The sequence below is a fragment of the Mastigoproctus giganteus genome, chromosome 6 (genome assembly GCF_048544385.1).
Source record: "Mastigoproctus giganteus isolate SK-2022 chromosome 6, ASM4854438v1, whole genome shotgun sequence".
NCBI classification, from domain to species: domain Eukaryota; kingdom Metazoa; phylum Arthropoda; class Arachnida; order Uropygi; family Thelyphonidae; genus Mastigoproctus; species Mastigoproctus giganteus.
The window spans coordinates 226,464,359-226,536,447 of NC_143580.1; the positions used below are offsets into that span (position 1 = coordinate 226,464,359).

Sequence of the window (72,089 nt, forward strand, 5' to 3'; positions counted from 1 at the left end):
GTTTTTCTGACTTATTACACCCTATTACAAGAGCAGAATTGTATATAATTGGTTCCAGAAAAGTTAGATTGAAATCAACTTACTGCGATATTCTTCTTATAACCAGATCTCAATGCAATTGAGCATCTCTGGGAAGATTGAACGAACTATTCGAAGTTCAGATCTGCAACCATCCAGTTTGTAAGGACTATGGGTGGACCAGTATCCCTGTGTCACGTCTTCCACACCCTGTTCAGTCTGGGCACGACGAATTCGTGCTGCTCTGAAGGATGGGGACACTCTCGCTATTACGTTGGTCTACGTAATAAAGGGACCATAAGGGGTATTTCAGTTAACTAGTTAAACATCAAGTTAGTTCACGGTTTTCAAAAGTCTTATATTTACTAAAAGCGATTAATATGTGAGTAGAACCAAAGATTTTCTTTGTTCCTGTCCTATGAAACGAATTCCTGTGAAACTCATGGACAACTGCTTATGTCTAACAGGAGTCCTTTGAAAGGGTTTTGAGTTTCAGATTTTTCATGACATTTTAAAATATTTCCTCTAATAGGTTAAGAATTACAGTATTTTTATAAAATTTCGATATTTTAAAGGTTTTCTACAAAATATCGAAATTGTTTAATGTTCAATTAATGTGCACCGATGCTAATATTATTTTTTCCTTTCTGTCGCATCAGGTCTGGTAGGGATTTATCATTTCGCTGTTGATTGTTGGGTTTGTTCTCTATATAACTGGATGTTTGCTGCGTTCTGTTTTGAGGGACGGACATCCTCCTCTAACCATGATAACGTGGCAGTTGTTTGAACGTGTAATGTAACAAAGTAAGAGATCGTTTTATCTTTTGAAGATCAGAATGCATGACGCTCTGATGGCTTTATAGATTTTAATCGACAAAGAGGTTGGGTGTAGCCTTCCTCAACCGGTATTATCTTTTAAAATCACCATTTTTGTTTATCCTAAATTCTCTTTCCTTGACTTGGATAATTTTGCTTTTTTATTTCTCTTTTCCCATAATTCCTAGGAGGAAATAGTTCTTTATGGAAGGCAGCCTCCATGAGAATACTGATTGGCTCATGGAGCATTTTAGCATTTTTTTTTACCAGCAGTTATAAAGGAGCCATTCTGTCTCACATCCTTGTTCCAGAAAGAGATGCAGCAGTGGACACAGCCTATAAACTTTATCAAGCTGTCTCTGAGGGCTGGTACACCTGTGGAGCGTTCTTTGGAACAAGCATATATGAACATCTGATGGTGAGAGATATAATATACTTTGTGTTTCAAATCATTCCTTATGAACTGCGAAAGGTTAAATAAAATTTCTGTTATGCTGTTCTGTAGGAAACAAGCAGTGATATATATTATATCCTCTGCCAGTCGATGCTGAAGGACCCAAAGAACATCATTCGGGAGGAGGATGAGGAAATGCAACGTGTCTTGGAAACCAATTACGCATATAGCGAAAACAGTTTCTTCTCCAAATTGCAGATTAGTATATCAGGACGTAGCCAAGAACTGATCCTGGCCAAAGTCATATTTTTCCTCGATATGATGGGAGTGATTTTCCCTAAAAATTCTCCACTGAAGGAAGCATTCGACAGAATGTGAGTTCTTGTGAAACTTTCTTAAAATAATTAATTATGCGAATTAGATTATTCTTGTATTAGATAGAACATAAATAGTATATGCGAGAATTTCTTCCCAAAAGTTCTAGCATATTACAGAAATACTTTTTTTTGTGTGTGTACCACAGGATATCAAGAATTGTTCCAAGTGGTATACGAGAAAAACTGCTTCAAGACGAAATACTCAAGGTCCAGGTACAAAATAGTGGAGTAGCCCCATCAAGCGTTGAAAAAATCAACCAAGAGCATTGACTCTTGAAGACATCGGAGGATCTCTCTGGTTGTTGATGATTGGGTATCTCACTAGGACGTTCGTCTTCTTTTTAGAATTTTTTAAAGGAAAAGTACACTGAATAATTAATTTAAGAGGGAAAGAAAGTTGAACTTGATATCTGAGGATTTTATAAATCTGAATGTGAGGGGATGATTGCTTTCTTATCTTGAAACTAAAAGTTTGTAATAAAAGTTTATTTTTCATTATTCAGCTCTCTGATATTCTGTATATCCAGAGTTTATAATCTTTTATTTAAGTGCCATAATTACAAACATAAGAGCTTCTTTTATTTTTATATATATTTTATATGAAAAACCTTTCAAGAATCCCTTCCAAGGAGCCCTGCGATCCAAGAAGCCCTATTTTGTTTAATAAATTATAAACAGAAAAAATTGTATGTCCAATACAGTTACATTTGACACACCACATCATGGAAAATCTAACAATATACAGTATAAGATATTAAAATGTAAACAATTATTTTGTTCTTCGTTTTTCCATTTTTCCTTTCAGTATTTCCATTAAAAACACAAATGTAGCTGCCAGATGTCCAAACATTAACAACCAGAACGAACCTTCAATGTCTTCAATTGATAAAGGCCGTCGATTTTCCTCATCATTGACCGATGACTGAGCACCTCTTTGGTTGCGCAAGAATTCCTTTAACATCTCATCTTCATAGAATTTTTCAACAATGTAACTCTGAGAAAGTCTTCCTATTCTGCAACACAATCTAAAAATTACTAATTTGTTGAAGACCATAACTTAAAAGTTTAAACTCGATTTTACAAAGTATTCAACATTTTAGAACTTGACTGAATTATCAACTAAAGGGCTACTTCAGTTGGTAATCTACGCTGCCCTTGGTAATAAACTTTAAGTAATTTTACGACAAAGGAGAATTACTTCAACAAATTACATTAAAATTTTAATGAAATTTAACATTAAAAAGAATATCTATAACAAATATTTGAATTCGCACATCATTCAGATATCTGTATATAACGATGCTGATAAATACTCACATCCTGTTGATTGTATCCGTCAGTGGAGACCCATTTTGAAGAGCGACTCCTGTCATGGCGAAATAAAAAGGTTCTTTGGACAATAGAAATTCGTCCCGAGTACTCAGAACCATTCCCATATCACAGCCCATCTTCCTTTCAATGAGGGCAAAATTTCCTTGCAAGATACGAATTATGTATTCCTCTCTGGACGTTGGACTGTTCCCTGGTTCCTTCATCGATTGTCCAAATGTGTAATACATGCCGCTAGTAGCAGTCTGAAAGGTAAAATGTATGAAATGTCATCACTGCCTGAATAGTCAAGAAACTTTTGAAAAAAAAAAGTAATTATTTTAGATTACCGTGAATGCAGTATGGACCGGAGACCCTCTATATGCCCCACAGGAAAAAGAACCTCGAGAAACAGCTAGATAGAGCTTTTCAACTGTATCGATTGGAGTATTTCTTTCTGGAATGAGGACGTAAGATAAAATGGCTCCACTATAACTGCAAGTGAAAACAACAGCAGAAATCAACCAAGAGGCACATATAATCCTCAAGGATCCAGACTTCCAAATAGATCCTCTTCCTCCTGAAATAAAAGCGATTGTCTGTTAATAAACAATTTTCCTCATAACATGATAATTACATTAAGAAATGAGAAAAATGTCTTTTCCTCTAACGTTTCATAGATAATTTCCCATCTTCTTCCCCAGAATATTGATTTAATACGTTTACGTAATTTAAAAGCTTTCATCATCGTCATCGTCAGCCATTTTCAATCCACTGCAGGAAGAAGGCCTTTCCAGCAACTTTCCAGTTCCCTCCATTTTGTGCAATGGCCATTCATTTACTACCCACAAACTCATGAATTTCAGCTATAGATCTCCGTCGTTGTCTTTCAGGTTTTTCCTAGCTCCTATTGGATAAAAGGTATAGTGCAGAGCCATTATCAACCCGTGCAGGATGGAAGCCTTCTCAACAATTCAGGCTGAGGGAAATGGACCACTCTTGTCCATTGCAGGTTGGCAGATCGACCGTATTCAGCAGTCATGGGCTTGAACGCCGGTCTACTCAAAGAGCGTGTGCTACTGCACTTCCGCTCCCGACCACTCGGCTACGGAGGCCTTTACTATTAGGTACCATTCTGTTATTTTCTTAGTCCATCTGTCATCATGTCTTCGAGCTATATGTCCTGCCCAAGACCATTTTGGTTCCTTAGTTTTGATAAGAATATCCTTTACTTTAGTTCTTTGCCTAATCCATGTGTTTCTCTTCTTACCTAACAGTCTGATTCCAGTAAAAGTATAATTCGTTTCATTCTTCGCTGTATAGTTCTCAGCTTCTCTTCCATTCTTTTGGTGAATACCCGAGTTCCATAAATCATGGTGGGGAGCATACATTGGCTCATTATTTACGTATCAGACAAACTGTGATATTGCTCCTCAGCATGTGACTATATTTATTGAATGCCATCCATCCAAAATTTATTCTTCTCTTGACTTCCAGCCATTTATCATTATTACAGCTAACGAGTTGTCCTCATTTTTGATTTGTCGCAGATAAATATACGAATCCACCTTTTCAATTTCTGCTCCTTCAATGATTATATCCCTTTCTGTGGCATACTTGTGCATCATTACTTTTGTTTTAGCCGTATTCAGCTTTAGTCCGAAATCCTTGCTAACTCTGCATAGCTCATTAAGATTTACCTCTAATTCATTGGAATCCTGGCTTATTACACTACCCAACAAAATTCTTTTTCTTCATACCTCTGGAACAAAGCTTGGATATTCCAAACAAAATTAATGTCCTGATTATGAAAATATCAATCTTTTTGCTTCTCTCATTGTCTACATCAAAAGATATACGCATTGATTAAAATTCCTTGTTTTTATACAATATCAGCATAAATGGTTATAATTATTACGCACAATATATGTTATTTCGACATGTTTCTCACTCAATAATTTCATATTATATTTCAGATTGATTTCCCGTTTAAGGAACCAACAGCAATCTCCCACCATGGTAGAGTTTCTGCAATATAAAAACAATTGGTATTGTTTTTCTATTGCAGATACGTCCTGGTGGAAGCGCTCTCCTTGTTCATCAAGGAGAGCGCTGTGCGGGCGTGCCTTTCTGCAGCTCTTGGAACAGAGAAGTTTTTTTCTGATTTATTTTCTGCTTTATGAGTTTAAATTGACATATTAACTTATTTTCTAGAGTAGCTTTATATTCCTATTACGGTACTTAAGTTTAGAGTAACTTAGATAGAGATTTTGTAGGTATTACTTAGTATCGGAAAGGGTATCAAATCCACGTGTTTACCGTTCATAAACAGCCGCCATTGTTGCGTGAAAATTAATCAGTAAAATCTATTAATCTTGTCGAACTTCATTGTCAATTAAATTGTACTTTTAACTGTATATATATATATATAACGACTTAGAGTACAAACGTAACAAATAATTAATACATACGGAAGTTATATAAAGGGAACTCGTAGATAACAGTCGATACTGAAAAATAAATATAGCGTTATAACAGTGTTAAGATACAAGTTTAAGGTTTTAATTTTGTTCTGAAATTGTAATTTTATCGACATTTAAATCGAAATCATGACTCTGACCAGAGCAGCAAAGCAAAAGGCTCAAGCTAATGGGAGTGCTGTGACTCAGGGGAGAAATGAGGGGGGCAGTTGCCCTCTGAATCACAGCCTTTTAAGATGCACTGTTTGCTTGATGTTTACGGACAATCGGGTACGGGACACGATGCAAGGAGTGCAAGAAAATTAGGCGACAACTCGGCATTGTTATGGGCCTATATGAGACCTTGAAGGACAGGGTGGATGCCCTCGAAGGAAATAAATTGAGGGGCCCATCAAGCTCTCAGCTGCCCATATCAACGCCAGAGCTTGCACTTGGTCATCTTGCAACACAGAGGCAGCCCCCAAGGCAGAATGCGCTGGTCCCACAGGAACTAGTAGTTGTTGGTGACTCTATTGTCAGGGAAACGGGGAACATGCTTTGTAAAAAGGATAGGTGGAACAGGACCAGGGTATATCTGCCAGGGGCAAAGGTTGATGATGTTGTAGAGCACATATCATCTTTTAAGGGCACAAAAGGTGATATAGTTGTACACGTTGGCACTAATGATATTAAGAGTAGGAGACCAGCGGAATTACTTAACAAGTACAGGTCACTGTTGAAAAAAAGCCGTGAATTAGGGTTGAATTTAAAAGTGTCTGCAATTCTGCCCAGACACGATAGGAGGGAGTATACGATGAGAGCCTTGTCGATCAATTCGGCCCTGGAAAGATTGTGCAAGGCTCAAGGGGTAGAATTTTTTTCATCCTGGTCTGTACTTGTTAACAGGAGAGATTGCTTCTACAGGGATGGGATACACTTAAATAGAAAGGGTGCAAGAATATTTGCTGATGCTATCGAGGCAGTGTTAGTTGGGTCGGAAAACTGCTAGCTTGGGGGGGAGACAAAGACTAATGGATTAACTGTAGCCACTGGCAGAGGCGAAAGAGATTCTTGCACTGCTTCTATTGGAATGAGCAGAAGGCTGAAAAATAAGATGCAGGATATTTCAGAGACTGCTGAAAGTCATTGCGGTACAAGTAAACACATGGGTTGTGTTAGGGCAGCAAAGAATAGAAACAGGTGCATGTATACTTGCGTGTACACTAATGCTAGGAGTTTAGTAAACAAATTTGATGAATTTGAGGTATTGCTCAAAACATCAAAGGCAGATATTGTTGGGATTTCAGGGACGTGGTGTTACACAGATATAAGGAATGCAGAACTGGAATTTGGGGAGTACAATGTGTATAGAAATGATAGACAGGACAGGAGGGGAGGAGGGGTTATGCTATTAGTTAAAAAACACATAAAATCCAAGGAAGTGAAGCCAGTCGGCATTGATAGACAGGGCAGTGTCGAGTCAGTTTGGTGTGACATAAGCATAGGTAAATCAAAATTGAGAGTAGGAGTGTGCTATAGGCCTAATGACTCTGATGAGTATAATAAGAAACTGTACAGGGAAATAGAGTGGGCCAGTAAATCAGAGAGTCTTATAATGGGGGATTTTAATTTCCCAGATATTGACTGGAATTTGTGGGTTGGTCACTCGCACACTAGCAAGGCTTTTCTGGATTTATTGGATGATTGTTTTCTACACCAGAATGTTCGGGAGGCAACTAGAGGGAGTAATACTCTTGATCTGATTATCAGTAGTGATTCTTCATGCATTAAGAATCTGCAGATAAAGGAACCACTAGGTGGCAGTGATCACAGTGTGCTGAAGTGGGATTTACTCAAGGAGGTAACTACCATCAGAGGTAAAGGGAAGGGTTTTTGCTTTCGTAGAGGCGACTATGATGGTCTGAGACAGTATTTAAATTCTATACAGTGGGACCAACTGATGATGTTACCAATAGCAAATTAAAAATGGGAAGCATTCAAGAAACTAATCTTGGAAGCTACCAGACTTTACATACCAACTAAGAAATGTTGTTCAAGGTTCAGGCCTAAATGTTTGTCAGATGAACTAATGAGACATATGGCAGAGAAGAAAAATGCATGGGATACATACAAATTAATGGGTGACATGGAAGCCTATGATAGATATAAGTTGGTCTGTAACCAAGTCACAAAGGAGATTAGGCAGGCAAAGGCAGATTATGAGAAATCCTTGGCAAAGGACGCAAAGAAAAACAGAAAAGAGTTCTTTACATATTTAAACTCAAGAAGGAAAGGGATGAATCAGATTGGTCCACTGGATGTTGATGGTTCAACAGTTGAGGATCCAGCTCAAGTGGCTAACAATCTAAACGAGTATTTTGCATCTACATTCACACATGAGGAGTTATTCAGGAAGGGGAATGTCGTAGGTGAAGTAAACATTGGCAGTGAGCTAGATTATTTTCTAATAACTGAGAGGAAAGTGGAGGAGAAATTGTTGAGGATAAACATAAAAAAGACACCCGGGATGGATGGGATCTATATAGTTATATTAAAGGAGGCAGCAAAGGAAGTAAGCAAACCCCTAGCCATAATTATGAGAGCTTCCTTGGACTCAGGGGAGGTACCCATGGACTGGAGATGTGCAAATGTAACCCCAATTCACAAAGGAGGATCAAAGGCTGACACAAGTAATTATAGACCTGTGAGTTTAACTTCTGTTCCATGGAAATTAATGGAGGCACTGGTTAAATAAGCACTGCAGGTTCATCTAGACAAGACTTCATTTATTGCTCGGACACAGCGTGGTTTTGTGAAGGGGAAGTCTTCCCTGACCAATTTGATTGGGTACTATGATGCAGTTACAAAAGAACTGGATGCAAAGAATAACTTTGATATTATATACTTGGATCTTAGAAAGGCTTTTGATACTGTTGCGCATGGAAGACTGCTGCACAAATTGGAGAAGTGTGGCATTGGAGGCAAATTGCTGCTATGGATAAAGGGATGGTTGAGTGGTAGAAGACAGAGAGTGGTAATCAATGGACACTGCTCAACGTGGACTAATGTTATTAGTGGAGTTCCTCAGGGTACAGTGTTGGGTCCATTGTTGTTTTCGTTATTTATAAATGATATTGATGATGGTGTATCAGGCTTAATGTCCAAGTTTGCAGACGATACCAAGGTTGGCAGGGTTGTTAAGGACACTACTAATACTATGCTGCTGCAACAGGATCTGGAAAGGTTGAGCAGATGGGCTGAGAGGTGGCAAATGAAGTTTAACATTGACAAATGTAAAGTACTACATATGGGTAACAGTAACCCCAGATCAACGTATCAACTCTGTGGTACTACGCTGACAGTGGTAGAGAATGAAAAGGACCTGGGGGTAATTGTGCAGGCAGATATGAAGTTCTCTGAGCAGTGCAGACGAGCTGCAAGTGTAGCTCATGGTGTGTTGTCAATGATATACAGGAATTTTTCTAGCAGGGACAGGGATGTGATTATTCCCTTGTATAAGGCATTGGTCAGGCCACACCTTGAGTACTGTATACAGGTCTGGAGGCCTCATTTCAAGAAGGATGTAGAGCTGCTGGAACGAGTACAGAGAAGGGCAACAAGATTAGTGAATGGAACAAAGGGTTGCTCTTACGAAGAAAGGCTTAAATTTTGCAAATTACAGAGCCTGGAGACTAGACATCGGCGAAGTGATCTGATAGAGGTGTATAAGGCTTTGAATGGCTTGAGCATGCTCAATGCCGATGGGATTCTTCCTCTTGCTCAGAATAATCACCTGAGAGGGCATAAATTCAAATTGAGTTGAATTCAATAAATTCAACTAAGTTGTCGGATAAATGTAGGGAAATTTGCCTTTAGCCAGCGGGCAGTTGGTTTGTGGAATAGACTCCCATCGGTTGTTGTTGAAGTTGATAGCCTAAACAAATTTAAGGCTTAGCTGGACAGGTATTTCGAACGAACGGAGGGGTGAAATGGGAGTAGTGGTTGTTTTTCTTTTTTTTTTTTTTTTTGGCTGATGCTGAATAAACTTGCTTTCTTGCATCATATGCCTCTACTAATGCTAATGCTAATGCTAATCACTGACACCTGCTACGTTTTCAGGAAAGAAATCCAAATGGGAATGAAGAAAATGCATTTTCATTTTGAAATTCGGCACCCAATGTTCTTGTAACATTTCAGCAAGTATGTTATCAGTTGCATAGTTCTCTTCTTTTCTCTTTCGAGAAATCCGCGTACAACAGACTTGGAAGATCTCCATGCAGCCAGTTCAACATCGCTCAGGCTTCTTTGAAATTCTTCATTTTCTGTGGATCAACCAATGGAATATTGCTTTGCAGGGAATATATTCATCTCTCTTGTCCCAGTGTTGTACGACTTAGTGTTTGGCTGTTGCACGATTATCCCACAAACATAGGAAACAACAGCATTTAATGAAAACACCTTGCAACCAAACGAATGCAGTCCAATCACTTTCAGATCACCACAAATATTTCAACCATAGTCATGGTAACGTACAGCAGCAAGAATCTGGGACATACTATCGTAAGTTTCTTAAAAGTCAACAGCATAAAGTAATTGATAGCAAAGTATTTCCATTATGAACCCATTGATTACAATGGCTTCATAATTGAGGTATTGTGATCAATGTTCAGTTCGTGCATAAGACCAAAGATGTCTTTACAGACACACATGTTGTTTTCCTTTGGCAAATATCTTGAAAACTCTTTGTTTCGCTTGCGGTATATTGTAATGCTTTTCCTTTGACAAGTAAGTTCCACTGTTCTAGTCTGGTTCCGAGTAATTCAGCCTTCTCTTTGGGTAAGCCCAAGTCTTTGATTAAGTCGTTTAATTCTTCTAGTTCAATGTAGTGTGGGGCCTTTTCTTTTTTTGGCTCGTAGTCCAAATCATGTGAAGTACATGGTTCCGCGACATCTGATAAAAAGATTTCTTATGTACCTTCATCACTACTTCCGGTTCCCCAAAATTTTGGGGACACAGATACTGGTAGTTCTTTTCCATGTGGGACTGGCATTAATTGCTGATGGGATATTTGGATATTTGATGCGGTGCTTGCTCTTTTTGGAAATACCTTTTATTTTTGTAATGCAGAAATAGCAGTCGTTGAAATGATTCTTGGGCTCGCGCCACACCATAGGGATGGTGTGGCACGAGCCCAAGAATCATTTCGACGACTATAGTCATTTCGCCGAGCATTACCTTTCGCCAAGACAGCAAAAGGTAATGCTCTCAGCTTGCTATATAACCACAGCCTTACGTTCGTTGTACAATCAATACAACAAATATGTGGGCCCCAATTTTTTTCTTGGTCACCGTCCTTGCAGCCCAAATACAACCAATATGCACCTTTTGTGACATTGTGTATTTTCTTCCTCTGAGTTTTTGGAGTTAAGTGTCCACAAACAGCAGAAGTGTTCTCTGTGAATGATGCAAGTTGTGTGCTTTGTCTGCTCCATTTTAACAATGCTTTAAACTAGAAACAACAAAACCAATTGGTAAATTTGAACAGAAGGTAAATTCTTGTAGCGTAGTTTATCATACATTATATATTGCACAGTTGAATGGTGTAATAAATTAATGCAAATGCTGGCTTATCTGGAGAAGTGCATCAAAATGAAAATATTGCAAGAACAGTAATGATGTACTTGACTAACGTTTAGCCAAAAGAAAACAAAACGAACCAAAAGTTAATAAGTTTAAAAATTGTATTTCAAACAGCAATGATATCTTTGTACAAAATCCAGTTATCTTAAAATTGAGACGTGAGAGGAAATTTGTAAGATCGATTTTAAATTCTATTTTTTATTATTTTTATTTTTTATTTAGGTAAACCCCAAACACGAGAGGTATTAGAACCTGTATTACTTAGTACTGTGCTTGGGTTGGAGGTTGAGAAGACGAAAGAAGATATTTGTTGACATTCCACTTGAAATTCTGTAGGTTGTAATTTTCAGGAAATACGTATGAAGGAAGGTTGTTCCAGAAAACCGCAGTTGAAAGTATAAATGAGGAAGAAGAAAAGTTGGTTCTGTGAGTTTTGAGTTGGACAGTAAATGGATGTTGGCTGGTGGGGGCACGTGTTCGGACTGTTTTGAAGAAGAGAGCAGGAATTATAGAAGCCAATTCAGAAGAACAGTGCCCATGGAAGTATCTGTAGAAGAGGCATGCAGCAGAAACAATGCGTCTATGAGACAGCGAGTGGAGAGACTCTGTTAGAGATGAATCATTAATTAACCTAACTGCCTCTTCTGAATGCAATCAAGAAGCCTGAGAGAGGTTTTGGGGGCACCACCCCAGATTTGGGAACAATATTCCATGGCAGGGCGGATTTGCGATTTATAGAGTGAGCAGCTGTTTGGAAGAAAAGTAACGCAAGAGAGAAAAAGAGAAAACCCAAGTTTGTTAGATGCAGAGCAAGCAATATTTGTAATGTGCTTGTGCCAAGAGAGATTAGAAGTCAGGGTAATCCCCAAAAGAGATATATTATTTTGCCTAGAAATCAGAGTGTCACTAAAATTAGGCATAGGAGCAGAAGAATCCTTTTTGCGAGATATAAGACAAGACTGAGTTTTAGAATGGTTGAAATCAACTAAGTTGTCTTTGCTCCATTGGAGAATTACCTGAAGATCGGCATTTAAGAAATTGGTGGCGGATATCCGAAATATTGAAACTGATTGAGCTGGGCAAGGTTTCTCAAAATGGAAAGTGGAATCCAATGTGCTATCATCGGCAAAACTATGGATAGGATTTCCAGTCAGTGGAAGAAGGTCGCTAATATACAAGAGGAAAAGAGTGGGGGAAAGAACTGAACTTTGGTGGACACCGGCATTAGTGGAGAAGTTAGAAGCAGAGAGCCATCAACCATCACCCTCAGTGAGCGATCAGAGAGAAAACTGGATAACCAATTACTAAAAACAGTTGGCAAACCATACGATGGGAGCTTGTTTAGAAGACCTTTATGCCAAACACGATCGAAAGCCTTTGAGATGTCAAGAGCAACTACTTGTGTTTCACTGATCCTTTCCATTGAATTAGTCCACAAAGGGGTAACATAAGCCAGAATATCTCCAGTGGATCGACACTAACGGAATCGTTGATCAGACGGAAGGTAGTTTATGGGTTGGCGGTTAATTGATTTCTCCACTAGTTCCGAAAGAGTAGAAGTAATTGCAATGGGACGATGATTGAATGGGAAGGATTTGTTATCCTTTTTAGTAACTGGCTGGATATGAGCAAATTTCCAAGCAGAAGGAAACACACCTTTGGAATAAGAAAGTGCAAAAAGGCGAAAAAGACCAGGAGTAAGTTCAGGAGCACAGGTTTTGAGAACAAGTGGATAAATACCATCGGGAGCAGGAGCTTTCGTAGCATCAAGATTCGTCAAAATCCTTCTGACATCCTTTTGACGGAAGACCACAGGAGGCATTGAATGGAGCGTGTTGCGATTGGTAGGAGGTGTTTTATCAGGATCATTAATACATGAGTTAGAAGAAAAATGGGATGCTAGCATTTCAGCTTTGTCCTTGGCTGAAGTGATAACAGATACATCTGATTTGGACAGAGGTGGGAGCAGAGATGGGAAAAAGTTGTGGCCAATAACTTTGGCAAGAGACCAGAATGCTAGGCTACCATTAGGGCAAGAAGCAAGTTTTCTACTCTTAGCCAGTTCAAACTCTAATTTAAAATGATTAATAACTGCCTTACAAATGTTGCGAGCTTTGATGTAGGCAGAAAATGAAACTGCAGAATTACAAACTAGCCAATTATGATATGCAACATTCTTCTCTTGAACAGCCTTAGAACATTTATTGGAAAACCAAGGTTTAGATAAAGGACGAGACTCTAAAGTGGAGTGTGGGATAAACGATTCCATTCCTGCAAGAATAATTTCACTGACACCATCTGAGCAAACGTTGACATCAGAGATTGTGAAACAGTAATCCTACCAAGGAAAAGAAAAAAGAAATCTCGCAGTTCATCCCATTTTGTATTCTTGTAATGACAAACAACACGAAGATGGGAATAACTATGAGATAAAGGTCCCATTGGAGAAGAGATAATCACCAATTTGTGATCTGAAGTGCCTAAAGGAACTGTCACTTCGACCGTGTACTTAGAAGGATTGTTTGTGAGAAAAAGATCAAGCCTGTTGGCTGTATGATTAGTACAGTTCGGTATTCTTATACGTAATTGAACAATCTGTGCAAGGTCATTAGAAATTGCAAAAGCCTAAGCATCTCAACCAGCTGGGTCGGTGTGAATAGAAAACTGAAATCAGCTGGAGTTGTGAACATTAAAATCACCAAGGAAACTTACTTACTGTTAGGAAAGTTGGACTGCAGAAAGAAAGTTTTCAAAGAGAGGAGGTCAAAGAGCTCCAAGTGATTAGTGGAGTTGGGAGAAAGGTAGCGACAACAGATGAATCTGACTCAATGAGGTAGAGAGATTTTTAGCCAGAGAAGTTCAGAGAGAGGAGATTCCAAATTCCCAAGTCTCTGACAGGTTATATCAGAACGGACATATGCACAAGTACCACCTTTGAGGCGAAAGGAACCATACAGCGAATAATTTGGGCATCTGAGATGAGCAGTAGTTGAGACTACCGATAACTGAGATTCTGTCAGAAAGAGTACATGAGGTTTGGCAAACTGCAAGAGGAAATGGACATCGTTGAGATTAGAATTGAGACTACGTATATTTGTGAAATTAATTAGGAAGGGCTTACATAAAACTTGATCAGAAACAACCATTGATTTGCTGGAGGCAAAAATCATGTTGGGTAGTGTTATCACAATGTGATCTGCAATTCGTAAATGGTTTAGGTCGCTCTAGGGTGCCTCCGTAGCCAGGAGGGCAGGAGCAGCAGTGCGTAGCACACGCTTCTTGATTACACAGGAGTTCAAAACCGTGACCACCAAATACGGAGGATACGAAAAGGTCAGGGAATGACCACCTCATATCCCCGGAGCAATATGGCCTTAGTTGCTAATGCTCCTGAAAACCAAATAACAACAGCCTGCGGTACTCCCCATTCACATTTCTTCAAAGTTTATATACTCGAAATCTTGTCCATGATTGTGGTTTCTACCACCACCGTATATGCTTACACGTCACAATCTGATCTTTTACACATTTATCTTGTTACAACAAGTTTATGATGAAGATTCGATGCAGCTGTGCCTCGTGACTTCATCAGAAATTGCAAAGCGACTGGAATAAAGGGAAATGATATTGAATTAGAAGAAAGCACCTGAAAAATTTATAGAGGTTCTTGATTGTACAAGACACTCGAGATGCAGGTAGATCTATTGTGGTTAATCGTAAACTCAAAGTAAGAGTATCAGTATATGTGAAGTACTTTTCTATTTAAATTTCAAAAGAATACAAGAATCCAGTTGTAAAATTTCTTACCTTGTGAAACGAAAGATCCAAACAAATACCAAATTATTGTATTTAGAGAGTTTTGTGTATACTTGAAGATACAGTGGGCCCAGAAATTCACCATGTAGATTATAGGGGCTCCAATAATTATTGAAAGGATTGCACCTGACCAGACCTTTAAAGATTTAAATTCTCTGAGAATCATTTTGTTATTAGACCACCAGATTTAATTATATTAAATGCAATTTTCAATTGATATAATCCGAAGTCTCCTTATTACAAATTATTAAATAATTTAAATTTTCAACGGTAAAACTATCGTAAATTGAAAAGGTAATTAATTTTTGATTAAAAATTGCAGTTACCATTTTCTGAAAAGGGCGTAGGTAGACGAATATTTTCCTTTTCAGCCCAGGCCTACGTATCAAGAAGATAACTGGATCAAAATGATATGGATGAGAAAAGTCGAAAGCCTTCCATCTTGACTCAATGATTGCAATTGTATCAATGCTGATGTCCGCTTCCTGCGAAAGACCAAATAATCAGTTAGACATTCGATTAGTATTTTGGACAAGCATATCTTCAAAATTGAAAATAACATGAGTATGACAGAAATGAAAGCACATCCTTTTCACCTTTCTGACCAGCATTCCTGTTATTCCTGTCCATGTTCCATTCTTCATCTGAAAACCCCATTTATCTTCTTTGGAAATGACAATTTTATACCTAGTTTCATAAAAGAATTTTATTTAAAGAAACAAAAATACCAGCCATTGTTGTAACTTCAAATACCAGACTAATTCACTAACCATGCATCCTGGTTAGTGAATTAGTACTAAATTCACAAAAATCGAAGGATTTTAGTAATTATTAGTATATTTTTACTATTTAAAGTACTCTTTCTGCTCTAAATAAAATAAAGAGAACATACCTAAACTGCAGAGCTTCTGAAAATAGTTGAAGGAGCTTATATTCAAATCCTCCAGTCGGAATGATGTTTCCATCCTCTCCAGTTTTCATTTCAAAGATAATATCAAACTGAAAGTAATCCTAATATTAAATCGGAAATTATAATCAGAATAACTTTTTATATACTCTATAACTTAGACCTAAGGATCACCATTATTAAGGATCAATATAATCATTTGAAATTCTCTGTTGAACATGTATTTGGTTTGCCTTTGATAAATGCCCTCTGCAACTTCCCTTTCTTCTTTTTTAGAGTTAATTCTATAGTCGAGATATAGTGTCCAATCTTCTGCATGCTTCTACTAACTTAATTCTGAATTATTGGGTCAATGGTTGAATATTTCGGACCTGATTAGTATTTTAGATGGTCATAATATGATACGCAGCTTAGATGTATTTCCAAGAAAGTTTCTAAGGTCTTGGCAAAAAAGTTAACAGGAACAACATGGTTTCTTGTGGAACTCCCCTTCGAGTGGTGTATTTGCATAAAGTTGTGTTCCTGAAAATTTTCATCAATTGGGACTTTGTAATTTAAGGAATTTAAAATTCTAAATAATGTATAATCATGCATTTCACTTTTAAAGGTTGTCCTGAATTCGCAAATGCAACCTATCCTAAATTCAGATCGGTTAATACAAACCCAGCCTTACCGGAACTGCCGCAACCGTCAATGATTTTCCTGTGAGATTAACTACAGCCTCTTCCTTTGGAATATAGTGATTTCTTTGAATGAATCGCTTCTTTTGAGAATTAATGTTAGAAATTTCGACAAGAATACGAAAAAAAATGATAGTATCAAATATTACCACAAAATAAGCAAAATAGTTAAAACAGTCCTGGAAACTTTCAACTGTAAAACGGTTTATTAAACATAGTACCAATATTTCAAAGTCATAAGGCCTTAGTGATTAAAATTTATTGTCTTGTTTCTTTAAATTATAAGCACCTAAAAAAAAAAAAATTCATTCTCGAAGTCTGCAATATTTCAATGCACATATGCGGTTTTCAAAGGATTTAATTGAAGTTTAACTGGGCTATTGGACACGATTATTTAAATATCCACTCCATTCTTAGCCTTTTTTGAAAAAAAAAATTAACCGACCGAAACCAACGTCTCAATACGTTCCTGTGACATAGAACAATAACAATACCTTGAAAACTCTGGTTTTTCATCCAGTAAAACAAGCACTTAGATTTGACCAATCTAGAGCAACATATTCCCATTTATGTGTAGTGTTGAAAATCCTATGAATAGAGAAAGGAAAGATTAAAAAACTTTGCTCAAAATCTAGTAGGGCCACCTTTGGCTCCAATTTCAGCCATACTCGTAGAATATGGATTCCACTAGGTATTTGTGGAAGCATAGCTCCAGATTTCACCATTCTTCAATCAGGATATTTCTCAACTGTGGTGGATAGACCGCAAAGCCTAAATGCCTCATTTCCAATATATACCCCAGATATCATCAGATGGACACAGATTCGGACATATTAATGCAGTCGGTATAGATGTTTGAAATATCAGGAATATTAATTGAACTTTTCGCATAAAATATTTGCATGGTGGATAGTTGCGTTTTCGTTTTCGAAGAATGCATCGCAATCCTAGTAAAATTGAAGCATTCAAAAGTGCATTTCGTCCGATACATTACAATGATATTCGTGTTAAGGCAACCCTCTAATGTGATTACACCTCGTCCTTATGAGCAGAACATACCCCATACCACGATACACTTCCAGAAACCTGAGTGTTGGATAAGTATCAGTATGAATAGCATGGATTCATGAGGCTCACTCCATATTTTCAGTCTGTAATTCATGAAAAAAGTATAAAGGAAGATGAGTCAAACCTATGAGCTTTTCTTTTTTTTCTTTTCTACAGTCCGGTCTTCCCTTTGACGCATCATTCTATTCGAAGTTTCTGCAAAACGTCGAACAGAATGACTCACATATACTCATGGAGAGATACTTTGAGATGATTGCTTTCGACACATCAGTGATTTCCTTTGTTTCCTGGATTGTGTCTCCATTTAAACGTGCTCCAACAATAACACCCTCTGAAAATCGGAAAGATCGCCTATCTTATCCCTGATGAGATTGATAAGAAGCACGAGGAAAGCGTACAGTATTTCATTTTATATTTTGATAGTGTATGAAAGTGGATATTAATAAAACTAATAGTTAAGGCTTTTCAAAACAATAGTATAATTTTAATAATAGTACATAGTGGTATACCCAGCCAAAGTTATTCGATGCATTAGAAAAGTCATTGTCAAAATTGAAAATATGTAGATATTTGGAGTCCCTTGGTCCAATTCCGTAAACTTCCTTTTTTGGTAAATATGCCTTCGGAATCCAGGAAGAAAACAAGATGGTCTTCATATTTGAGCTATGAAACAGAGACTGGATATTGTCAATGGACTCTGAAAAAAACATCAAACAGGAAGTTAATTAAAATTCATGTCCTTTTGAAACATTTCAATAGATACTTTCCCTAATTCAAAATAAATGCAAGCCCTAATTTATACTAAGGACAAAAGTGAAGAAATAATGACCAAATGTGCAAATATTTGAAAATTAATTGAGAAGCGAACTGTTCTGTTAGTTAAAGGGGTGCATACCGAGTCCTGAATTCATGATGACGATAACATCGGGTCTGGACAAAAGATCCCTGGCGAAAGCCAAAAGAAAATTAAGGAAAATTTCCTTTCCCCACATATTCATCGTGCGATCTAGAACGAAAAAATAAAAGAAAAGTTTCACTAATTATAATTATATTCCAATTAACACTTGCCGTACTTCATGGTGAGGACTGTAGTACATGGACCAGTCTGACAGTCGTGCCTGGAAGTGGCTGGTACCAGGAGAAATCTACTTGCCCTACTATACGAAGAAAGAAGAAAATCTTTATTGTACAGTAAAGATACAGATACAATAATGCCCGCCACAGCCAGGAGGCCAGGGGCTTGACAATGATATAGGGTAATATAAAAATATGTACAGTATAAAAATTTGTGCAGTATAGAATATTACATAACAATTAAAAACGTAGCATTAGCCATTCAATAGATATGAGTATGTACATAGTTGTGAGGCAGACAGTACACCAAGGTATGTACACGTTCATATGTACAAAGCACATATTTAAGCATATTCACACAAGTCAGAATATTTCACAGTGCCAAATTATTGTTCGGTATTGCATTTTCTTGTGAAGACAGTTCGTCGATTTGCCTGCGACGTGCCGTTATGCACCTCATAGGAGATAGCAGGTGGAGATATCAGTATGAGTCGACATCAGGGGCCAAACAAAAGGGGAACAAGTTCGGCCAACGAGCGCCTGTAATTGCGATCAGAAGCGAATTTCTGCAGGTCAACTCCGATCATTAGCAGGGCTTGTACTGTAGGAAGTACTTGTCCAGGTACGAATCTGTCACTGATCTTCAGCCTGTTCCGTTGTAGCTGAAGAAGAGGGGTGGCTCGTAAGGACGGAAGTGGAACATGCCACTGGCATATATCCCAGAAGTCGGGGGAGTTGATTTTGCCAACCAGCATTTTGACTGTGGTCACAGTTCTCCTCATGCTGATTATTTGAGGCAGCCGCGGGATTTGGAGTTGGTCGGCCATGCTGGTGGTCCTCTGCTGAGGGGGGAGTCGATGTTTGTGGGTTGCCCACTTCAATATCCAGTATTCAGTGGCGAAGATGGGCTTCATGAGAGAAGGTACTGCGGATGCCCATATTTCAGAGGCATACAGAAAGGTAGGATACACAATGGTTTCCAGATATCTGATTGTGGTTCTTGCGTCTGTGTTATGAAGAAGATGTTGACGGGCAATCCAGCGCATTCGGTTGATCTTGCGTAGAACACATTCGATGTGACAGTTGAACCTAAGGTTTGGGTCGAAGGTTACACCGAGATCTTTGTGTTTAGTAACACTTGGAATAACTGCACCCTGCAGTGAGGGTTGTATGGATGTGGGACACTTCTTCAGAGAAAAAACCATAATAACGGATTTTTGGGGGTTCAGTTTGAGACCGAAATGGTTGAGATGGCTAGAGAAAGCTGTGATCTTATTACAGATTTCCGATGTGATCACTCCTCTGTCGGCTGATGGTGGTATTTCCGTTAGGAACTTTATATCGTCGGCGTAGGTAATGACATCATCTCTGTTACACACAAACGGAATAAGGAGGGCGGTAAAAAGTAACCCCGATAAAACGCCACCTTGCGGCACACCAGCATTGATGGATCGGGTATAGCAGAGGTTACGATGAGTGAGGTACACTGTTCTGTTCCGGAGGAGCGAGTGCAGAAAAGCGAAAACGTCACCTTTGATCCGAAAGAAATTGGTTAGGAGATTCAGAAGGGCTGAGATGTTGAGGCTATCAAAAGCAGCTTCAATATCGGCATAAACAACCACCAGTTCTGATTTGGCCTCAAATGTGTTTAAAATTTCCGTTTGGACTGCCAGAAGGTTGGAGACAGTTGATATATTAGGGAGAACATAATGGAGTTGTTTTGATGATTGTGGAAGAAGATGGCGTGTTATATGCGGAAGAAGGACTTTTTCCAGTAGCTTTAGGAGCGTGGATGCAGTGGAAATCGGTCTATAGTGCTTCGGCTGGCTTGGTAGTTGAACTTTAGGTAGTGGGGCAAGACTGTATTTGCTCCAGGATGCCGGAAACACTCTATGAGAGAGGATGGAGTTGAACAAGTAGAGCAGAGGATCAAGGATATATGGACTGAGGCACTTTACGATGAAATGTGGGACATTATCGATGCCAGCGGTGCATGACGGACGCAGCGAGTTGATGGCTTGACGAAGCTGCTGTCGATCGATTTGAATGGAAAACAGCTCATCATCTGGACTTGAAATGGGGTCTGGTTGGTAATCATATGGTTGTGTGATGTTGTCTTGGAATCTGGCTACATAGTTGATCCATTCAACTGGATTGAAATTGGAATCTGGTTCAGAGTTACGGGTATATGGCACTTTGCCTTTGGATAAGGTCTTGTCAGTGTATTCTTTAATGGCTTGCGATTTCAGTCTATTAAACAATGCTCTAGCTTTGGAGTACTGAATTCGGTCATATGCTGTACCAGACTGTTTCCATTGTTTATGGAGGGACTGTTTGCACTTGAAACTGTAATTTAGCTCCGAAGACCACCAAGCATTAGTTCTAGCGGAGATACTGACCTGTTTAGCTGCTGAGAACATAGTAACAGTGTGCAACCATCTAGTTAATATGTCTAGAGCCAGTTCCGGATCTCCTGATTCGAGAACTTCCCTGGGAATTAATCTTGTTGCATAAAGGCATCTGTTCGGTTGTAGGAAGGTGGGAGAGATGATGATCTTCCTTTTGACGTTGTGGGAGACATTAAAGTTGGGCGTTGGGAGCTGCAATAGGACTACGATGGGTTCATGATCGGCTTCAAAGTGAGTTTCGGGTTTAATGTCGACGCTACAGGAACCAGACGATAATATGAGATCCAGGCGATGAAGACCTCTAGTTGGGCCTTCGTTTATGATCCTGAGGCCACTAGGTGCAATCTTAGCCATAAGTGACTCATGAAGATGTTGGAGATTTGGTGGTAAGTTAAAATCCCCACAGATGAGGTGGATAGCAGATGTGTGAAGCGTATTTATTAGCCAGGATGCAATATCATTGATTGTCTGAGCATCGGGGGTTGGGGGTGTATATATTGCACCGAGATCTAATAAGCAAGAGTTGATCTTGACCGTTACTATCAATGCTTCGAATAGATTGGATTTGCTGGAGACTACATGTACGAACTCAAGTCTACTGGCATTTATGATAACAGCAACGCCCCCACCACAGGTATGAGAGCGGGAGGTGAAGATACTACGATACCTACGATCAGGTTTGGTGAAGCAGCGGTTCTCGTAGGTAGCACAGTTGGGACAATCGACGTCCTTCTTACACCAGATGGGAAAGAACTGAATTCAAATCCCATCGACGACTTGAGGGAGGAATTGTATGGGTCTTTTTCGCAATGTGCCGTAAGTTAGTCGCTCTCAAGGAAGGGTAGCATCGTGTTTTTCTCCCGTATACTCGAGTTTTTCGGTGAGCAAAACGAAAATTGACAACAAAACAAACTCAGTTTACCGACATGTCATGTAGGGCGCAATATGAATTTTGTCGCTGATTCGGCTAAAGTTCTACAACAACAAAAGAGGCAGTGTGGAGGTTTTCGACTGTTTTACATACTTTCGCTAGGGACATATTGGTTCTTTCGGACAAAATAATGGGTGTTGAGGTGCAATATATATCCTGGAAATAATGCCTTACCTACTTTAGTTATTCTACTCGCGTGGCGATAGTTTGATTAGCAGAGGCCTACGATGCAAGTAAGAAAGCTTATACAGCGTCAGCCAAAAACAAAAAACCTTCCCATTTCACTCATCCATTCACTCCAAATGTTTGTATAGTTTTGCCTTGAATTTATTTAAACTGTCGACTTCAACGATGGGTGGAAGTTTCTTCCAGCAATCAATCACCCGCTGGCTAAAGGAAAATTTCCGCACATCTATCCTACAACTGTCTTTCCTCAATTTGAATTTATGCCCGATCAGGCGATTATTCTGAGCAAGAGGAAGAATCCCATCTGCATGCTCAAATTATTCAAGGCTCAATCAAATCACCTCGCCGGTGCCTAGTCTGCAGACACTGTAATTTGCAAAACTTCAGCCTTTCTCCGTAAGAGCAACCCTCTGTTCCATTCACTAATCTTTTTGTCCTTCTCTGTACTCGTTCCAGCAACTCTATATCCTTCTTTAAATTAGGCCTCCAGATCTGTATAAAGTTCTCAATTTGTGGCCTGACCATTGCCTTATACAAGGGGATAATGACCTTATAGAAAAATGGTTTCAGCATGCTCAATGCTGATGGGACACTGCCTCTTGCTCAGAATAACCACCTGAGAGGGCCTAAATTCAAATTGAGGAAAGAAAGATGTGCGGAAGTTTGCCTTTAGCCATTGGGTAGCTGATTGGTGGAACAGACTTCCATCAGTTATTGTGGAAGTTGATAGCGTAAATAAATTTAAGGCTCAGCTGGACAGGCATTTCGAACGAACGGAGGAGTGAAGTGGAAGTTTTTTTTTTTTTTTTTTTTTTGGCTAATGCTGAATAAGCGTGCATTCTTGCATCAAATGCCTCTGATAATGCTAACGCTAAAAGTATTACTCCCTCTCGTTGCCCCTTGAACATGCTGCTGCAGGAAACACTCATCCAATAAATCCTGCTGGCTGGTGTGCGAGTGACCAACTCACAAGTTCCAGTCAATAGCTGGGAAATTAAAATCCCCTATGATAAGACTTTCTGATTTACTTGCCCATTCTATTTTCCTCTACAATTGTTTATTATTCTCATCAGATTCATTAGACCTACAACACATAGTGTTTTTTTTTTTTTTTTTTTTGACAAGCGGCACCGGTGCTTTCGCACAACTCCGCATTTGAATCTCTTGTGAAGTAAGACAGTACAGTACTGTCAAGGCCAGATATCATATGTTAGTGTATGTTCATGTTTGCTTAGTGCGGGTTATGTTGTTCATCTGGCCGCTTAGCCTAGGGTCTGTGGAACACCACAGACTGCTAGTTACCGTCACTGGCACTGGGAGCCGGACCAGGTATGTGGAAAGAGAACTCTGGCTGGCCGACCCTGGGGTTAGCCTGAGCTTCCCAGGGAGGGCCGAGAAAAAAAAAAAATAATAATAAAATAAAATAAAAAAGAATAATAATAAAATAAAATAAAAATAATAAATAATATAAAAAATAAAAATAATAATAATAAAAAAAAAAAATTAATAAAAAAAAAAAAATAATAATAATAATAAAAAAAATAAATAAAAAAAAATAAAATAAATAAATAAAATAAAATAAATAAAAATTAAAAAAAAAATTAAAAAAAAAATAAAAAATAAAAAAAATTTTTTTTTTTTTTTTTTTTTTTTTTGAAATAGGAGAAGGGGTGAGAGATTGAGGAGAAGAAAGAAGGTAAGCAAAAGAGAGAGGGTGAGGTAGGGTGGGCTCCCCCCTGGGGGGAGCCCACCCTACCTTCCTGAGGTAGCCCACCCAGCCTTCCTGAGGTAGGGTGGGCTCCCCCCTGGGGGGAGCCCACCCTACCTCAGGAAGAAGAGAAAAGGTTGTGAGGTCAAGTGACCCACAAAGTCAGATTGCCTAATAGCATGATCCTGCATTTGAAAGTCAAATGCCAGCCCCACTCCCAGAGGAGTATTTATATGAGTTCCTGCACAAGTAGGAAAATCAGATATTGTCATACACCTTGAAGAGAAGAGGTGCCAGCAAGTGAGTGGGTCCCACAATGGGCAAGGGGCCCAGGGTCAACAATTTAATCTTCTTCATCCAAGGGTGACTTGTAGGCAATGGGCAGTGTCCCACACTGGGACTTGGATAATCTTCTCTTAGGGGATGAGAGGAGGCACATGGATTCATGAAACTCAAGGATTGCTTGGAGTTCTTGTGGCTATTGTAGAAAAGTCCTTTTTGGGTTCGTGGGTTTGTCAGATAGCTTCCTTTGTGAACGTCGAGAGATTCCTGTTAGGTCATGACAAAGATCAATATTCTGTTTGTGTTTTCTTTGATTCCATTCAGGATATGTTCTGTGAATTGAGTTTTGGGTTCATTATAAGATGGGGGTGCGTTGAACAGTTTGCTGTAGGTGAATTTGACGCATTTCAAATACAGTCTGGGCAAAAGTAGTGAAGGCTTTGTAGTTGGTTTCGTCAATTATGTAGAGGTGTTCCTGCCCACTGGGTATATTTCCAGTTTTGGTAATTAGGAGACTTCTGGGTAAATCATAAAGAGGGCAATTATACATGAGGTGAATCCAGTCTTCATTTTCACCGCATGTGCAGAGAGGAGAATCGGTGAGACCCAGGGCATGCAGCTTGGCCCGAAACGATCCATGACCAGTGAGGAAGAACGAGACGTGAAGGCCTGGTGAGTACCACGGAGGAGGTTTTGGTGCAGTTATCATAACTTGTGGAAGAAATCTTTTAGTTGTTTCACCTTTGGTTGTTTGCTCCCAAGATCTTTGCCAATGCTGGAAGAGCTTAGTGTAAATCTGTTTCATTTCGTTTTTTGGATCATTAGCTAGATCGAGTGTTATATCCAGAATGGTGGTGGCAATTCCTCTCTTTATGCGGTATGCAAGGCCGCGACGAATAACCTCCAGGTCCAGAGGAAGAGTGCCTGCTAAGACCTGCAGGGCAGGATTACTGACTGTGCGGCATGCTCTAGTCACAGTGAGTAGGATATTGCGTTGAATTGTATGTAGCTTTGCTTTATTACGTGCAATGATGGCACGAGGGAACCATATGGCTGCACCATAGCACACAGCTGGTAAGAAGATGGTTTTATAAAGTAGCATGAGAGTCCTCCTCTTCAAACCCCAGTCTGCTCTGCTAATTCTTACGATCATGGCAGTATAACGACGTATTTTATTGGAGAGGTAATTAAGATGAGGTAAGAATGTTAATCGGGAGTCAAAGGTTACTCCTAGATATTTTAGTTCTGTTTTGAGTTGCAATGTCTGCCCAGAGATTTTAATTTGGGGTGGTCTTCTTATGTCCAAGGATCCTTTGAGGAGGATTGTCTTCGTTTTTTCCCCAGAGATGACTAACTTGTGGTTGTTTGCCCAATTTTGGAGGATCGTTAAGGCAGGGGAGGCAATTTGCTCAAGCTGAGTTCTAGAATCAGCTTTGATAAGGAGGATGAGGTCATCTGCATAGGCCATGCAGTCCACAGGACCCAAATCCATAAGAAGAAATTCATCTAGTATCAAGTTCCAGAAGTAGGGCCCAAGAACCGAGCCCTGTGGACACCCTCTAACAACTGGTCGGGAGGTTTTCTGAAAATTTGTTTGAACAGTGACTGAGCGGTTGAAGAGGTAGTTCTGGAGACAGCGGTAGAGGTTGAGTGGAATATTGATTTGACGTAATCTCCTGACAATGCTGGGCCACCAGATGGAATCGAAGGCACCAGCAAAGTCAATGGAAATAGCCAGTAGATATTTTTCTGTGGTTGAGTTTGCTGTGTTGAGCAGATTGTTCATAGCCTCTTCAGTGGAGCATCCTGGCTTAAAGCCATACTGCTTTGGAGAGTCTAAGTTGGCTGTCTGGTAGTAGGTGGATAATCTGGATTGAAGCAGCCACTCCATTACCTTTCCCAAGACCGGGAGAAGAGCAATGGGGCGGTAAGATTTGGGTAGAGTAGGATCTTTATCTGGACCTTTTAGGATGAGTCGAAGCACTGCCTGTTTCCAAGAATCAGGGAAAATTCCTTTCGCAAGGCATTTGTTGAATAGTGCTAATAGGTGGTTTGGGAGATGTGTTGCTGCTTTCTTGATGACCTCAACCTCAATATTATCATGACCAGGGCATTTATTCATTTTTGTTCTGTCAAGTGCTTTGTTCATTTCCTCAGAGGTGAAAGGAGGTTCTATTTTATTGTTGGAGAAGGCCTGGTTGTCTTGTTTAATTTGCTTTTGTTCATCATTGAGGGGACTCTCATCTGTCTGAAGTAGGGCATTCAGAATATTATTCATGGATTCAGCCCATGTGTGTGTTGGATTGCCATCAGGAGTCAGGGTTGCATTTAACATCTCTCCCCTGGGCAGCTTGTTCATAACAATGCGATAAACGACCCCCCAAGGATCTGCGTTACCAGTGGTTGTCACAAGGTTCTGCCAAGACACTTTCTTTTTCTGCCGAATGAGGCTTGTGTAGTCGTTACGATATCTTCTATATGCTTCCCGTAGAGCCTGGACCTCAGCAGGAGGCCAGGAGTGCCTCGCTCTCTGGAAGGCTTTTCGGGCAGTGTGGACTTGCCGCCTTAGGTTTTCTAGTTCCTTGCACCACCAAGGGACAGCCTTTAGGTGCTTCTGACGTTTTTTCATAGTTCTCTCACATGCTTGTTGGAGTGTGCTTGTTAGGAGGGAGAGGTGCTCCTGTGGATCAAGATGGTTTAGTTGGGATGTATCCATTTGTAGCTTTGATTTTATATTGTCCTTGAAGGCATTCCAGTCAGCTGTTTTGGTGGAGTATCTGATGATATCGTGGTAGGTGGGAGGAGTACTATCAAGTTGTCTAGATAGATGGAAGGAGATGGCCCTGTGGTCTGAGGTGGTCCAGGCCTCATGAACCATCCATGATGAGAACTTTTGTGCTATGGACCGTGTGGCGAGTGTAACGTCAATGTTGCTTTCCCACAGGGTATTGCTGAAGGTAGAAAGGTGATGTGGTTTGTTAAGGACTTCAAATGGGGAAGATGAAAGGAAATCTTCTAATTGCTGTCCATTCTGGAAAACTATGTGGCCATCCACACGGCTATGCCACAAGCGAGATCTACAATTGGCATCCATCGTTACTAGGATTTTGCTGGAAGGTAAGAGGGTTATGACTGACTGGAGATATTCAATATATGTTGCGATATCAGTTCGTGGTCGGCAGTACAACGAGACTACGTGCAGAGAGCCTTGTTGGCAGATAATGTGTGCACAAACACCAAAGGGGGTGCATAAGGAGTCGATCTTTGTGACTGTAATTGTTGTATTCCTAATAATGATGGCTGCCCATGGAGTATCTGTGGTTGTCTCAATGATCCTATAAGCGCGAGGGTAGCCCTGTACCCGTCCCTTGTGGGTGTAGGGCTCTTGAACACAAAGGATATCAATTTCTTCTTCATCCATTTTCATTCTAATTTGTTCGACAACATTTCTAGCTCTTTGGGCATTCAGTTGGAGAATTTTGAGGACGTTGGTGGAATGGCGATTATGGTGTACAGCCATAGTCGGTTTTGTTATGGATGGTTCTCAATACCCTTAAATAGATTGGACATTTGACATCCCGGACGGAGTGATTGGGCTCCATTTTTGCTGCTTTGCAGTTGGCGCAGTTAGGGGCTCGATGTTTGTTTGGACAATTGTTGTAGGTGTGTCCGCGTTCAGCACAGTGGCCACAGGTGAAGTCTTGTCGGGCACAGACATGGGATGTGTGTCCAAATCGGAGACATTTAAAGCACTTGATGGTAGGTATGTGCTCCTTGAACCGGCAAGAGCTCCAGCCAATAAATATTCGTTGTTGTTGGAATAATATTTGCCATATCTTTGGGGAGAGTTCGACTACCCAGTTGCAACAAGTACCCGATCTGGATTTGGTGGAGTACTTGACTTTAAGTTCACTTTGAATTTCATGTCTAGTGATATGATCAGCAAGGTTCCTGTCATATATTTCCTCAAGGAGGTCATCTTTGGAAATTCCTTTTTCGACATCGAAGATTACAATTGATGGGCCTTTTGGTTTGGGTATCTCAGCGCTAAGACCCAGTTCATTTATCTGTGGGATTTGAATAATGTTTTCTGCATCTTTTTTGGAAGCAGTCTCAATGATGATTCCAGAATTACGGATTTTTCTGAGGCTTTTAATTTTTATGGTTTTCATTTGAGGTTTCAAGTTGGTAGTAACAACCTCCTTGACAGCCTCGCTTGAAGTAAAGCAACCCTCTTGGGTCGCACGAAGGATGACTAGGTTTTGTTCTCTATTCTGTCTGGTGTTGGGAGGGGCAAATAGCTTATCTGCCATTGGTTGGATCCTCTGCGCATCTGAATAGGACCGGGGGCGCTGTGGCATTTCACTTGGTTCCCGGTTCTTGGTCTGGTGATAATCATTAACTGTGATATTCGGTTCACTGTCCATAAGGTGGCAGTCAGTGTGATTGGGAGGATGGGCATTAATTTTTGGCCGCTGTACCATAGCAGCATAGGTTGATTCTGGGATAGGTGTAGGGAGAAGTGCTGGTCGTGTCTGGCGGTTTGATTGTGCTGTCAGATCTGGGAGGAAAGAGTTCTGAGTGCTATGGCTGGTCCAAGCTGGACTGCTGAGGGCCTTTGTCAAAGTATAATTTGTTTCCCTCAGTTGTTCATTGATTGCAATTAGTTGTTCATTCTGTAGTATTAGGTCATGTAACATTTTCTCGAGGGTACCCCAGCAGCCTGTAACTTTTTGGGCAGCTGGCTTGGTTACTCTACTTCCTTCAAAGCGAAGGCAGCATTCCATCATGGACCTGAGGATCATAATTTTCTCCAAGTGAGAGCAATCCTTATCTAGTGAGGACTGCATGGAGTTCAGTTCTTCTTCTAGGTTCTCCCAGAGAGCAGCTGAAGGAGAACAGGTTTTAGTGGATTTCTTGACCTTTTTTTTGGGTTTTAGCCGTTTTCGCTCAGCTGGAGGGGTGGGGTTATTCATATTGGTGTCCACACCCGCGACCTCCTCATCAATAATAATATTGCTATTATTTGGATCCCGTTGCGAGGAAACATCAGTGCCTAACTTAGCTGGTTGTTTGTTGAGCTGTTTAATCAGAGCTGAGTTTGGGCAGGTGTTTTCAAGTAGTTCCTGGTTGCTTGAGGTGTGCCGTGCTCTGCATGAAGGGCGCAATAGCACAACTACGGGAGTACTGTTTCCCGTTTGAGATTCGATTTTTGACATATTTTCTTTAATTTTATTTTTGTTTATTATTACTATTTTATTTATTATCAATTATTTATTATTATTCACCTATTATTATTTATCCATGTATTATAATTATTACTCATTTATTTATTATTATTATTTTTTGAAGTTGTTCAAAACAGCTAGAATTTATAGCCAATTAGCAGGAAGCTTCTTAATGCCAACTCGAAAAACGTAGGTTCGCTAAGTGAAACAATATGGTGGCGAACAAAGGAGACTGGCGATAAACATGGTAAAAGGTAAAATAAACTGCTAGGATCTAAAATAAAGACGTTGTATGTGGGGTGACCAGTTTAAAAGTTTCCTGGGAGAACTCCGTTCCCAGTCAGTTTCACAGTTTACAGGTTTCACTGCCTCAGTGACACTATCTCTACGGCGACCACGTGGGTTTCCATAGGGAAGATACGACGATATATTTCACTTGCTTGTAAAATGGCCTTCCCACATCAAATAAAAGATAAAATTTTACCTGCAGGTAGAGAAAGCGATGCTGCATCCACTGAAATGGTCGTCACAGTCCAGGGAATTGATAATCCAAAGTAGAATCCGTATTTTATGGGAACACTCTAAACATCGTTGCAACACAGGGAATGAACAGTAGCGCCACCCCTGACCTACAACACACTCCTTTCTCAATTTTGCTTTCCCAGTGGTTATGTCACACAAAACTGACTCGACAGTGTACTGTCCAGCCATGTCAACTGGATGCACTGACTCATTAGAACTCATTTTCCCACACTCCTCACATCGAGCGCAAACAAAGACATTCTCCTCGGCAATATCATATCCAGTTCCTGATGTTCCACAAACATAAAACAAGCAGTACATTTCAATAGGCTGTGATTCAGAGGACAACCACCCCCGCAGTTCTCTCCTCAGCCACAGCACTCCCACTATCAATTGAGACATCATCAGGTTATATGTATTAAGTTATAACGTTACGTTTGTAAAACTAACTAATTATAATATATAAAAAATTTAACTGTCTATTGGCACCCACGTGGTTCGAACTCTCACGATAGCTATCTATGCCGAATCACCGAGTCTAAAAGCTCTGCCAATATAACTGTTCTACGCTATGTCCTACGTGAAAAATTAAATTACTAAAACGCGTAAGCAGTGCTGTAATTTATAATACACTGCTACAAGTTTTGAAGAACTGCCAGTATCTGCCATATCAATACGAAAAGCAATGGCGGCAGATTCTAATGCTACTACCCATACAATGCTGTAGGATATCCCCAGGGGCTCACATCTGGTGAGTATGGGCTTGGCACACCCAGGGTACTGAGCTGAATATCATCATTCTTCCCCTTCTTGATGATTCCTGCTTACGTCTCTCTCTCTCTCTCTCTCAGGGTAATAGAGAATTTTTTTTTTTTTTTTTTGGCCGGTGCAGCATAAGCCTTAGGCTTCCTTGCACTATATGGCTAATAATAATAATAATAATAATAATAATAAATTATTAAACTGGGGTTTCTTTGCAACTACAAGGCCCAATAAAGAATCGAAGAATATTGATTTGAAGTTATGAGTGTTGAAAAGTGCGTCCGTCTAACCTTAAGCTTTTTGAGCTTTCTTAACTTTGCGTGTTTGTTAGTATGACACAAGTTCCAGTGGCTACCTGCTACTTAAAATATAGCCGCAGATTCATTTCTGTTTATAAATTTTCTAATTCAACACGAGAGCTTAGCGCTTGAAAAATTTCCTCCAACAAACCTTGCAGAGTCTCGCAAAACCTGGAATCTTCTCGTGTCGTGTGTGGAAGGATTTACACATTTATAAAACGGAGTATCGAAACCACTTGAAGAATTCTTTAGAAGCTCATATTAAGTGGACTTTACCTTTGAATAAGAAACTGTTTAATGCTTACCTTACCTTAGATAAGGATCTCACGCTCTTCAGATTTCTGAATACTGGAATTTTCCGTTATGGTTGCTATGTACACACCCACCGACATTATAAACAAAGAATCAATATTAAAAGTTATTACGTCTGTGAATCAATAAGTACATGTGTGCAGCATGCGCTATCTAGTAAGGGAATCGTTGAGCAAATAGACGCTTAGTATTTGAATAATCAACAACAAATTCAGGTTCTGAACACGCACAACAACCCACATTTGATGCCAGTACACAGCAATAATTATTAATATAATGGAGCTTTCGCACTCCTGTAATGATCAATTGAGATTAAAATTATTACACCATAATGAAAACGTGAGGTGATGCCAAGGGCCATGAAAACTGTAGTTAACCTCGGTATAACTCAGCAAGAAGCTCATAATATTGATTGTTCATTTGGTGACATCAGATGTTAAGTGAGGCAATCGATAGAAATTGGGTGGCTACCAGGCTGTTGCATTAAATTTGATCTACTTCAAAATTACATTGTCCCGAGAACGGTGTATTGACCAGAAAATTATGATCGAATATCACCATATTGGTCTTCTCTAGAATGGACCACACATGCGCAGTGAATATGGAAACTGCGCCATCTTCTTAAATATTTTGGACAATTAACTGCACCCTAATTTAACTAAAGGATTGATAAACCATGACTTGAATGATTAAGGAGGGTGAAAGAGATAGTGGAATCGGTTTGTGACATATCCAAAGATCATAACGGAAAAAATTAATTCAAAATGTGAATGACTCTTAGGGATTCAGCGTATTTCTTTTTGAATATGATTGTGACTTATTTAAGCTTCAGTGGAATCTTTAAGATGCCAGGCAATCCGCTCCCGAGATAATCAATTGTCAGCTATATCTTTTTCCTACAGAAAAGGAGATATTTTGGTGAGTTTGTATATTTTTAATCAATTTTGCAAATTATTAGAAATTGCTTAAGCCCTCTTTGAATCAACGTTTCGATAAAATATTCGTCTAATTAAAAAACTTAAAATTTTATATTTAGCTTTTCTGGAAATGTTTCTGGAGTCGTTTCTTATTTTGAATGTTGTTCTGGACATGAAATAATTTTGTGTTCCAATTTATCACAAATGTATTCAGTTAGAGTTGATAGACATTGCAGTGTCCAGCAAAGTGCTCCGTACTTGTCAATGCAATGTTTTGAATTTCTTGGAATGAAACATTCAAAAATATTGCTTTGTGACAACGAGAGTGGTATTTGTATTGGAAGGTTTAAGGACTGTTTCTACAAAACGTACAAAATGCACAGAGTTGTCCAGAACAGAGTAGATCATGGAATTCATGGTTCTTCACTACCAACAGTGGACACAGCCCCACACTATGATACCTTCTCCATAATTCATTGTTTGGGTCAGAGCAATTCGGTGTAAAGTCATTATCACTAGTCCTAATCCGTATGGCGTTTCTTTGGTCGATTCCCTCCTTTTTCGGGACGAAAATCCAGAGATTCCAGGGAAAGAAACCTTGTCATCCATTTCTCAGACTGACTGACTCTGCCATACAGAGAAAAAAAGCCCATAAACGTACCTCGCATCATTGACAGACAGTCTTCTCCCAAACATAATTTATGCGAGAAGACTAGTGTTGTGTGTATTCCATTGACTTCATAGATGACTCCAGTACCCCATGTTGCCGGATTCTCGTCTGGTCTTAGAGTGACGTTAAACGAAGCCCGCAACAATCCTGTGTATGGACAGGAACACAAATATTCGATGGTGTAGCTTGCTTGTATGGGGAGGTGGCATTTGTTTCCGTGGTGATACACAACGTCGTCAGGGAAGGGACCTTTGGAGCACGCGTTTCTAGAGACGAACTGCTAGGGGCATTGGCAACTAAGGCCATATTGCTCCGTGGAGATGTGGTGGTAATTCCCTGACCTTTCCGCATCCCCCATTTTTGGTGATCATGGGCTCGAACTCCGTTCTAATCAAGAAGCGTGTGTTACGCACTGCTGCTCCTACCCACTGGGCTACGTGATGGGCAGGAACAGCAGTGACCACATGCTGACCACCTGCCTAATACTTCGTAGGTCCTCCTTATTGCCTTCAGTACAGTAGCTATACGACATGGAATTGATTCACCAAGATGTCGGAAGCGATCCGGAGGTAGGGCCAACCATGTTCTGTGTAACGCACCCAGCAATGAAGATATGGAGGTGGTTGGTTTATCCAGACGCCTAATATGTCTTTTCATAGTGTCCCACAAGTGCTGTATAGGATTGATATTGGGGATGTTCTGAGGCCAATTGGTTTAAGGAACACATTGCTGGAAGCCAGAAATGTGTTCCTCAAACCATTTCTGCACAAGTGCCCGATGGCTCGACGCATTTTCATCTTGGAAGACACCATCGCCAACGGGAAAAAGTGTAACATAGCGGGGAGGTAAGTACACAGTCAGCAAGCAGTTGACGATAGCGGAGACCACTGATACGTCGTTCCACATGCACCAGGGGTCCAAGTTCCTGTCAGTGAAACATGCCCTGGATCATACAATCGCCTCTACCGGCCTGCACTTTTGATACCATGCATGATGAATGAAGAGCCTCACGTTGACCCCAAATCCGTACACGACCATCCACAATGTGGAGTTAGTAACGTGACTCTTCCAAAAATTCTAACGTCCAACTTGCATTCTCTTTGCACCAGGCGAGTCTTTTGCGATAAACTCACTGTTTTTTTTAACCGTCCTCCGGATATATAATTTCCACCATAGATCTTACAAATATAATAGCAATAACTACTGAGTTCGAATAAATCCAGGAAGGCCAATGGAAATTGAGAATTATCATTAATACCCGTGTACTAAGTTAAAGATAGTAAGTATTAAGATTGGATATTTAGTTTTAATGTAAATAAGGCTAAAGTTTCAAGAAACACTGGATTTGAGGATGGGAAAGTTATAGACGTATATAATCCGTAGCCGAGTGGTCAGAAGAGAGAGTGCAGTAGCACACGCTCTTTGAGTAGACCAGGGTTCAAGTCCCTGACTGCAAAATACGTTCGATCTGCCAACCCACACTGGACCAGCGTGGCAGATTATGGTCCATTTCCCTCAGCATGAATTGTTGAGGAGGATTCCATCCTGCAGTGGGTTGATAATGGCTGCACTTTACCTTTTTACCTTTATGATAAACATCGGCTAAATGGAAACAAGTAATTTCGAGAATATAAGAGAGCAAACAAGGACAGGGGTCAGCAGTAGAGAAGGGGTACCATTTGCGAACAGGCGAGAAAGGGTTTCGGAGGGCAGGAACAAGAGAAATGTGAAACTGGATACGAAGCATCTGGTTTGGTCTAAGCCACCGTTAGGAAGTAAACAGGAAATGAGTGGCCGTCCAGTGTTTGCCTAAACAGAAAACGGCGTCAGGGTGGCTGACATTTGGATAATTTCTGTATATTTAGCAAGGAAGGTCTGAACACGAAAATGCGTGGTTTGGAGGTGACCGGAAAACATGAAAAGGTCATACTGCCGTGTGAAAAACAATCAGAAATTTCTAAAGAAGTGTTAGCATTTGCAAAGGCACGTGATGCAAGAAAGCAAGCTTATATAGCATCAGCCAAAAAAAAACCTTATTTCACCCATCCACTCGCTCCAAATGTTTGTCAAGTTCTGCCTTGAATCTATTTAAACTATCAACTTCTACAATGACACATGGAAGTTTGTTGCACCAATCAATCACCCGCTGGCTAAAGGCAAATTTCCGCACATCTATCCCACAACTGTCTTTCCTCAATTTGAATTTATGCCCTCTCAGGTGATTATCCTGAGCAAGAGGAAGAATCCCATGCACATTGAGCATGATCAAAACATTCAAGGCTCTGTACACCTCAATCAGATCACCTCGCTGGTGTCTAGTCTCCAGACACTGTAATTTTCAAAACTTAAGCCTGTCTTTGTAAGAGCAACCCTTCGTTCCATTCACTAATCTTGTTGTCACTCTCTGTACTCCTTCCAACAGCCATACATTTTTCTTAAAATGAGGCCTCTAGACCTACTAAATGTGTGGCCTGACCATTGCCTTATACAATGGGATAATCACCTCCTTAACCTTGATAGAAAAATTCCTATATATCATCGACAATACACCATGTACTCTTGCAGCCCGTCTGCACTGCTCAGAGAACTTCATATCTGCCTGCACAACCACACTCTGGTTCCTTTCATTCTCTACCACTGTCAGTGTAGTACCACACAGTTTATACGTTGCTCTTGGGTTGCTGTTTCCCATGTGTAGTAATTTACATTTGTCAATGTTAAACTTTATTTGCCACCTCTCAGCCCATCTGCTCAACCTTTCCAGATCCTGTTGCAGCAGAATAGCGTTAGGAGTGTCCTTAACAACACTGCCAACCTTTGTATCGCCTGCAAACTTGGACATTAAGCTTGATATACCATCATCAATATCATTTATAAATACAGAAAAAAATAATGGACCCAAAACTGGACCCTGAGGGACTCCAGTAATAACATTAGTCCAGGATGAGCAGTGTCCATTGATTACCATTCTCTGTTTTCACATCCTCAACCACCCCTTTACCATAGCAGCAATTTGCCTCCAATGTCACAATGCTCCAATTTGTGCAGCAGTCTTCCATGTGCAACAGTATCAAAAGCCTTTCTAAGATCCAAGTATATAATATCAAAGTTATTCCCTGCATCCAATTCTTTTGTAACTGCATCATAGTATCCAATCAAGTTGGTCAGGCAAGACTTCTCCTTAACAAAACCATGCTGTGTCTGAGCTATAACTGAAGTCTTGTCTAAATGATCCTGCAGTGCTTCTTTAACCAGTGCCTTCATTAATTTTCCTGGAACAGAAGTTAAGCTCACAGGTCTATAATTACTCGTGTCAGCTTTTCATCCTCCTTTGTGAATTGGGGTCACATTTGCACATTTCCAGTCTATGGGTACCTCCCCTGAGTCCAAGGAAGCTCTCATAATTATCGCTAAGGGTTTGCTTACTTCCTTTGCTGCCTCCTTTAATATAACTGGATAGATCCCATCCACCCCGTGTGCCTTTTTTATGTTTATCCTCAACAATTTCTCCTCCACTTTACTCTCAGTTATTACAAAATCATCTAGCTCACTACCAGAGTTTATTTCACCTCTGGCATTCTCCTCCCTGAATAACTCCTCATGTGTGAATGTCGACGCAAATTACTGTTAGCCACCTGAGGAGGATCATCAACAGTTTAACCATCAATATCCAGTAGACCAATCTGATTCATCCCTTTCCTTCTATAGTTTACAGAGGTAAAGAACTCTTTGTCGTTTTTCTTTGCATCCTTTGCCAAGGATTTCTCATAATCTGCCTTTACCTGCCTAATCTCCTTTGTGACTTGGTTACAGACCACCCTATATCTTCCATGTCACCCATTAATTTGTAAGTATCCCATGCATTTTTCTTCTCTACCATATGCCTCATTATTCCATCTGACATCCATTTAGACCTAAACTGTGAACAATATTTCTAGGTTGGTATGTACAGCCTAGTAGCTTCCAAGATAAGTTCTTTGAATGCTTCCCATTTTGAGTTTGCTGTTGGTAACATCATCAGTTGGTCCCACTGTATAGAATTTAAATACTGTCTCAGACCATCATAGTCGCCTTTACGAAAACAAAAACTCTTCCCTTAACCCCTGATGGTAGTTACCTCTTTGAGTAACTACCTTCAGGGTAGTAGAAAACAATCATCCAATAAATCCACAAATGTCTTGCTAGTGTGTGAGTGATAAACCCACAAATTCCAGTCAACTCTATTTCCCTGTACAGTTCCTTATTATGCTCATCAGAGTCATTACTGCTATAGCGCACTCCTACTCTCAATTTTGATCTCGCAATGCTTATGTCACACCAAACTGACTCGACACTGCACTGTCTAGCGATGACCACTGGCTTCACTTTCTTGGAGTTTATACATTTCTTAACTAATAGCATAACCCCTCCCCCCTTCCTATCCTGTCTATCCTTTCTGTAGACGTTGTACTCCCCAAATTGCAGTTCTGCATCCCTTATATCTGTGTGACACCACGTCTCTGATATCCCAACAATATCTGCCTTTCATGTTTTGAACAAAACCTCAAATATTCATCAAATTTATTTACTAAACTCCTAGCATTGGTGTCACACAAGTATACATGCACCTGCTCTTCCTCTTAGCCACCCTAACACAACCCATGTGTTTACTTGTACCGCAATGACTACCAGCAGTCTCTGAAATATCCTGCATCTTGTTTTTCAGGCTTCTGCTCATTCCAATAGAAGCAGTGCAAGAATCTCTTTCACCTCTGCCAGTGGCTACTGTTAATCGTTTCGTCTTTGTCTCCCCCCAAGCTAGCAGTTTTCCGACCCACCTAACACTGCCTCGATAGCATCAGCAAATATTCTTGCACCCTTTCTATTTAAGTGTATCCCATCCCTGTAGAAGCAATCTCTCCTGTTAACAAGTACAGTCCAGGCTGAAAAAAATTCTACCCCTTGAGCCTTGCACAATCTTTCCAGGGCCGAATTGATCGACAAGGCTCTCATCATATGCTCCCTCCTATCGTGTCTCCGCAGAATTGCAGACACTTTCAAATTCAACCCTAATTCACGGCTGTTTCTCAGCATTGACCTGTACTTGTTGAGTAATTCTGCCGGTGCCCTACTCTTGATATCATTCGTGCCCAACGTGTACAACAATAAGGAGATGGCTGTGGTGGGATGTTTTCGCAAATAGGAAGGAATGAAAAATTAAACAGAGTATGGGGTTGGTTGCGAGTCCTTGGGGAGGCTTTCCAAACTTGAGGGAAAAAGAAAAGTTCGGTGGGAAGTAATGGAGCAAGTCTCCACTCTGTATCTGACTTTTCTGTAGTCTAAGGGAAAAACGTCTTAAGTTGTGGGTTGAAGTGGGAGTAGATTTTTTGGTGGTCCGAGTTCACATCTTGTAGTAGCAAGATGAAGAAGCGTGGTCCGGCATCCGAGGTCAGTGATAGGGTGATCGGCGTCACCAGGAACGAAATAGCGCAAATGTACCTCCGAAGTTTTTTCGTGTAAGAGACTACACTTAAGTCCAGGATCCACCCGTATGAGAAATGAGATAATTTGCTATGAATATTAATGATTATGAAATAACGTAAGGGTGGTCCAGGTGTAATAAAAAAAGAAAGAAATAATAATAAGGAATTAGTGAAGAAAATATAATCGTAGCGGTAGTAAGTCGAGGATATGTCAATATGCATCATTAATTTTGATAAGGTGTCGACCAATGAGGATAAAATAAAAGGAGTAACTACCTGTCTTACCAATTCGATTCGTCTGCAAAATAATCTGTCCATCGTTTAGCCTTCCTAAACACATAGACTACACATTGGGAAAAAATACAAGATACTTGTATTTTTTCCCAGGTCTACGGTCTGTAAAAAATGCAGACCTCAGACCAAGATCCTTGTAAGATACAGACCTGACTGCTAAGCCTGGTTTGTGAGTTGAACCCTATTAATAATTATTGGCATGCACCAATGATGGAATTGCGTGTTGCAGTACTGGACGTATAATTAATGCAATGATTCATTACCGATCTGTTTATGGACAACTGTTTCACAACAGCACATGCATATTCATTTTGTTTTTTATTTCTGAAACAATGTTCTATTTTATTGGAGCTTATTGTAAACAAATGTATGCATAGCAACCCTCCTAGATAATTCCAAAAAAACACGAATCTTAAGCGTCAGTTATAATAAAAAAAATATATATATATGTCACGAAATCCACGATGAGTAGTGCATGTGACCATGAAAAGGTCAGGTAACCATGGACACACATGGAACTCTTTGATGTGTTTTGCTTAGTGGTTGACGTTCTAAAACTGCCAGGTCAATATAACCCATGGTCAAATAGCTGGGCTGTTGGCTAATAGATTCTGTGTTCTGTACAAGGCTGCAAAGAAAAACATCACAGGGGATTCAGGTCAGGTGACAAAGCTGGTGGAAAATTGTCCCTCCTTTAATGATTCGTGAAAAACAGGTTAAAATATATTGCGCAGTTACGCACTTCAATTATGAATATTCTTGAACTATCCTTGAATCTATCTGGTTGTGCTATAAATAGTGATTTCTGCATCGAATTACTACAAGGTGGAGGTTAATATCTCAATCCAGCCTAAAAAAGCAAGATGCAAATCTGGGGAACGGAAATTTTCCTTAATTTTCTTTTAATGTTTTTAAAAGATCTCCTACTGAAGCCTGAAATAGTAATCGTTATCAACCCTACACCAGGTATGTACACATTTTATTCTTTGGCACTCATTTAAACTTATTTGCATGAAGACAACAAAGAGGAATTTCCACATGACACCCCACTCAAATTAATATTCACTTAAAGTTTTAAGACTCGTTATCATCCATGCGTAAAAGATCTGCATCGAATTACTACAAGGTAGAGGTTCGTATCTCAATTAGATTTATTAGATTTAAAAAGACACAGTTAATTATTGAGAATTTATATTTTAGTAAGGTGTGCAGATTGTGAAGATTAGTGATATTTCTTCGAAAGTTAAATACTTTATTTCTACTTATTCTAGAATCTGCGCAGGGTGTTCTGTCCCTGCTTCACGAAATGAACATAAAGGCAATCTTCCTTTCTTCTTGGACATTCGTTACTTTGCAATCTATAAGAAGAAGGACCATTGGTGATCATATGGATTCGAAAGATATCCATGTTTTCCTTTTCTTGGATGACACGTCTTCAGAGCCAAAGGTTTTCAATGACGTAAGATATATTGTTTATGTACTTACTGATTCCAGCTTCATTTTTTTTATATATTTCGCACAAGTGGTATGCACGTTACATTCTTTCAATAGTATTCCTTAAATTTCGGCATTTTGACATTTCTGTAAATAAAACTTACCCCAGCGTTTTTCCTACGCAAATGATATTTTGGTTGATGGCACCTAGGTTCCTAATTGCTGCAATGAGTATATTGCCATCCATGCATTAGGAAAAAGGAGACATACCTAAGACAGATATCCACAAAACATAAACATCCAGGACAAAGGACAGCAGTTTATCTTGAGTGTTCACTAGTTTCGGTGCACGTACCTAATAGCGAGCAGGCAAAAATTTAGCCCTCACAGGAGCCTGAATTCGCCTGCCATACCATAAAAATTTGCAAATAAAGAATACTAGAAGCATGCCAAATCACTTTGAATCAAATGATTTTGCAAATTGGATGGTTGCAGATCCGAAGATTCCACAGATGCTTAATTGAACTGAGATCAGTGGTTCAAGAGTCTTCCACAGTAGGTTTAATTCACTCTACTGTTCGAAACCAGTTGTGCATAGTCATAGTTCTGGCATTGTGATATAGCGCATTATCTTATTAGTAGAATCTATTTGTAGATGGACGAACTGCAGCCATGAAGGGATGCACTTGGTCGGATACCATCTTCAGATGGTATCCGAAATGGTATCAGATTGTTTCACGAAAGTACTCCTCACACCATTCACACCACCATCAGCATGCATTTTTGATATCTGGAGGGATTTGTGAATGGATTCATATTGTCATCCCACCAGTGTCAAAGAACAGAAACCGGTATTTGTCAGACCAAGTAAAGTATTTCCAATCCTCCACTATTCTGTACTGGTGTTCGAGAGCCCACTATAAATATACCTTCTTGTTTATTGCTGACAAAAGTATACCCAATTCATTCCGTGACAAGATCTAATGTGCAATACCACTGTTATATACTCAGTACAAATAGAATCATCCATTAACATTTGCCTAGATATTCTTAGATTGATTTAGAAATTTTGATTACTAAACAAATTTAGTTTTTTTAGTTCCATTGCATGCACAGTGTCATCCTCAGAAAGCCAAAAAATAAAAGTGCATGGTTTCTAACTTTGAAAACGGCAAATCTCAAGTTGATAATAAAAAACCCAATGAAACCACCGGAAGCCCCTGTTTCTTATAGACCAAATGAACTGTCTGCGCGCACAGTGGTATCGTCACCGTCCACTACACACCGGGTGGAAAAGGCCTGCGTTCGAATCCCGTCGACGACGTAAGGAACTTGAATGGGTTTTTTTTCACTCCGTGGTTTAGTTAGTCGGTCTCAGGCGTAGACAGCAAGGTTTTGTCCCCAAGAAACTGGGGGTTTTTGTTCAGCAAAACAGACAAATCGACCAAAAAACAACGGCAATTGACAGACATAAGACACACAGGACCGGCTGGTGAATTTAATGATTCGGATGGCCTAAAAATAATAGTTTTTGGTTTGTTTTTTTGGACCAATTGCATTCCTATCTGTTGTCACCAAAATATGTGAATACCTTGTGCACATCCGCATACAGCTAGATTACGAATTAACAAACTTGGCTTCGTCCAACCAGTTCGGCTTTAAAAAAGGTTGCTCAACAGTTGATGCACTTCAACATCTCCTGTAAAACGCTAGAAGATCAAATAAGAATTACTTTCTGGTGATTTCAGTTGACTCTGCCAAGGTGTTCGACTCCTTATGGTGGCCGACAGTCCTGAGTCAACTCCGTAGAGCCAACATCCCCAGCAATCTATTCAACACAATCAAAACTTATTTGACAGAGAGATACATAGTAGTCAACGCATTCAACCAGAAGGTGACGTGGAAAGTATACAAAGGCTCTCCTTAGAATTCGGTCCTGGATTCCTTGCTCTAAAACCTGAAAATGGACATGTCCTTGGCTATTCACCTCGCCGAGTTTCATTCACAAACCTTCGCTGATTACCTTATTGTCACCATAGCTGCAGCTTCCAGAACCCAACTTGAGACCCTGGAAAACCACTCCCTTTACGTCCTACAGGAATGGCACGGCAACATTTTCTGACCATATCACTGGCAAAGACAAACTTAATTCTCCTGAAGGGAAAACTAAATACAGGAAGGCCTCCCCAAATAAAGATAGATAATACCACCATAAAATTTCCAAACAAATAAAATACCTGAAATTAGTGCGGGACCAAAATCTCTCCTTTCAGGAACGCTCGTCATTATCACATGCACCTGCTGCATGGTAAGCAACTACGCACTCTAAGTCTTCGCTGGCGTCTTCCCTCTGGATTTGGAAATCTCGCGCGCGCCCTGGGCTTTTGTTTCACCATGTCAAGGGTACTTCACACACTCATCTTGGTTTCACCATAGATCCCACAGACAACACGAATGCAGAGAAGAAGCGACTTATAACTCACCTGCAGCAGACATGGCATACCAGATGGTCAAATTCCCCCAACGGAGAGATAACCAGGAAATTGGTCCCTGATGTCAGCCGTTTCTTCCCCAGACGGGCTCTACACCACAATCTTTTTCACAGAACATGGCTCCATAAAAGCCAAGCTTTCAATGTTTGGCCGAGAAGAGGACACATCCTGACCCTGCAGTGAACTTGAGAGTGAATGCCAGCTCTATGAGGATCTCCGCTGAATGCTCACCACTAAGCTAACTTAGTGGTGGTGCTCCTGTCTTTACCTGAAGGAAAGGAGCACCATCTGTTAGATAGCAAAGAAGAATATTTGGCCTTTTCTCGTTTTGCACTAGACCTCCTTGCGAGGCGAAGAACCTACATTCCCCTCCCACGGCGACAAGGACTACACCTCCTACACCTTCGGCAATTGCCCAGGTTGGACAACTACCGGATTTTACCAATTCCGGTAGTTCTGTAAATTACAGCTGAGCTATCTGCTGCCATGACTTCTGGCGATCTGGTCAGCCTCCCTTGACCGGAGTACTATTTTTCCTTTTCCCCCTCTGTTCTCCTGATGGAGCTCCACCCATCATAGGGGATGCCTTCTTCTATATACTCTCTTTTTTCTTAATTTATTTTATATTTTATTTATTAACAATATAAAAGTTTATAAATCTTATAATACCGTATTGATGGACTAATAATAGAATAGCAATTGCTTAAAAAACGGTACTCACCTTGAATAAATTTGCAGTGGTATATCGAAAATAGGTGGTTAGTATTTAGGTTGAATTGTTATCTAAGCAACTAAGGGGGGAAATGAAGATAAAAAACGTCATTTAATTTAAGCCCAAGGAGGTAGAAGTGTAATCATCCGAACCTAGGTTGTCACTGAAGAGGGAAGAGGTAATTTGAAAGCTTGAATAAAATAATACGATGAGGCCAGTAGTCATTACAAGGGCTTTCCTTAAATACACAAGGGCTTCCCTGTGGATTTGAAGATCTCGCGCGCGCCCTGGGCTTGTGTTTCACCATGTCAAGGGTACTTCACACACTCATCTTGTTTTCACCATGTCAAGGGTACTTCACACACTCATCAAATTAAAATAGAAGGTGTGACCATTAAACTTGCCAACCAAATGAAATATCGAGGAGTTATCCTAGACAAAAACTTATCCTTTCAACCTCACCTACAATATATAAGGACGAAGATAAGACGTTACTCGGCACTGGTGGTGAGGGTTACGAGAAAAGACTGGGGATTAAAAAAAAACAGCACTAATGTTGTATTATAAGGCAACCTTCATCCCTGCGATAACTTATGCTGCTGCAGTGTGGTACCGCAAAACGACGCTTACAGTCAATAGGAGAACTCTGGATACGATACAAAGGACCATTTTACTAACAACCACACGAGCATGCAGAACACTAAGCACACCAGCGTTGCAGGTGCTTGCTGGAGCGCTCCCCCTCGATTTGGAGACTGTAAAAGCTGGCTTGCTCTTCCTGCATGCCAGGGGGGTTGCTGCCACCTTCCAAGATTTCATAATTGACCCAGCGAGTAGTACAAAAACAGAAAACGTCCGATTACAGGCTTACCTACTTCGGGAGTGGCAACAAAGATGGACCGATACAACAAAAGGAGAAATCACAAGAAAATTCCTTCCCAACCTCAGCAAAATATATCCCAAGCAACCAGCCTGGTACTTTCCGGGGAAGCATTTGACTTCGCTCCTTACTGGACATGGTCCCTTTAAGGAGAAGCTGCTTGGGTTCTGCCTTATTGAGAACCCCAACTGCACATGTGGGGAGATCGAGAACTGGCACCACTTGGTCTACGACTGCCCAGAATACGAAGATCTCAGAGGCATCCTGATCACAAAGATACACTACCTTCCGATAGGACTGGAATCCCACTTCATTGACACAGAAGAGGAATACAGAGCACTTTCTCAATATGCGCAGGACCTCTTCGAGAGGAAAACTGCTAATTACCATAAATCGTGTCTGAAGAAAGATCACCACAAGTTAAACTGTACAAGACCATAAAATACTATCCAACAGAGTTACTACAGAGAAAAACCTTGAGACAAGTGAGTGAAAAACACAAGGACGGAGCTTACCCCATGAGCGACTGGACTGAAATCGACTCAATATTGAAGAAAAGAGACTTAACGCAGCACAGCTGCTGAACGTCATTTGGCGACTTGAAGAGGGCACCCTAGGGGGGGAGAGACGGGGAGAGAAGAGGGGGGGAGAGACGGTCTTACTGTCTCATCCCCTTCTCGCCATTCCCACTTTCCCTTCTGGTGGGGCATGAGCATGCCCCACTGTGACTTGGAGTTGCCTCCTCTCTCGACTCCATACTTCTGTCTTTTCCCCCCAGACTTCAGTCTCCCCACCCACTCTACCTGCACATACGCAAGCGAATGCCCTACACATCGGAATTGATTTAATCATCTCCAAATTACGTTTTTCGCCCATACACTCGGCGTTTCAAAAATTTAGCGTTATTCCACATAGAATTTACGAAAAAAAAAGAAATTAAAAAAAAATATATATATATATATATATATCTTAGTTTATTTTTTAACTTTCTTTTCCTTTTTTTTTTTTTTTTTTTTTAAGGTCCTAGCCGCCGAAATCTCAGGAAATTAAGCGGGAGGACCTGCCAGAGTTAATCTTAGTCTGCTGGTGTTTCCTGGTCTGCCTCCACGGGGCGAAAGTGGGGCAACGTTGGGCATCAGTAGGGGTCCAGCGGCTAAACGACCAGATGAACAACGGTACATGACATTACACATATACAATATCCATACACTTTTAAATCTCTGGCATTTTCCAGTGAACTGGTTCACTCACAATGAAAGCAACGCGGAGATGGGGGAAACCCCTGGTGCCGTTTGACCCTAAACACACTTTACACTTTACTCATCATGGTTTCACCATAGATCCCACAGACAACACGAATGCGGAGAAGAAGCGACTCATTCAGGATGTCTTCAGTTGGCAATTGAATGGGCAGAGAACGCGTGTTGTTTTAAAGGTTTAAGTTTATACTATCGTCATGCACTTTTTGACACATGGGAAATTTAACCGCGAAAGGTTCCAATCTGGTGAAAGGTTGAAAGAGAGTTTGGCGTTAATAATTTTAAGATTAGAATGATGTGGACACCATTCAATCACGAGTGCTTCATATTGACGAATTCTGTAATTACATTTGAGTTTAGTAATGGTAATAGCAGAGTCGATGAGAGGGGTGTGATTCTGGGTTTGGGCATGAATTGTGAGTTCTGTACTGGCTTCACTTGTTCTAAAACTGTTGAAATGGTAATATGCGCGGGTGTTGGAGGATTTGGAAGAACCGAATTTGGTGGTAGTGCTGCCAATGTAATAGGCGTCACAGTTTGGTTGACATTTAATGAGGTATTATTAAGATCGCTGGTGGAATAAGTGTGCGTATCTTTATAGGAATTAAAAAAAGATCCTAGTAAGCGGAAAAGACGAGAGAAATGTCTGTGTTTAAAAATACGGCGGAATTGTCCTGCGAGTTCACTAAGGAAGGAGAGGATTATACGAGTGTTGGTTTTGTTATTGTGTCCGGTTGGATTAATAATTTTATTTTGGCGGTGGAAATTTTATTTAGGATGAGTTGAGGGGGGGGGTCACCTCTGGCTAGAAATATTTCGGTAAGGTATTGAAGTTCATTATGTAGGTCATCTTGTGAGGAGCTAAATTTTAAGGCGTTGTGAATTTGGTTGTGTAAGACGGCTTTTTTAGTGCTGAGGGGGTGGTGTGAAGAGAAGTGTAAGTACTTGCCATTGTGTATACTTTTTCTGATTATTGCGAATTCCTATTTTTGTAAAGTAAAAAGATTAATTTCCTTGTTCTGTCTGAGTTTCCTTAGGATTGTGTCCAGTTTGTTTTTGAGTTTTGTGATATTGTGGTTAATGTCATTTATATGTGTCCTGATCGGCTAAAATTGATTCCATTTTTTCTATGTAGGTGTCTTTGTCCAGAATGACGAGTGTATCTCCTTTGTCAGCCTTTTGAATGATGACGTTAGAAGTCTTAGTGAGTTTGTGTATGTCCAAAAGTTGCTGTTTTTTTTTTTTATATTAGAGTGGGATGTAAGTTTGGAGTTTAAGATGCTATTAGTTTGGTGTATAAGGCGCCATTTATCAGGATGTTGATCGAGTTGGGATTGGAGTTCTATTATACGGTCTTTAATTGGATAACGTTGATCTCTAATGGAAATACAATTTCCACCGCCATCGATCTTAATAATACCTCATAAAATGCCAACCAAACTGTGACGCCTGTTACATTAGCAGCACTACCACCAAATTCGGTTCTTCCAAATCCTCCAACACCCGCGCATATTACCATTTCAACAGTTTTAGAACAAGTGAAGCCAGTACAGAACTCACAATTCATGCCCAAACTCACAATCACACCCCTCTCATCGACTCTTCCATTACCATTACTAAACTCAAATGTAATTATAGAATTCGTCAATATGAAGCACTCGTGATTGAATGGTGTCCACGTCATTCTAATCTTAAAATTATTAACGCCAAACTCTCCTTCAACCTTTCACCAGTTTGGAACCTTTCGTGGTTAAATTTCCCACGTGTCAAAAAGTGCATGACAAGAATATAAACTTAAACCTTTAAAACAACACGCGTTCTCTGCCCATTCAATTGCCAACTGAAGACGTTATTATTTAATGAAAGTCCTTCGTAATGACTATTGGCCTCATCGTATTATTTTATTCAAGCTTTCAAATGACTTCTTCCCTCTTCAATGCCAACCAAGGATCGGATGAGTACACTTCTACCTCCTTGGGCTTATATTAAAATCCGTTTTTTATCTTCATTTCCCCCCTTAGTTTCTCAGCTAACAATTCAACCTAAATACTAACCAGCTCTTTTCAACATACCACTGCAGATCTATTCAAGGTAAGTACCGTTTTTTCAGCAATTGCTATTCTATTATTCTATTTATTCTTATTTATTAATTATTATCTTTGTTTTTTTTTCTTTATTTATTATCTGTCCAGGAAGCTCTGTAGACCCTGGCGAAGAGACCAGGCAGAGAATTATGAGCAACCTGGCTATCTCCTATTGGTGTGTGCGGGCAACGTGGGATCCCAACAGAGGGCCTACTGCCAAAAGCCAGAACAGACAACAGAACCGAACGCACTACTTCACATACAACACGTAACACGTTTTCTGGCTTTCACAGTGAAAGCCAGGAAACGTTTGTCTCCACAGACAAATTCTGTGGAGACAAACATATGGCGTAGATGTGGGAAAAACTGTAGGCCCCTTTCCCCTAACACTGTGGAAACTATAATGTAGTGTACGCGAATGGTTTTTACATTGCTCACATTTTTCACATTTTCATTACAGTTTGGAAGGTGCAGGACATTGTCTATGAGATGGATCGTGTTTGTTCAATCTAACTATTCTTCTGACTCGTGGATGTCGACGTTCGCAGCGTCCTTTCCATGCTTACGCAACGTCATGATGGTATTTGCTACTACGACAACAGATCAGACAATCGCCTTCGAAATACAACAGGTAACTCAGCGCGTCTCATATAACGTGGTAACATTCACGAAAATTGAATGGTACTGATCATGATATTTCATCTCCGTTTACGTGAATTAGTATTGATTCAACAATATGTATGTATGTAATTAAGAGCTGATGAAGAATTCTTTTTATAATGGTAATATATTCCATCATCAATGACTTTGGATTATTTATAGGATACACATTTTTCAAATCAGTTAGAAGCAGACATAAAAAAGTTCCTCGAAATAATAGCAAGTTGCTCTTTGATTTCAGATCGAAAACGGCCATTTAAACTCAGCACCTTATCAGAACAGATGGACCTCCAAAACAAAACAGTTCGTTAATGGAAAACAGCTAATTCCAAAGGAGAACAGTCAGCTTAGCCTTAAGGATCAAACCCTCACGATTACAGTAGTTCCCGTAAGTTGTCCTTAAAATTCATTTTCAAGTTTTTCCTTATTTGACTTTTAACAGGCAAAACAGTTGCTGTTGTAGTATGGTTTTAGGAGCATCGGTGACCAAGATCATATTGTTCCGTGTACATTGTCTGTAAATTGCTTGTGTTCTAAAGTCGATTTTTTTTCCGGAGAAAAAACCATCCTCTCTTCTCCTGAGAACGAATAACTCAATTATGAAAAAGGCCCATAAAAATTACACCCATCATCGACGGGATTTGAACTCAGCTCTTTTCCACTCGGTGTGGGAAGGTTGGGATCCTACCAACTGTGCTATCGCGAGGGTTGATATAATTATTATGATATTCTTAACGTACCTAAAAAGTTAAGGATTGTCCTAATTTCCAATTTCATATGTAGGTGTTGAATCCAGCAACACCTCCATATGAAATTGGTATGCCATGAATACATGAGTACACCAACTTTTCAATGTACGCAGTTGTCAGTAATAGATATGCAAACGATAAGAAAACTGATAGTTTGTTTTTGTTTCAATATTTTAGGTGCCTCATCTGTTTGATGTGAAAGTCGATATGAATGGACAACTAGTTGCCACCGGAGGAACCGAATATAAAGTTTTTCGATTATTTTCAGACATTCTGAAATTCAAGTACGTGTGGTATTATCTTCCAGTGGAACTTTAGTGAATTAATTTAAATATTTAGTAATTTAAATTAGACCAATACTCTGTGATATATGTAGTCTGTCAAAAATTATTGAGACAGATTTTATAAAAAAATTTATTGTAATTTTCTACAAGTGAAAGTGTCCTCCTTCAGAGTGTCTTCCTAGGGAAGTTAATTAGCGCCTCCAACAAACTTTTCATCCCTGATAGCATTACTGAATAGTCTTCTTTTTGTAAGATCCTTTCCGTAGTTTTTAAAAGACTTCTAGGTAGAAAGTTTGGTTGGGAGTTTTTCCTTGAGACACGAATTCTTTACGCACCATTCTACGCTGATCAAAAGAACAGATAAACATCGATTTCTTTCTGGATTTGCTCATTCGTTCGCTCTATCTTTCTTCGGGCTCTCTGCTCGGACTTTCTTCGGGCTCTCTGCTCGGACTTTCTTCTCTCTCTCTCTCTGTTTCTCGATCGTACTCAAAATCCATGTTTTTTACTGGTCTCACTCGCTGGAGAATGAGTTTCAATACGACCGCCCAATTAAATGCTCATCTCCAGTTTTCTTTCTGTTCTTCAGTGGGAGTTTTTGGTACTATTTTCCCACAGATTTTGCGTATGCCCAAATATGCACTTAAATGCGATGGACTTCTGGGTGACTCATGTTCAGCTAACCTTCCATCAATCTCACGGTCAACCATCAATCAGACACATTTAGAGCCCTTACTCTCTCCACATTCTCTTCTGTTGTTGCTGAGAGAGATCGACCTACACGTGGTTCATCTTCAACTGCCTCGTCTTTCCAAGAAGGCCTTGTGCTATCGGAAACCTTTTCATCCCAGTTTCGTTCAATTGGAGTCAAAATTCGTGCGCAATGCTGCCACTTCCCATTTTATTAAATCAGTCTCATTAATTTTGGGACCTACACTGCAGCCTAAAATTTTGGAATCACAGCGTATTACAATAGTTTTATTTTTATATCTTTTTTAAGCATTGCAAAATTTACAACAAAAAATATTGAAATATTAATAGTAACAATTGTAGGGAATTTCCATCAAAACATCCTCCACAAGATTTTATCGATGCCTTTCACAGACGTGGCATTCTGGCGATTAATTTCATAATGTACCTTGACTAACATTATCCCAAGCGATCTGCAAGGTTGCCCATAAATTTTACAATTCGGGGACACTTCACGTACTTGATGGTCTATATGATCCCATAAAGAACTATTGCGTTGGGGTGGCCACACCATTGAATACCTCCACCTATTATTCGCGGCGCAGCGTAAAGTTGTACTTCGGGTTTTGTTATAATACAAAATTTCTTCCACAAATTCGAAGTCCAGTGGATATTTCATCCTGTTCAAAAATGTTTTTATATTACTCCTAAAATTTTAAATCATTGCAAAACACTGCAGACTCATCTACAATCAACAAAGTGTATAAAGAATCGTATTTACACAATACCTTCTTCATTTACCGTCTTAGAAATCGAAGACCCGTCAACATAAGATCTGAATGGAATAATGTCTTCAAAGATAAAGTAACCAAGAGTGTTCCAACTAATCACTGGACAGGAGAGAATCAACTTACATTCAACTAATCTTCTCCTGAAATTTCTACTTAATTCTAGTTCTTAAGCCAGTGTATCGCAAAATAATCTTCTCCAATTAGTTTGGTGTGTTAAGTGCTGTGAGGCGTCACTGTAGCGGATCAGTAAAGTGGGTGTGCTCTGTGATCGAGTTGCTAATTTACTGGATGAAAGACCCATCTTTTTGAGAGAAAACGCCCTGCTACCCTTGCTTGATACTGACTAACTCAACTACTTTGTGAAATGGCCCATAAATACGTCATTGACGAGATTTGAACTCAGGTATTTTCCCTCCAGGGTGTGGAGGACAGCGATTCTACCAACAATGTTTTGCCGGTTAACAAACCCAACTTAAGGTTGGAAGGAAAGTTGGGTCATCATAACTTTGTTCATGAAACCTCTTAGATCTGACAATGAGAACGCCGAAGAGGAATTACTGCATAATCAGGGTTCCCAGGAACAGAGGCTTATTCCAGTCTTTTCACAGATAATAACAAGACAGTGACTGCTTTCGCAGACACCAACATCTCCTATACAACCAGTATATTGTATGCCGTGTCCTAACTTCCACAGTTTCTAAGAAATCCGCATAACGCTTCACAAGAAATTGTATAACTGAGCCTAATAAATTATATCTGTTTTTCCAGGTACACCATTAAAAAGCAAGATGAATATCTGTGGGGAAGCCGGTTGAAGAATGGATCCTGGAGCGGAATGATTGGCACGTTAGTCAGAAAGGTAATTGTCTGTAAACTTGAACACGCAGTACATGAAGTTCCTCTTATTATTTTGACCTATTTTTCATTTTTCGTTTCTGCTTTTTTTAAATTTTAAAATGTTTTTCTCACAAATTTTGTGTATTCTAAAATTAAAATTATTCTAAAATTAAAATAACCCAAAAATTCGGGAAACATCCCAGTCTTATTGTGGACTTTTCATACCTTTATTGCTTTGATCGTATATTCTTCGTTTACAAGCCAAAGATGAAGGCAAAAACCTTTGTTTATTTGAATCCCTTTCAACTAATGGTAAGTGGTTAATGAACTTTCCTCATCGATAATGTCATCGGTCCCATGAAGCAACTTTTGACAAATAATTGTTTGATTTGCTTAGATGATAATTTGGGAAGGATTTTTGAAATTGAAAGTGGTACCATACAGTACCAGTATGACAATTTACCGTCCCCTATCGGCTCTAATGGCAGGCCCGAGGGTCAGGTAGTTTGACTATTGGTTGGTGTGGCTTATAATAGGGTAGAATTTGTAGCTTCGTTTCTCGGAAGGATTATTATTTTAATGGATGCTCCAAAACAACATAATCAATTTACACTAAAAAGACAGAAATCATGGGATACCTGGTTCCGGGGCAACGCGGCACTGTCACCCCTATCGCTAGTGGACAAACTCACCGTTGGCAGATACATAAGTACACGGCTTCACTGCATTCACGTAGACGGAAATTCGATGTCAGCATGGATAAACGTGATGAATCAAGCGACTTTGAAAGAGGGATGATAGTGGTTACTCGACGCATGGGTCACATCTATTGCGGAAGTGGTAAAGAAATGGCACTATCCCCGTTAGACAGTAACAAGGATGTATCTGGAATACGCCATTTCCGGAATAATATCTCATCGTGGACAGCGCTGTGGGCGGAGAAAGGTGGTGGATGAATGTGGCCGTCAACGTCTGTTTCGCATTGCTTCAGCCAACCGGAGAGCGGCTGTGGCACAAGTCACCGCTAACTTCAACGAGGGAGGTACCACAAACGTCTACACCAAGACCATCTAGCGATCATTAGCCGCAATAGGTTAACGGAGCTGCAGATCTAACAGAGTTCGCTGGTTAACACCACGACACAGGACTCTGAGCCTCATCTGGGTGAAAGAATATCGGTACTGGGCCTTGGATGATTGTAGACGGGTCTCCTTGTCCCATGGGTTGTGTTTCCAATTATTTCGAGCGGCGTGACGGTGGGGTGCATATCTCGCGGAAACCGCACTAAGCTTGCACCTGTCATGTGAACAAGAAATTGTTCAGGCAGGTAGACGATCGGTAATGGGCTGGGGCGTTTTCAACTGTCGCACGTTTGGACCTCTGGTACGTCTAGACGCATTTCTGAACGTTCAAGGTTACGTGTCCATCCTTGCAGACCATCTCCAACCCTGCACGGTCATTATTCGCCCACAGGGCAATGGTCCCTTACAGCAGGACAATGCGCCTACCCATGGAGCACTGGTAACAAGACCATGGTTCGAAGAGCGTCCTGCAGATTTTACCACCATGAAATGGTCTGCCATTCACTGGACTTGATCCCTGTAGTGCATCTTTGGGATGCTGTAGAAAGGTACGTTCGATCATTGGATCCTCCACTCCAGAAGGCGATGGGACTATGGAGAGCGATGCAACAAGCCTGGATGGAAATACCTGTGGAACTCTTTCGTGAACTAGTGGACTCAATGCCTCGCCGTGTGAGTACCCTTATCGGGGCGTAATGTGGGCCTACCCGTTACTAGGTAGGTATCACATGATTTCTGTCCACTAAGTGTACACTATAACATGATTTCTAACGCTTTGTTGTTAAATCCTCAGGAAGCTGATCTAATCTTGGAAACGATGACAATAACCGAAAGCAGAAGTAGAGTTGTGGACTTTTCGTACCCTTATTGCTTTGATCCTGTAATTTTCTTCGTTTACAAGCCAAAGATGAAGCCAAAAACCTTTGTTTATTTGAATCCCTTTCAACTAATGGTAAGTGGTAAATGAACTTAGCATAATTATAGCATAGAGCAATAGAAGGATTTTTATGAGCATCAGCGACTAAGGTCATATTACTACGTGTATATTTTCTATAAAAATTCTGTTTTCTGTGGTCGATTTGCTGTTTGCTGGAACAAAAACCCGATTTTATGGAGAAAAAGCCATGCTATTCTCCCCCTGGGACCGATTAACTCTGCCACGTTATGAAACAGGCCCAAACAAATTCCTCCCATAATTGACGGAACTCGACCTGAGGTCTTTTCCACGCGGTTGGGAAGGACGGTGATAATACCAATGGCACGATATGACCTAATTTGCTTAAGGTTAACGCATCCACTCACATCTTACCTTTTTGAACTTTGGAGCGAATGCAATAGTGTACAATGCATACAATTGTGTTAGAATTAAGACATGATTATCGTCCTGGAATTAATTTATTGCATATTGGTAGATTAGAGGATAATCGCTTGGTTTTTGTAAACGAAATCAAGGACTCGTTGAAAAATTACGGCTGGCAAACTCAAAATAATTCATTGACTTCGTGAACATTGTACCCAATACAGCAGAGGAAGAACAGATTTGTACAGTTATAGGATATTCGGACATGAAGTTCTTCTAGCAGCGTAGACAGGATCAAGGAAGGCCCATGGTGTTCCATCGATCATTTAATTGTAGAGACATAGAGGTCATAATACCACTGTACAAGGTAGTGTAAGCCTGCATTTGGAACAATCTTTTCAAGTATGCACAATTTGCCTAAAAAAGGACATCCAGCTTCTTCAAAGATCTAAAGACTCTCCCAACTCGCAAGGTGAAAACGGCAAAAAGGCGTCCATGTCAGGAAAGCCTTCAAATATGGGGAAGGCAGAGGTCGGTAGTTAATCATGCAGGAGGAGAATTGATTGAGGTGTTCTCTGAGAGGATAGCACTTTCACTTTTATAAATGTTTACAGAATTAAGGACCATAAATTGAAGTTATAGGGAAAGCAGTTTGGACTGGTTGGTAGGAAGCTTTCTTTCATCCAGCGAGTTAGTAATTACTGCAATAAGCTACTGGTATCGGTATTTAGGATGACACTTTTGGGAATTTTAAAGGTAACCTCAATAATAATAAGGCCATAGTGTTCTGTGGTCGATTTTCTGTTTGCAGGAAGAAAAACCCGAGTTTCCGGGATAAAAAACAATAGCACAATATGGCCTCCACCATATTGTGCTCAACGCAAAAAAAGGTAAAAGCGTATCCCGGCATCAAAGAAGTTAATAAACATTGTACTAATTATTGCTAATATGTCTATAGCAATTAGGATTATTGTTTATCAGTGCTAATCCTTTTGCTTAAACTGCGTTTTCTTTCCATTTTCCAGGTGTGGGTACTCCTTATTCTTTTTATGATTATTGGACCAGTGATGGTGCATACAATCAGCAGTTTAAACCATCGAATCTTCAAATACAAAGAGAAGTCTTTGTTCCTGATTGGATGGGATATGTTTGGATCTTTACTTGCTCAAGGTACCTTGCATAATATTTATTTTTAGTATAACCGGATGGATTCCTTCATTCTCTAGTGAAAAGTTTCAATCCTACGTAGTGTTACCTAAAAAGAATAACCCTTCCGAGTAGTGGCAAGGGTGCTCCTTTTAGTAACTAAGGCCGATTCTTTTCTGAGTGCTAGATGTAGGCAATGCGATGAACTTAAATTATAATTCAGTGTACTGCAATAAGTACACTGAATCAAAGAGTCAATCTCGCCGCTTAACAGTACACTGTTAAGCGAGATTGACTCTTTGAAAACGAGAGTGGATGCCCTAGAGAAAATTCGAGTCTGACGCTCGACAGTAACCCAAGTGTCTGACTCTATTTAAGCAAGGGTCTCCCGAAACTGGCACCGGAACTCAAACTTTCAGTATGCTTTAGTTCCACAGGAAGTTGCCTTGCTCGGTGATTCAATTATAAAGAAAACTATAAATACAGTAACACAAACAACCTTGGAGGATACGAGATATATCCCCCTGTTCCCTTGTTTAAAAAGTGGAGAAGTGGTATTCGGACAGTTCGTTAAAGCAAGAAATTCAGTCATAAAGGAAAAGAACAAATGCGATCATCAAATGTGCTTCTACCAATGCGAATTTGTTAAATCCTAGGATTTACCGGATTGATTTGGATCTTTTAGTACTATAAAAGTAGTAATACTAGTAGAATTATGTAGGGTAGTCGCATCTTCTCAATAACTTATTAATTCATTTTAGGAGGAAGAGTTTCTTTGTGGAAGTGTAACTCGATGAAGATGTTGTGCATTTCTTGGAGACTTTTCGCCCTTATTATTACCTTCAGTTACAGTGGAGCCATTCTCTCGTACCTTATAGTTCCTCAAAGAGAACCTGCAGTGGATACTGTCCAAAAGCTCTATAATGCTGTGGAAAAGGGGACCTACTCATGTGGAACATTGACTGGCACTAGCCTATTTACATTGCTTATGGTATATCCACAGTTATTATTATTATTTCTCTATATATTAAAAACGTTTTCTTCCTAGTGATATTTATTCCAGCCAATGGGAGAAGAGGGCGAGGAAATTACGTCACTAGTAATGCAATTAATTATTAACAGCTGACACCATAACGTGACAAAGATTTTGTCCCCAGTCTACAGCCGTTATATTGCAGTTATATGCAGGGCAAGCCATTCGTTGATTGGAACAATGGATAGTGTCTTATATTCTGGATAATGTCTTATATTCGCCTTTTCGTTGATGCTAGTTGTAGATGGAGAAAAATAAGACGCAGCGCTGAGATTAAGAGGTTGGGTTCCTTCACAGATATTGTTTTGGTTGTCTCTACCCTTGGGTCAGACGCAAGCGGGGGCTGATAGAGGTACCGTGGGCATAACACCTCTCAAACGATCGTGTTTGTTGCGAAGCGTTTAGGCTGCATTCGACAACCTCATCGAGTTTATCCCCATAATTAGTACCATCATGTGTAAAGCGCTTTTTCTTCAGAGTATCCTTTTCAATGTATCCTTTGTCATCTTTTTTACTGCATGAATTTCGGATGTGGGGTTATTATGCTTAGCAACACTGCTCTGGGGAGAAAGAGGAGAATGCTTAGCAATTTTTTGCTGTTCGAGGATGACAAAAAGTTCTCGAGATTCTGGTATGTATTCACTTCTTGATGAGAACTTCTTGATGAACGTAGGTACGGGAATTTTCACTGTCTCTAGTGTGGCAATACCATCAGTGACCAGTTGTTGGGCTTCTGTTGAGATCGCGTTTGAATCGTGATGTTTATCCGATTGTTTGTTTGTACTTGCCACATGTTGTTCCTTCAGATCTCACTGCATGTCTTGATAAATGCAGATTCATGGTGAATTGCTTGAGTGCGAATACCTCTTGAGAGACTGCTGTATTTGGCGCTCTAAGTATTTGGTTTTCGTCCATCAAAACCGCTAGATTTTCTTGCATCTTCTTCAGATTCAATGCAATACTTTAGATTGCCGCTAAGAGTTGTTCAGGGGATTTTTTTGTGTTCTGCAATTCTGTACTTGCTGTTCGTGATGCATGGCTACTACTTTCAGTTTCATGCTTTGGTTCAGAAAATGTTTACTGATGTTCTAATAATCAAAGGCTGTTATATTTGTAAGATCTACATCTTAAAACGTGTTTTGTAAATTTTGTCCAGCAGTGTAGTTACAATATAGAATAGCGAGGACTACAGCACACACACCTCAGTGACTGCACTGCTAAAAGATCACGTCCTTCACATACAGAAAGAACCTGAATGTAGGGACGATGTCTGAGCACCTCTTAGTAAAATCGCTCTAGTACAAATTAAGAAACCTGTATCATTTACTGGACTTCTACATTTTCTGTTTCATGTTCTACATTCTTCATTTTATATTTAAGAACAGAAATTATATTTTAATTATGAATTGTTTCAGGAGGAGACTAGCGGGATGTACTACACACTAGGACAGCCAATGAGAACTGACTCAAAGAACATTGTAAGCAGCAACGATAAAGTAATAGAACCTGTTGTAGAAAGAAAGTATGCCATGATAGGAAGCAAAAGGCTTTGCGAGATATTGATTGCTCAATCTGCTTCAAGAAACAATATACAGCTATCAAAAGATGTGCTTTTTGCTGACAGGATTGGGGTCGCTTTCCAGAAGGGTTCACCGTTGAGGAAGGTGTTTGATAAAATGTGAGTTTTTCTTCAAGAAGGTTTTTCTACAAAAAAAATATTTAAATCTGTAATTTACTATGTAGTAGTGGTTTCTATGGTTACTTTTCTCTATGTGGTACAGAGTCAAAATCTGTTATACGAGGGCTCCCAGGGATTTACCTCTTCAACAAGAGTGTTTTACTTCTGTAAATTGCGTCTGTTCTTTGGGTGGATTGCCTGTTTTTCTGGATGAAAAACCCGAGGGCGAAAAAATTAAAGGCTAAATTCATAAAAAAATTTCTCATTGATCGAATTCAACCTCGTGTCTTTTTCACCCGGTATGGGGAGGAGTTTCACTCGTAGCACGCTGATCATAAGAGCCATCCTCTCCAATCACATTGACTGAATTCGTCCATGTGAATTCAGAGGATGGTTCTTATAATCTCTGATATGGCTGAGTTAGTTGGTCTCAGGCGAGAAGAACAAGGATTTGTCACTTGCTGAAACAATCGAACAAACCAGAAGACCCGTGCAATTTGAGACATAATACTTAAGGAATTCGGCACTGGTATTTTGAAAGATTTTTTTTAGCATAGCCATTCTTAGCTAGTAAAGGAAATCAATTTTATAAAAATAGTATTTTCTTAAAGGGAGAAGGTGCAAAAGTTTTTATATAAGTGGGTCATTGATGGAATTTTAACAGAAGCAAAATCCACGAGCATGGTATACCTGGTGGGTGCAATCTAAGACAACGTGGAAGAAACACCAAACTCAAAGGTATTGAATATAAGGTATGTGTTAAGCAACCAAAGATGAAAATTAAATATAACTTGGTTTTTCCTCCCTAAAACCAGGGTTTTTCGTCCAGCAAACAGCAAATCGACCACAGATATGTCCTAAGTTGATGATATGCCTAAAATGCAACAATATTGCATTGCAGGGTTCGTTAGACATACAAAAATGTATTTTTTAAAAATAGTTTTTAAACGAATATATATTAACAATGAGGTGGTTCTTAAAAACTCTTTTATAAGGGTTTTTAATTATTTTATTCTATTCTTTAAAGCAGACTATGTCTTAACTTTAAATGAAATACTTAAATCAACCTAATTTATTGACTGCGTGCTTTAATTTCCCAGCATATCCAGAATTCCTCAGAGTGGAATTTGTGAGAAGATTGAAGGTGATACGGTGTTCAGGTTTCATCTGAAGTATCAGGGAGTGACCCAAGCTGATGATGAAGAGACCCCCAGGGAACTAAGACTGCGCGACATCGAAGGTTCTCTCTGGCTGCTGGCCATTGGATATTTGGTCGCCATTTTTGTTTTGTTTACTGAACTCTGTATCAGCAAAGTTTTCTGTTAGTCTGGAACTGTATCTATAGCTGCTCAAGTAATATTAGACGCAGTCATATCCAAATTATTTATAAAAAAATAATCACTTTTTTAAACTCTGCAAAGATAAATTAAAAATCAATAACACTCACTGTACAACAAAACTTAAAAAAATATTTCTTCTTTAAAATGAAATCGCAGAGGCTAATAATTATAAATGTGCTGAATTTAAATATAACTTGAAAATAGATCCTCCACCATTTTAAAGGAAAAGATACTGAAAGGTTTATAAATGAAGAATGGTACTGTTGTGTATCAAATAAGACACAAAACACCAGTCCTCATTCAGAAAGAAATCGTCCAGCGGATATAGCTGAAATCTATGTCCACCACAAGTGTAAGACAATGCATTTTAATACATTAAAACATAGCGTTTTTCTGACCATTCTAGAAGCAAGGTGCACGGTTTCGCGATCTGGTCCTTCGTTTGTCCTAAAGGATTCTCAGAGAAGACCTTACCAGAGGGAATCGTTCTAAACGTGAAGTTTGGCGGAGCCTGACACCGTCTGGGGGCTGTTTCTAATGGTTTGGGCTCGGATCATTGGTCAACGTTCCTGAAACAATGAATATCATGAGGTACATTGACATTCTGTCAACGTTACCCTTCCTATACTGTGGCAACACTATCGGGCAGGATCCGTCTCTATTTCAGCGTGACAATATACCAATACCTGCTGCAACCTATAGGAACTTGTTTTGAAGACATGGGAGTAGCAGAATGCATCGTTGTTATGAAGAAGAGAGATGAAGGAGGTCAAATAGCGTCTTTGGGTTCTCAAACTTTCTTCGGAGTTCTTGATGTGGATGTCCAATTAAGGCCATAAGTGGGCGAACAGAGTATAACACACCGTATAAACAAAGAGTTCTTTAAAACATTCGGGAGCCCAGGAAGTTTGGAATTATAGTGTACAAACAGATAGACCATTAGCATAATCATTGGCAATGATGCAATAAAGCAAGCTTATACAGCATCAACAAAAAAAAGAAAAAGACGTTTCCTATTTCACCTGTGTTCATTCCCTCTAGTTGTTCCAGTTGTTCCTCGAATGTATTTAAGCCATCAACTTTCACAACAACAGATGGAAGTTTCTTCCAGCAATCAACCACTCCCTAGCTAAAGGCAAACTTCCTCATATCTGTTTTGCAACTGTCCTTCCTCAATTTGAATTTGTGCCCCATCATGTGCGTAGGCTGAGCAAGAGGAAGAATCCCATCAGCATTCAGCTTGCTGAATCCATTCAAAATCTTAAACACTTCAGTCAGATGTCGTCGAAGGTGTCTGGTTTCTAGACGCTGTAATTTGCAGAACTGAAGATTTTCTTGGTAAGAGCACCCTTTGTTTCCTTCACGAATCTCGTTACCCTTCTCTGTTCCCGTTCTAGTAGCTCTATATTCTTCCTAAAATAAGACCTGTAAGCAGCACACAAGATGTGGACTGATCATTGTCTTATAACAATGAGATAATCTCCTCCTTATCACTACAAGCAAAAATTTTCTATATATCATTGACAATACCCCACGAGCTGTGCTGGCTGCCTGTTTGCTTACTCAAAGAACTTCATTTCTGACTCCAAAATTTCCCCCAGATCTTTTGCATTGTCCACTACCCTGAAGAATTACCACACAGTTGGTACGTCTTCTAGATTTATTGCTACCCATATACAATCTTTTGCATTCGTCAATGTTAACTTTCTGTTGCCATGCCTCAGCCCACCTGCCCAACGTGATGTCAAATTTGGACATCAAGCCTGATGCACCTTCATCAATGTATAAAAAAGGAAAATGGGCCCAACACCGAAACCTGGGAGACTCCACTAATAACATTAGTCCACGAAGAGCAGCACCCATTGATTACCACCCTCTGTCTTCTCGCACTTAACCATCCTTTTATCCATTGTAGCAACTTACTCTTAATACCATTTTGCTCCAATTTGTATAATAGTCTTACACGCGCCACAGTGTCAAAAGCTTTCCTGAAATCCAAGTATTTGATATGAATATTATTTTTGGGCTTCAGTTCCTTTGTGACCACATCATAGTATGCAATCAAATTCGTCAGACAAGACTTCACCTTAACAAACCCATGCTGTGTCTGACCTATTAATGGGATCTTGTCTAGATGATCCTGCAATGCTTCTTTAACCAGTGATTCCATCATTTTCACCGGAACACAAGTAAAACTAACAGGTCTTTTAGATTACAGCGTAGTTAAGGGCTAAAGCCTCAGGTTAGGAAAGCAGTTTCCCACCACTGATGACGAGCCAATAAGCCCCGAAACGGTGCCGTTTTGGGTGATGGCATCCGCTGAGAATAAGCATAAATAGTCTTCTTTTTTGGTGAACCTTTACTCACTCGAGGTAGTGCAATATTATGGTAACTCGTTGTGAAGGTTTTCACAATACGAGATATACATAATGATGCAATTGTACTTAAGTAGTTGGCTACGTACAGAAATTATACTATCGCACTAACTTGTACACTAACGGGTCTATAATTACTCGCGTTACCCTTTGATCCCTTTTGTGAATTGGGAATACATTTGCACATCTCCGGTCTCCGGGGTGCTCCCTTAAATTAGAACAATTAAAACTCTCTGATAGATCCAAAACACGGTTATGTGCAGAAGTTCGAAAAGCATTCAAGAGCAAAGAAAAAGCATTCAAAATATGGAAAAAAGTACCATAACTCTGCTGACTAGCACATGTAGAAGGAAGGGCGGGCAACCTTCCTCAAATGTAAACGAAATGCAATCCGGCAGCTGGCACCTAACAGAATAAACCGCTCCAAACGTATTACATCCAAATGCAACAAAGATTTCCATATCGATGAGAAGGTATTTCAGGAATTAGTATTAGTAATGGCCGCATGGTGCCAGAAAGCCTATGGCTTAAGCTGCACCAGCCAAAAAAAAAAAAAATCCGAACAAAAAATAAATAAATAATAATAATTATTAAAAAAAAATTAAACCTATCATCCTATGCGCTTCCCTTACCGAAGGTACTATCCAGATGACCTTTGAATTTCCCCAAACTGTCGGCCTCTACCACCCAGGAAGGCAACTTATTCCAGTAATTTATAACTCGCTGGCTAAAATAAAACTCCCTGCAGTCCAATCTAAACATTTCCCCCCGTAACTTGAATTTATGTCCCCTAGTTCTAGCATCATTTATAATCTTGAAAATGTTGTCCTCATTCATTTTACTGATGCCTCTCAGAGCCTGAAACACCTCAATCAAATCTCCTCTAAGGTGTCTACTTTCCAAACACTGCAACCCACATATTCGAAGTCTTTCTTCATAAGGACGCCCTTCTTTGCACCCTTTCAAGAAGCTCGATGTCTTTCTTTAGGTGCGGTCTCCATACTTGAACACAGTATTCCAAGTGTGGTCTAACATAAGCCTTATATAATGGGATTATCACGTCCCTATCTCTACTTGCAAAAGTTCGATAGATCATCGATAGGACACCATGGGCCTTTCTTGCAACCTGTTTACAATGCTCAGAGAATTTCATGTCTGACCGTATCTTAACACCCAAGTCCCTTTCCTCCAGTACTGGGTTTAGTTGAACTCCACTAAGTGAATACGTTTTTTTTTTGGGATTACTGTTTCCCAGGCGTAATACCTTACGCTTTGTTGGATTAAAGCACAACTGCCATTTTTCAGACCTTTCCTGAAGTCTATCTAGGTCTCTCTGAAGAAGCTCAGCTTGACAGTGATCATTAACTACTCTACTAATTTTAACATCATCTGCAAATTTAAACATCACGCCCTCTATCCCTTCATCAATGTCGTTTATGAAAATTAAAAACAAGAGTGGCCCTAATACTGATCCTTGGGGAACCCCACTTCTTACATCAACCCAATCTGAGGAATAGCCATTTATCACAACCCTCTGCCTTCTGCCCTGAAGCCATTCTTTTATCCATCTGAGGATTTTCCCAGTGATTCCAACCTGTTCCAGCTTATAAAGCAACCGCTCATGTGGCACTGAGTTAAAGGCTTTGCTGAAATCTAAATAAACAATGTCGAAATTATTCCCTAAATCCAGCTCGTGAGTGACCCTTCCAGATTTGTTAAACATGATTTTCCCTTTACAAAACCATGCTGAGTATTCTTGAGAATTTCAATTCGATCCAAATGATCCTGAATTCCACCCTTGATCATTGCCTCCATGATTTTCCCTACTACTGAAGTCAGACTGACAGGTCGATAATTTCCAGCTTCACTTTTAGAGCCACCCTTATGTATGGGAGATACATTTGCACTTTTCCAATCCAAGGGAATCTCCCCAGAGTCTGGTGTTGCTCGCATAATTAGCCTCAATGGTTCAATGCACTCGCTTGCCGCCTCTCTTAAGATTATAGGGTATATTCCATCAACTCCAGGAGCCTTACTGGTCTGTAGGCTCGAAAGTTTTTTCATTAAATAATCTTGCGAAATTTCAATATCATTAATTACATACTTTTTAACTTCGCTCCCACAATTTCCCATTTCCACAAAAGGCTTTTCATTTGTAAATATCGATGCAAAATAACTGTTGAGTTCATCTGCAACGGCAGCTGGTGTATTTATTACTATCCCCTTTCCCTTACGTAAAGGTCCGATCTGGTTTTTCCTTCTCTTCTTGGCATTTATATATGTGAAGAATTCCCTATCCCCCCTCTTTGCTAGGCAGTTTATGATTTTTCATAAACTGCCTTTGCCTGTCGAACCTTTTCTGTGGCTCTATTACACATCACCTTGTTGTTGTTATAGGCTTCAGTACTTTTTTATTGCTCTGTAACCTTTCCATGTCACCTTTTTCTGCTCAAGTAATGTGGCCACTTCACTATTCATCCAATTTGGAACCCTTCTCGTGGAGTATTTTTTAATGGTATATACGCATTCAAGGCATCTGTGATTAATGTTTTAAAAGCGTACCACAGTTTAATTGTATTCATTCTCTGCGCGATATCTACCCAGTTAATAGAGGCCATGTAGTACCTTAAGGCATCGTAATTTCCTTTTCTGAAATTAAAACCCATTCCTTTGCCTTTTACTTCTGCTACCTCTCTCTTCATCTTCCACCTTAGAACTCCGTGATCACTTCCTCCTACTGGTTCCTCTACTGTCAGCCCTGTTACGTCATCTGATTCATGGGTGATGATGAGGTCTAGGATATTCTTTTCTCTAGTACTTTCCCTGACATGTTGGTACAAATAACAGTCATCTAGTTGATTTAAAAATTTTGTTTCCCATGTCGAGTTTCCTTCCCATTTACTCCAATCAATTAGAGGCAAATTGAAATCACCCATAATAAGGCATTGACGCCTTCTTGCCCATTCCATTTGCATGTAGAGGCTTTTGTCATAATCTTCACAATCGCCTGGTCTATAGATTACTCCTACTTGCATTATACCTTTGTTTCCAACTATCTCACACCATACAGATTCTATACTAGCATGTGAAATGTCTGAATCCGGAATGAGTATCTTTGACTTTCAACCAGATGCCATTAGACCCAAAAACCCCAAACCTAAGTGATTTCGCCATGCACTCCAGACAGCCCCTTTCAACTATAACGCTAACAAAACAACACCTTATAAATACTATCAGTAGACTTCCCAATAAATCTACAATTGTTCCTGATGACTTTCCTCTATTCATGGTTAAAGTGTGTAGGGCGTTCATTGTGGAGCCCCTTCTGTCAATCTTTAATCGCATATTGAATTCCGGATCAATCCCGACAATGTGGAATCACTACAGGGTACAACCCATAACCAAAAGAAGAAACCCTAAGAACCTAAGGACTTGAGACCGATCTCAGTGGGCTGCTCTCTATTAAAAGTGTTTGAGAAAATATCTTATCAGCACTGATAGATCAATGCTTCTCTCATAGACCCAAACATCTGCATACTGTAATCCCCAAAAGATCTACATATACAAATCTACTGGATACCCTGTTTAAAATTTAAACTGCTCTCAACAGTAAATCTCAGCTGGACGTCATCTTTCCTGGAATTTGATCTGCTTATGATAAGCTCTCATCTACATTCTAGAAAAGTACTTTGGCATTACAAGAAGCCTGCTAAAAACCATCAACTTCATTCTTACCCCAAGACAACTCATCATCCGCTATAAATCCTTCCAACAGGACTGCATTATAACGAGAGGAGTACCACAAGGAAGTTTTGTCAGGTCTACTATTCGCCGCTGTCCTTGAACCCTTCCTCGCAAGGTACACTGATTCCTCATCGTATGCAGACGACCTCAAGTTATACATATCATCTAAAGAAGTTGAATAAACTCACCTGATAAATCACCGAGTCTCCGTCCTGATCGACAGCCTTGTAGCCTGTCTACTGCAAATAGGTTCGCAATTAAACGTATCAAAATCTGCTCAACTTACTTTCACAAAAAAGAGAATAAAAATGACATCAGAGCCTATCAGAACAGATTACTGATTAAGGAAAGTGAAGTCTCATACTGACCTCGGCATGACTTGGGAAGAGGGCCTCACTTTTCAGACCCATTTTTCTACACTGAAGGCGAAGACTTTCTCAGCGATGTGGGCAATTTGACAAAGGCTGACAGGTTTACTGAACGTCGATGTAGTCGGTGGATACGTCCAGCGGTGCCTACAGCCTATCGCACTGTATTCATCACCAATCTGGTCTTCTGCTCTGACGTCGTACATAAACAGATTCTTGGCAGTGGAGTAGTGGACAATGCGATGGATGAACAGGGTCACGGGCAACGCATTCACCATCTGATCCCGGGGCTGTTTTATATACCAACTTAAATATCATTCCATGAATAGTTCACATCGCATCCAGGAATACTCTTTTCTGTCTCAGATGCTAACTGGTGTGATTGACGCCCCCAATCTTCTAGGACTTATGTCTACTCCGCAGGCTGGATGCAGTAATGAAAACCCCTACCAACCTTTACACTCTATACTGTCCAACCTGTGCTGTCTGAAGAATTTCTTCCCAAACAACTCAGTCAACCTTTTCACTTCATTGGCAATAGACCACCCTGTGAAATACTCCGGAAGGAAGCATTAGAGAGTAAAGAGCCTCTCTGGAGTACATCAGTTTGTCCCCCCGTATAGAATTTAAAAACTGTCTGAGACCACTGTAGTCTCAGTACTTACTGTAGTACCACTGTAGTCCTAGTGCAGAGAACAAGGAATAACATCCCAATTACATTGTGGTGATCAACCACTGGCATGATGCCAACGAGCCACCATAAGAAACTAGCAGCAACAGGCCTCCCAGAGACCACTTGCTTGGACCCCAGAGGGGCACCATCCTGAAGACCTGTAAGATAGTAAGACTTGACCACAAATAATTAAATTTAAATTTCACATGCATTAAGATAATGCATGATAAATGTATGATTTAGTTAAAAGCTAAATAAACTATCTTAATATTAAAGTGTTTTTTAGTATTCGACGTCGTTCCTCATATGGACAACCTTTTGCTGATCTCACCAGGCGAGTTACCCGTCTTTGGACCCTTTCAAGAATCACAATGTCTTTCTGTAGGTGTGGTCTTCATCCTTGAACACAGTATTCCAAGTGTGGTCTAACAATAGCCTTATACAATCAGATCATAACCTAATTATCTCTACTAGCGATTGTTCGATAAATCATCAATAGGACACCATGGGCCTTCCTTGCAACCATGTGGACGTGTGTTGTGTCTTATGTAAGGCGGCCCTTAAAAGTCAGTTCATTTCCGCCATGGTTCTCTGTGATGATATACAGAACTCTGTACCATGGCCAGCATTGAGCGTAGTGCTCTGTTAGCGAAGTCTGTGTGTTGTTGTGTTGTTTAGTTGTTTCTGGCCGCTTTGCTACCAGGAAGCAGCAATCACCAGGAATGCTGCTTCCAAGTAACCGTCCACGCCAAGAGGAGACGGATAAAATAATACACGTACTAAACAAAATGTAATATTTCCAGCATCCATAGTAAGAAGCGCAAGTCCTTTTGGTGCAGCAGTCTCCTTTAATCACGTACGGTGGTGAATACCGCAAAGAATCCCACCTCCACTGCAAAAAGTGTAATAGCAATGGATGCCAGCAGTTCCCGTGTCCAGGAAGCCCAATTCTTGGTACAAGCAGGTGAAAATCCCGTCTCTAATAAACTGAAGCCCAACGAATCCTACCCCCGAAGGCGTTAGCATAAAAATAAAAAAATAAACTGTTCCCAAAGGGACTAGCATAATTAACAGTTTTAGGGAAAAAATATTTTAATGGACAAAATATTATTACGTTTCAAAAAAAATAAATAACTAATAATAAGAATAAATTTAATTAAATAAAATGTTAAAAATATAATAAGTTTTAAGATTTAAGATTTTAAGAGACTTGTCAGACCACGTGATATTTTTCCATTTCACAGTTCGCAGTTGGCGTTGGTGAGGAGCACCACTCCAGTCGAATCTTTCGATTGTTTTACAGAAAGAAGTGGCGATGGTATTAGTCACACAACTACCCAATCCCGGATGTGTTCACTCCCTCCGCATAGCTCGATTGGAAATGAATCCCGAAGGTGACAACAGTCACCTTCGGGCAGTCAAAAGCTCACGAACTGGAAGTTGTCTTGAGCTTCTAATGTCTCCTCAATAGGGTTAGACAGAACTCTTGCAACTCTCTTTTTTTAGGTGAAAGTACTTTGTTTGCAGCACTACCAAGCCTAGAGTTAATTCGCATGGATTTTTATCAGGAAACCCACTCATGTAGTTTCTGGAAGGATTTGCACATTTATAAAAGCGACTATCGAAACCCCATGAAGAGTTCTTTTAGAAGCCGATATTAAGTGGACTTTTCCTTTGAACAAGAAACTATTTAATGTTTACCTTACCTTAGATAAGGATCTCTCGATCTTCGGATTTCTGAATCCTGGAATTTTCCCTTATGGTTGTCGTGTACACATCTACTTTATACCACGTTTGGGTCTGGGAAGTTCGGTCAGTGGGTGTATACACTAGAAGGCATTCATTTGTTGTTTTGTGTGATTTCAGTAATAAAATGAAATAGTTTTTTTCATTTTAAAAAAAGTGCTGAAATTTTTTCAGCACTTATTCGATATGTTTTCCCAATCAATGTTACACGCATTCTCACTTTCAGATCCAGAACAAAATGCTAACCGGAAGTCAGCTTTACAGGAACAGTTGGTACTTAAAAACAAAGCAGTTCAAAAGTACAAAACCTCATATAGGAAAGGAGTTCAATCTTCGTACCCTCAGAGACAAAGAATTAATTGTCACAGCAGTACCAGTAAGTTTTTCTGAAGTTTAGGTAAAATAAATTTGAATGGCGTGCAGTACACGTTAAGCCTAAAAACTTTTCAGAAGCAAAATTGGACATAAAAATAAATAATAAAAATTAAAGGGCCTTACAAGGATTCTGCAGCATTTTCTTTCTCTGATAAACTCCTTTTTGATACAAAATTTTTAAAAAACTAAATAAATTACGATATAAATTTAAAAATTACGTATTTTTAGGTTAAATATACCTTTGAATACAAGATAGTAATGATGGCATACTTGTATCCTCTGGAGGCAGTGAATATAAACTCTTACAGCTAATTTCAGAAAAACTCAAATTCCGGTAAGTGAATGAAAAATCCTGAATTTAAAAAATAATCTTATTTATGGTTTTTAATTAATTTAATTCTAAATCAAGACACTTAATCTTTAAATTTCAATACTTTCACCGTTAAAAATGTGAAATATTTAATAGCATTTGTTCATTATTTAAAAATTTTATTTTATTTAGTCCAATTTGTATCGATATTCAACAGTATATTTGGTAGAAATTGGACGATTTTACAATCAAAGATTCATTTAATAATGAAAATAAATAATAATCGTTGAATAAATTCTAATTACGTTTCTTTCAAACTTCACACAAGATATTCAGTTGTTACTCCCAAGGATTTGAAGTGGGGAATTCGAATGGCCAATCGGACCTGGACTGGAATGATTGGCATGGTAATGAGGAAGGTACGTGCGTTTATGTTTCTATTATTTGCAGAGGTTGCCTAAAACTAGTGAGGGTTTTGCGATAAATGAATGCTCAGTTTTTTAGGAACATCTCAATAAGAAATACAGAAATAAATAAGAGGAAGTCGAAAAAACCGTTTCTGATATGAATCGATAACAAGCTTCTATACACCCAAGCAAGGGCAAATCGTTACACCCCTCAGGAAATTGAGGTCATCAGCAAGAAACAGTGATTTACCTAATAAATTGTGTTTCGGGGACACTACACATAGCAAGGTCCCAAGATTTGTGAACCTGTCAGATACGAAAAATAATCCTCACATTTGTTGATTTCGTCCCTTTTACTAGAATATCGACGAATAGACAAGGAACATAATAACATATTTGCTCTCCTCTAGAAGAAGGATGCGATTACGATAAAAATCAATAGATTTACTTTGGCTGACTCTCCGTCATTGTCCTACTTCCATGTGGTATCCATTTAAACAGACCAAGAAAACAAATGGAAACAAGAATTTTAAACACGAATATTTATGCGTAACTTGTTCTATGCATTGGGAACCCTGCAGATGTCTATTATAGGATTTTGCTGTTGGCTGCTTCCCATAGAGAATAAAACATTAGTATTGCTACAAATGTCAGTTAACCGGAATGGAAAATAAAGAAAAAAAAAACAAAAGATTAACAGACTTTTTAAGCATTTTTAGCCCATCGTAATGAGCAAAAGATCTGGTTCGAATCCCGTTAGGATGGAAAGAATCTTTTGGTCTGATCGGTACTATAGCCAAGCTAGTCGGTGTCGAAAGAGGGAATACGGTTTCTCCCCAGAAACTTCGGGTTCTTTTTCATAAAAATCCGAACCATTGAGTCTACCGTACTCAATGATATACAGGAATTTTGCCACATTGGTGAGGTGATTGCCCCGTTGTATTAGGTAATGGTTAGGCCATATCTTGTATACTGCATCTGGAGGCCTCATTTTTGGAAGGATGTGGATTTGTTGGAACGGTGCAGAGACCTGCAACAATGTTGGTCAGCGAAACAAAACGGGTAATCTTCAGTTTCTATAAATTTTAATATCTGAAAACAAGGCTCCAGATTCTGCAATTTATTCTAATGAGGTATTTACGACTTTGAATGGATTGAGTTAGCTAAATGTTGATGGTGTCCTTACTCTTGCTAGAAAACGCACGTGAGGGGACATAAATTTAAATTGAGGACGGATGGTTACAGATGAGAGCTGAGGAAATTTGCCTTCAACGAGATGGTAACTGATGTTAGAACAAACTACCATGTGGTATTGTGGAAGTGGATAGTTTGAATAAAATGTCCTTCACCTGTTTTAAAATTTAATTGGGAAATTATAATTACGATAGAAAAACAGTTTCCTGCATGTACATTATTTTAAACATGGGAAAATTCGAAATTTCATCACCAGAGCATGCGAAAATTTATTAATTTAGTAATACAACACGATGGTAATTTTTTCAGCAATATCTTCTATTCATAAGGGTGTGATTCAGATGGTAAGTGTAGTTCTGTTAAAGCAGGGATTTAATACTCCATTAATAGAAATTAATAAATAATTAGGATTTAGCGATGCCAATATTAGACTTGTTTCAATTTTTTAAACATACAGGAAACTGATCTCTGTATGGAAATGGTTACTCTCACAGAAATAAGAAATATAGTCGTGGACTTTTCTTTCCCATATCTGTACGATGCTGTGAATTGGGAAATTTAATTGGGAAATTAAATTTCCCAATTAAATTTCCCAATTCGCAGAATCAAAAACCTTTGTCTACTTGCACCCTATTCAGAAAAGGTTAGTTAAAGTCTCGAAATAATTTGTAAAAATATCAAAGTTAGAATTTTTCTTATAAGAAACAATACATTACTTGTCTTCTAGATATTTCCACTAATATGCATGATTTTTTTTACTAGAAACTCGGGTGTTTTGGTTTTTCATCCAGCAAACAGAAAATCGATCACAGAACACACGCAATTTACTGACAGTATACGCGGAAGAATTCATATCACTTGTTCTTAAAAGCTGTGTTCCCAAACTTTGTTCTCTTCTGTGTCAAATTTCCATCTAAGCAATTCCTAAAAGAGGGTGACAAATCCCTCCTCTAGAAATATCGTCTCATTGCAATTACTTCTACTCTTTCTAAAGTAATGAGAAATCTACCAACCGCCAACTCTTAAACTAACTAGAAACTTTCCCTCTGATCAGGGAGGATTCTACTGGGGACATATTGGGTGTCATCGATGTCTGAGTGTCATCGATGATTAGCATAGGAGCAGGAGAATCATTTTTTCATGAATTGGTTCATTTTTCTCATTCTTCGAAGAATTCATGAAAAAATGATTCTCCTGCTCCTATGCTAATCATCGATGACACTCAGATTTCCAGACAAAATCACATATCTCTCTCTCTCTCTCTCTCTCTCTCTCTCTTGTTATAAGCATATCACGGACATTTCTCCCTCTACATCTAAAAAAGTGTGTTTTCTATTCGTTACTTTTCTATACACATTTCAATGGGTACTGTTCTTCTGAATTGGCTTCTATAATTCCCGCTCAGCATTCTTTTTAAAGGCCAACTTAAAAATTGTTCCGACCAGGAAAATTTCTTGATGACTACAGACCAGATGCGTTCTTCTGACTTATTACACCGTATTAAAGAGCAGAATTGTACATAATTGGTTCCAGGAAAATTAGATTGAAATTAACTTACTGCAGTACCCTTCTTATAACCAGATCTCAATGCAATTTAGCATCTCTGGGAAGATTGAGCGAACTATTCGGAGTTCAGATCTGCAACCATCAAGTTTATAAGGACTGTGGGTGGACCAGTATCCCTGTGGCACGTCTTCCACACTCTGTTCAGTCCCTTGCCCGACGAATTCGTGCTGCTCGGAAGGATGGGGACACACTGGCTACTACGTTGGTCTACGTAAAAACGGGACCATCAGGGGTATTTCAGTTAAATAGTTAAAAATCAAGTTAGTTAACTGTTTTCAAAAGAGTTATATTTACCAAAAAACAATTAATATATGAGTAGAACCAAAGATTTGCTTTGTTCCT

At 39.6% G+C, this 72,089-nt stretch overlaps 1 protein-coding gene across 1 annotated transcript; it reads right to left on the reverse strand.

Annotated features, from left to right (window-relative positions):
• Window positions 1-2,374: 2,374 nt before the first annotated feature.
• Window positions 2,375-42,258, reverse strand: LOC150085046 (glutamate receptor ionotropic, kainate 5-like). Its single transcript, XM_090376444.1, has 9 exons — window positions 42,210-42,258; window positions 18,379-18,489; window positions 16,409-16,608; window positions 15,721-15,839; window positions 15,425-15,515; window positions 15,155-15,313; window positions 3,264-3,512; window positions 2,923-3,179; window positions 2,375-2,618 (listed from the first exon to the last, which is right to left on the reverse strand). The coding sequence occupies exons 1-9, from the start codon at window positions 42,256-42,258 to the stop codon at window positions 2,375-2,377; spliced, it is 1,479 nt and encodes a 492-aa protein (XP_090232570.1).
• Window positions 42,259-72,089: the final 29,831 nt, after the last annotated feature.

What these genes read in the sequence shown, in the direction of transcription:
- LOC150085046 (XM_090376444.1), bottom strand. Translation starts at nt 42,258, where the DNA reads ATGACGAGCGTTCCTGAAAGGAGAGATTTTGGTCCCGCACTAATTTCA. An exon ending in CAGGAATGCTGGTCAGAAAG is followed by an intron (nt 15,314 to 15,424) that starts GTGAAAAGGATG and finishes GGTCTTTCGCAG; the next exon opens with GAAGCGGACATCAGCATTGA. An exon ending in ACGGATACAATCAACAGGAT is followed by an intron (nt 2,619 to 2,922) that starts GTGAGTATTTAT and finishes ATTGTGTTGCAG; the next exon opens with AATAGGAAGACTTTCTCAGA.